General features: G+C 44.4%; 3 protein-coding genes and 1 pseudogene across 4 annotated transcripts in view; all 4 read left to right on the forward strand.

Annotated features, from left to right (window-relative positions):
* LOC311031249 (tripartite motif-containing protein 16-like) overlaps positions 1-1,149 on the forward strand; it is a 2,127-nt pseudogene extending 978 nt beyond the window's left edge. Inside the window, exon 1 of the transcript in view lies at positions 1-1,149. This exon is cut by the window's left edge and continues 978 nt beyond it. The product of the transcript in view is annotated as a tripartite motif-containing protein 16-like (transcript).
* A 12,387-nt stretch (positions 1,150-13,536) lies between these two features.
* Positions 13,537-15,733, forward strand: LOC311031233 (tripartite motif-containing protein 16-like). The gene has a single exon (XM_084037413.1). The coding sequence runs from the start codon at positions 13,555-13,557 to the stop codon at positions 15,214-15,216; it is 1,662 nt and encodes a 553-aa protein (XP_083893539.1). The 5' UTR covers positions 13,537-13,554; the 3' UTR covers positions 15,217-15,733.
* A 1,081-nt stretch (positions 15,734-16,814) lies between these two features.
* Positions 16,815-45,796, forward strand: LOC311027345 (dynein axonemal heavy chain 1-like; the record flags this gene model as incomplete). The annotated part of the gene is made up of 76 exons (XM_084031334.1): positions 16,815-16,925; positions 17,284-17,384; positions 17,701-17,851; positions 17,962-18,094; positions 18,178-18,202; positions 18,823-18,980; positions 19,569-19,675; positions 20,011-20,309; positions 20,402-20,552; positions 20,704-20,897; positions 21,003-21,228; positions 21,442-21,561; positions 21,668-21,750; positions 21,893-22,034; positions 22,215-22,370; positions 22,539-22,737; positions 22,846-23,099; positions 23,243-23,455; positions 23,547-23,711; positions 24,170-24,291; positions 24,552-24,657; positions 24,740-24,919; positions 25,030-25,170; positions 25,311-25,474; positions 25,579-25,692; positions 25,776-25,964; positions 26,045-26,150; positions 26,793-26,906; positions 26,986-27,135; positions 27,565-27,651; positions 27,759-27,945; positions 28,040-28,131; positions 28,212-28,366; positions 28,439-28,616; positions 28,695-28,889; positions 29,001-29,120; positions 29,550-29,708; positions 29,833-29,931; positions 30,011-30,151; positions 30,354-30,514; positions 30,610-30,767; positions 30,952-31,125; positions 31,209-31,238; positions 31,479-31,657; positions 31,905-32,129; positions 32,280-32,476; positions 32,886-33,021; positions 33,188-33,396; positions 33,521-33,692; positions 34,103-34,294; positions 34,379-34,489; positions 34,622-34,807; positions 34,900-35,091; positions 35,213-35,380; positions 35,492-35,683; positions 35,865-35,996; positions 37,314-37,439; positions 37,577-37,696; positions 37,925-38,074; positions 38,210-38,370; positions 38,742-38,967; positions 39,145-39,340; positions 39,488-39,639; positions 39,749-39,945; positions 40,042-40,186; positions 40,424-40,582; positions 41,152-41,283; positions 41,396-41,566; positions 41,681-41,860; positions 42,092-42,268; positions 42,623-42,793; positions 43,045-43,175; positions 44,020-44,164; positions 44,510-44,716; positions 45,200-45,431; positions 45,726-45,796. The coding sequence occupies 76 exons, from the start codon at positions 16,815-16,817 to the stop codon at positions 45,794-45,796; spliced, it is 11,850 nt and encodes a 3,949-aa protein (XP_083887460.1).
* A 12,450-nt stretch (positions 45,797-58,246) lies between these two features.
* LOC311031218 (tripartite motif-containing protein 16-like) lies at positions 58,247-60,064 on the forward strand. Its single transcript, XM_084037389.1, has one exon. It carries the CDS (start codon positions 58,265-58,267, stop codon positions 59,927-59,929), a length of 1,665 nt encoding a protein of 554 aa, XP_083893515.1. The 5' UTR covers positions 58,247-58,264; the 3' UTR covers positions 59,930-60,064.
* The last annotated feature ends 884 nt before the right edge of the window (positions 60,065-60,948 follow it).

Consider the following 60,948-nt stretch of genomic DNA (forward strand, 5'->3'; position numbering starts at 1 on the left):
CCTCCTCGCCGCTACTTTGAGGACGTGACGGCGGCGCTGTCAGAAGTCAGAGATGGACTACAGGAAGTTCTGACACACAGATGGACAAACGTCTCACTGGCGGGGACTGAAGTGGATGTTTCACTGCCACAACCAGAACCCAAGACCAGAGCTGGATTCTTGAAATATTCACGTGAAATCACACTGGATCCAAACACAGCAAACACATATCTGTTATTATCTGAGGGGAACAGAAAAGCAACAAGGAGTCAAAACCAGTCTTATTCTAGTCACCCAGACAGATTCACTGATTATGATCAGGTCCTGAGTAGAGAAAGTCTGACTGGCCGTTGTTAATGGGAGGTGGAGTGGAGAGGAGGTGTAGTTGGTGTAGCAGTCGCATACAAGAGTATCAGTAGAACAGGAGACTGGTATCAATGTATGTTTGGAGACAATGACAAATCCTGGTCGTTAGATTGTAACAATAAAAGATATGCGTTCTCCTATAACTCAGTTCAAACTCCCGTCTCAGGTCCTCGGTCCTCCAGAGTAGGAGTGTTCCTGGATCACAGAGCAGGTATTCTGTCCTTCTACAGCGTCTCTGAGACCATGACTCTCCTCCACAGAGTCCAGACCACGTTCACTGAGCCCCTCTATGCTGGACTTTATGTTTATAGTGGAGGCAATGGTGAGTTCTGTCAACTCAACTAGACAGAAGGCATTTAAGAGTTGAATGATTTCACCTCCTTCTTCTTCTCCCTCCTCCTCCTCCTCTTGTCCTTCTCCTCTCCGCCTCCTTCTCTCCTCTATTTGAATCCCATTAAAAATAAAATAACTGTTTTGCTGATGTTTTCTTTTGAGAATGGAACACAGCTTGAAAATGTTACATTTGACAAGTCCCTCCTTATTGTGGGTCTTGAAAGAGTAACACCAGTAACACCAGTAACACCAGTACTTTTTTCATTCTGTTGATATTTTTGCTAACTGAGCAGCAGATCTTGTACTTGATGGTGTGAGCGGGAGGTGGACAAAATAACAGGAACAGCTGACGATCTAATGCGACCCAGAACAACAACAACACGCCTCAAATCTCATCATCAGCTTCACAGGAAGCGATCGCTCCGGGTTTAGTTACACTGCCAGGTGTGTTTGTTTTCTCCACCTCCTGTAAGACTCTTTCTTTGTTTTTGGGACGTCGATCACAGATGCTGAAAAGTTTTGTTTTAAAGAGGTTTTTTTTATATGAATTATTGATGCTTATGTGATTATGATATTGAATATAAATGATTTCCCCCGAGCTTCGTCGTGTGTCTTTAACTCTCAGATTGGCGGTGCAGATGTTTCCTGGTTGTGGGTTTCATCACACGGGGTTTCCTTTCATCGGGTCCAGGTTTCATCACCTCCTGTGTCGTTAACCGAAGAGCTGATTTCTTATTTTTGCAAGGATTTTGTTATTCTGAGGTTGATTGACTTTCCATGCATCACACACACTAACTGTCGGGCTCTTTATGTCCTTTTTGTAAATGTGAAAGGGTTTGTTTTTGCACACATGTAGCCTTGTTTCCTTTTTAATGGGGGACAGAATAAAACACTGGCTCTGCATTCAGTTTAACGTGTGGTATAAGTTAACACTTTATAGATGTTATATTTGCTTTCCCACGTGCAATGTAGAGAATTTGTCCACAAACGTTCTTGGTTCTCCAGCGTCGGTGTGTTTCAGTAACACGTAGCCAAATAAAGAACTTCTTTTGCACTTCTCTCAGAAGCATCGGAGCTCTAGTTGGACGTTTGTGACACCGAGAATCCCAAACCGTCCTCCTGAAAGTGGAGCAGGTTTTTTTATTATTTGTTTTCCTGGTCAGTGGCGCCGCCAGCCGGAATCCTGTACGCACTGCGCGTACTTTTTTTGAAGGTGAAAAAAAAATCAGCGGGTAGATATTTAAATTTCAGCGGGTGACACCAAACAACGTCTGCCCAAGCAAGTCAGAGCTTTTCTTTCTCTCACACAGTGACCTGGAGAGACGCAGCCGCATTTGAGAGGACGATCGCGCGTGTGTGCGCAATTACGCATAGCGTGTGTTGGCCCCTCTCCACTACACAATACAGCTCGGCTCTAGTCTCGTCACCTCTCTGCTGCTGAGCACTGCGGGCCGAGCCGATGCATGTCTCTCTCCCCGGGCCGGCAGAGTTATCATACCGTACTGTGCGTGTGTGTCCAAGCGTGTGTGTGTGTGTGTGCGTGCGTGGAGTGCTCACAAGCGTGCGCTTGTGTTTAGGGCGAGGATGGAGGGCACAAAAAAACTATTTGCACCGGGGCCTATCACCATGATATACACTACTGATTTCACTGATACTGAAAACATTAGATTCTGTCTTAAAAAGGTATTTTTCCATTTGTTGTTGTATTTGCCGTTTCTGTGCGTACATTGAAATTGAATCCTGGCGGCGCCGCTGGGTGAAACGGTGGGAAGTGTAGTGGTGGGAGAAAAGGAGGAAAAAACGAGTGAAAATGCAGGTGTGGAACAGGGTGAGATCAGTGGAAAGGGACAGGCAGGGGAAACAGGTGAAGGGCAGGCAGATGAGGTTAATGAAGGAAAAATAAATGAAGAGATTGGGCAAGGTAATACAAGATGGAGTGATCTGGGAGAGGAGGATGAGATGGAGGAAGAGGAGGCTGCAGCAGAGGTTGTTAGAGAAAAACCTACTATAAAACGTAGAAGAATGTTAAAATGTAAGCCTATTTTTATGTTCTCAGGTTACATGACTGTAAATATTGTTTACTCTTAGAGACACAAGAGGGCGCAAGAGCACACACAATAATTAATGTAATGAATGTTCATGTATTGTATTGTGACCTAATGGACTTCCCGTACATGGACATTTTTATGTTGGACGTTTTTCATATTCCAGTCAGTCCGCGCTCAACCCAACCGGCAGATGGCCACATTTCATTGTTCTGAAATAAATGTTCTATAATGAGAGAAGTCGTCAGCCTCCTTCCTACGCATCGTCAGCAGCACCACTCTGCTGATAAAACTCAACAGGTTATGGGCCCAGGAGACGTTTGGAGGAGAAGATAGTCGACGAAAGCCAAGAAAGTTGCAACGGATCGCGTGCTGAGGAAGGCTGCTAACCTGAGGAGAGGGGCAAGCTAGCATGGCAGAGCAACGAAGGGCAAGTAGCAGCAGGCTACATCGACTGGTATTCGACGGCGACGAGGCAAAATATGAAGTTTGGGAAACTAAATTGTTGGGACACTTTCGTTTATTAGGGCTGAAAAACACTGTGTTGAATGAGCCAGTAGAAGAAGCTGAAATAGCAGCAGATCCTGAGAAAAACGCGGACGCGTATGCAGAGTTGATCCTACTGCTAGATGACAAAAGTCTGTCTCTGGTAATGAGAGATGCGCAAGATGATGGCAGAAAAGCATGAAATATTCTGAGAGACTATTATGCAGGGAAGGGAAAGCCTCGTATAATTAGTTTGTACATCACGCTGACCTCACTTCAAAAGTCCATCGGCGAAAGTGTAATAGACTATATCATTAGAGCAGAGACCGCCATAACTGCCCTGAGAAGCGCGGGAGAAACGCTGGGGGACAGTTTGCTGGTGGCTATGGCGCTGAAGGGATTGCCAGAGAGCTTCAAGCCATTCGCAATTCATGTGGCGCACACCTACGATAACATCACGTTTGCTGACTTCAAGACCAAATTGCGGAGTTTCGAGGAAACCGAGAACATCAGAGCAACCGGGTCGAACGATGACAGCGTGATGAAGACCCAGGGGAGAACCGGACGGCGACCTCCCAGTAAGCAGCGCACATGGACCGGGCAAAGACGACAGCGAGATGGTGTGCTTCAAGTGCGGGACCAAGGGGCACCGAGCGAGAGCGTGTCGACAGAAGACGTGGTGTAGTGTTTGCAAAAGTGACACACACAGGGACGCGACATGCAGACGAAAAGACAAAGACAGAGACCGAAGGGACGGCGTGAGCCAAGTGTCGGAGAATGCTGAGGTAAAGGAGGACTTTGCGTTCAAGATGGCGGACGGACGGGCCAGTGACCAGCAGCAGCCGGCGCGCACCATCCAGGAGAGGGGCCTGATGGTGGACACCGGGGCCACATCCCACGTCATCAACGACATCGCCTTGTTCACAAGTTTCGACAGCACCTTCAGGCCGGAGACTCACAGCGTCGAGTTGGCTGATGGGACCAGATGCAGCGGCGTCGCTCAGCGGAGAGGCACGGCAGTGGTTACCCTCATCGACAGCAGTGGACGGCGGTGCAATGCGAAACTGTTGGACGCTCTGTATGTGCCGTCGTACCCGCAGAACATTTTCTCGGTGAAGGCAGCAACCACGAATGGGTCCACAGTCGTCTTCAAAGAAGATAATGATGTCTTGATAACCACCCAGCAAACATTTTGACGTCTATTTGACGTCTAATCGACGTCGGTCAGGCAGGTCGATTCGACGTCTACCAGAGGTGCTGAAATGAAAGTTTTTCTGACGTCGGATTTCGACGGCTTTTAGACGGCATCAATTCACGTCGTTTCAACGTCGTTTCGACGACATATCAACGGCTCACAGAGCAGGCTACTATGTCATTATTACGTCGTATAGACGACTTTTCCACGTCTCTGCGTGACGTCTATTTGACGTCTAATTAACGTCGGTCTCATGACGGAAGTCATTTCGACGGCTCTTAGACGGCATCAATTCACGTCATTTCAACGTTGTTTCAACGGCATATCAACCTTTGTCAAAATACACATGTAATGTATTGCATTTAAAAATATGTTAAATCTAGTTTCAACTAGTGCCTACATAACTGGCATTACCACATCCATACATTCTATGACAAGCACAGCTCTTGTGCTGTATACATGTGCAATTCTTAATGCTCTAATCTACAACTATTTAAATTAACTTATACATTTCAGCAAAAAAAATCCTTAAAATGCAAAGAGGTCAAAAAGTCCAATAGACAACACCAGCAAATTTCACATTTGCCAACTTAAAATATCACAGGAATGGTGAACCTGGTGGAAACTTTCATAGTAAATAAACTCACCTGTGATAAAGTTAAAAATACTTGAGTAATGTTCACCCATACTGTAAAATACAAGTAGTACATGGACTAATCTCAGGTAAAAAAAAAAAAAAATTCAGCATTCAGGACCAGATATATGTAGTTATCTATATATTGAATAATTGAATAAAAAACGAACATGTATATTGGAACAAATGTTTTATTGACTTCCTTTTTATTGCAGTCTGCCCCTTGACCCCGCTCCTTGCTGGGGCATGTTTAAGGTGGTTCTGAATCACACTCTCCATTTCTGCATCTGTGGCCTTTGGACTCCATCTCTTCACAGCAGCTGGAGGGAGGGCATAAGAAATGTGTTAAATGCACTTTATAGATGGCAAGAACAAATTATAGAGCGAAAACCTTCTGCGCATGCTCCGTCTCTCCGTCTCCTTTTTGGTGTATGTCAAGCGACACCTATAGGCCTGGCATATGAACTACAGCGTTTTCGGTGGATCCGTCTAGATGCAAATATTCTTGAAACAATGCCGAGGAAGAGAGAGAAAAAATAACGTTTTCACCCCCGTCTGGACGGCGCCTTAAAGTGTTATGGTTCTGTAACGATGCTAAACCGAGAGTTGCACAAATGTTCGGCTCGGTTTAGCATCGCACCTCACTAGCCTGTGAGCTAACTCAGGGCTAGTTTCACACGGCAGCTAACTCGGCTGCTAGCCGCCGCTCGGTTACGGATAAAAGCAACAAAAAAACAGCTATCTGTAACAATACACGATGCAGCAAGAAAATCAAAACTCTAACATGCAACTGATAAACGTATAATGTCTTACCAAACACGGTTTCATTTTAAACTACAGTACTTTTAGTAACTCACCTTTCACAGGTGTCTGTGTCTCCTCCTCGTCAACTGACGCTGCAAAGTTCTTCTTGCGCATGCGTAGGAAACCGCTAGGTGCGCTAACTACGCGAGGAAAAATAGTTCCTAGATGGACGCTAGAATCACAAACATTTTAGCCCACATTGCCAATATGATACTACATTATTTTCTTAAATTCACGAACATATTTCCATTATTTTGAATAGTTTTTAACATTCGTGCGTTGATATGTCGTTGAAAAAAAGTCTAAATGACGTTGGTCATTTCAGCCCCTCAGGTAGACGTCAGATCAACCTGCCTGACCGACGTTGATTAGACGTCAAATAGACGTCAAAATGTTTGCTGGGTATTTTATGATGTCGAAAAACAGTCGAATTAAAGTCACGTCGTGACGCGACGTCGATTGGACGTCTTCATCTGGACGCAGGTCGAGCAAACGTTTTCTGGCCGTGTTTATTCAGTTAAACCTCTCTAAAATGCATATTTAATAAGGTCGTATTTGCCATGATATTATTTTATGATGTCGAAAAAAAGTCGAATTAAAGTCACGTCGTGACGCGACGTCGATTGGACGTCTTCATCTAGACGATGGTCGAGAAAATGTTTACTGGGCAGGTATGGTACCAGGTTTGACATTCATGTGTTTGGCAGATTGTACTACCTGCACACTGAGATTGAGTCAACTGATGATAAGTGTAATGCAACCCACGACATCCAAGCATGGCATGAGATACTAGGCCACTGTAATTATGATGATGTGCTTAGGTTACATGATGTTGTTGATGGTATGCAGATCAAGGGAAAAATGAGTAAGCCTGAGCAAGAGTGTGAGGTGTGTATTCAAGGGAAGTTTACACAAACTAGAAATAGGAACCCCGATGCCAGAGCAAAGGCTCCTTTAGAAATGATACACACAGACCTTGCAGGTCCAATAGCCACTGAGTCATTAGATGGGTACAAATATGCACAGTCTTTTACCGATGATTACTCAAATGCAGTATTTGTTTACTTTCTAAAGAAAAAGAGTGACGCAGTGCAGGCAACTGAAAAATTCCTTGCAGATGTATCCCCTTATGGGAAGGTGAAGTGTATGCGATCTGATAATGGAACTGAGTTCACAGGTGGTGATTTCCAGGCGCTGCTGAGGAAAAGCAAAATTAGGCATGAGACGACAGCTCCGTACTCACCGCACCAAAATGGAACAGCAGAACGTGGGTGGCGTACTCTTTTCGAGATGGGCAGGTGCATGCTAATTGAAAGTGAGTTACCAAAACACCTTTGGCACTACGCAGTACAAACAGCAGCAACGGTACGCAACAGATGCTTGAACAAGCGCACAGGGCTGACTCCTTACGAGATGTTGACAAACAAAAAGCCCAATGTGTCCAGAATGCAACGATTCGGGTCTGTTTGCTACAATTATGAGCAGGAAAAGGGAAAGCTTGACTCCAGGTGTGATCAGGGGCGTTTTGTGGGGTACGATAAAAATAGCCCAGCGTATTTGGTGTATCACCCAAATACAAACAAAGTGCAAAAACACAGGCTGGTGAAATTTGTGAGCAAAACAGCTGCAGAAAAACAAACACAGACAGATGAGCCAGATCTAAATGATGACGGTGTGGGGCACAGAGTCAGGACTAGGGGGACGCAGGGGGTCAACAGGAGTGCAGAAAAGGCTCTAGAGCAAAATGAACCCGGTAAAAGTCCACATTGCGATAGTCCAAGGGCAGCAAATGAGTCTACTGAGCATAATGAAACTGGAAGTGTTACAAGCATCGATCCTGAGAGTAGGCGGTATCCAACAAGAGAAAGGAGGGCACCAAATTACCTAGGCGACTTCGTGAGAGAAGACAGTGATAGTGACGGGATGCATGTCACAGTAGACTACTGCTGCAGAGCAGTTTGTGGCATTCCGCAAACTTATGGTGAAGCAATGCAGTCAGACAATTCAAAAGAATGGAGAAAAGCAATGAATGAGGAAATCCAGTCTCTAAATGAGAATAAAACCTTTACCCCGACAACACTACCCGTGGGCAAGAAACCAGTGGGGGGTAGGTGGGTTTACGCAATCAAGTCTGGTGTAGATGGGAATGACCAGTACAAGGCTCGATTTGTCGCCAAGGGCTACAGCCAGAAAATGGGGGTAGACTATGGGGAAACGTTTTCACCTACAGCAGACCTAACCAGTGTTAGAATTGTGCTACAGAAGGCAGTGCAGGAAAATTTACTGGTCCACCAAATGGACGTGAAAACCGCGTTCTTACACGCCCCCATCGACCACGAAATCTACATCAATCCACCAGAGGGCTATGAAGAAAAAGAGGGTGTAGTGTATAGGCTAGAGAAATCGCTTTATGGTCTCAAACAGTCTGGAAGAAACTGGAACAGGGTTTTACATGATTGCTTAACTGAAAATGGTTTCACACAAAACCAAGCTGACAACTGTGTTTATTCCCAAGAGTCTAAAGAAGGGAAAGTGATCATAATTGTGTGGGTCGATGACTTGATCATCGCTGCAAGCGATGAAGGAAAACTGAAAAAGGTGAAAGGGATGCTTGCAGAGCAATTCAAGATGAAAGATTTGGGGCAACTCAAACATTTTCTTGGTATTGATTTTGATTTTTCTGATGAATGCATTAAGATGTCACAAGAGAAGTACATTAACAAAATTCTACAGCGTTTCAACATGTCAGAATGCAGGGTGAGAGATACCCCTTGTGAGCAAAAGCTCGAATACAGTAATGATGCAGTTAAAATGACAGATATCAGGATGTACAGAGAGGCCGTGGGCAGTCTGATATACCTGACGACCTGCACTAGGCCTGATCTGAGTTTTGTGGTGAGCGGGCTGTCACAGTACCTAGCTGAGCCTACAGAGGAGCAATGGGTTACTGTGAAGCATGTCCTGCGATACCTTAAAGGTACACAAAGGTTTAACCTTTAGGAGAAGCACTGAGAATCTTGGTATAAAAGCCTACAGTGATGCAGACTGGGCGGCTGATACCAGTGATCGCCGCAGTACCACAGGATACTGTGTTAGTCTTAGTGAAAACAGTGCACTTGTTTCATGGAAGGCAAAGAAGCAACCTACTGTTGCACTTTCCACATGCGAAGCAGAGTATATGGCACTTGCTTCTACTGTTCAGGAATGCCTTTACCTAGAACAATTACTGGAGAATATGGATGGTTACCAATACACACAAACGGTAATACAGGAAGACAATCAGGGGACGATTGCTCTTGCCAGAAATCCTGTGAATAGAAAGCGTTGTAAACACATAGACATTAGGTATCACTTTATTAGGTCTACTGTGAATGAGGGTAAGGTGAATTTAATGTATTGTGCTACTGATGAAATGGTCGCTGATGTGATGACGAAGCCTGTCAGCAAGTTCAAACTGGGAAAGTTTGCAGGTCTTCTTTTTGGTGACTAATATGTGTAAGCCAAAGGTACACATTTGTTTAATCTTGTTTTGGTGTTTTTGTGTTACCAACCTGAGTACAAGTGGGGGTGTTAAAATGTAAGCCTATTTTTATGTTCTCAGGTTACATGACTGTAAATATTGTTTACTCTTAGAGACACAAGAGGGCGCAAGAGCACACACAATAATTAATGTAATGAATGTTCATGTATTGTATTGTGACCTAATGGACTTCCCGTACATGGACATTTTTATGCGGAACGTTTTTCATATTCCAGTCAGTCCGCGCTCAACCCAACCGGCAGATGGCCACATTTCATTGTTCTGAAATAAATGTTCTATAATGAGAGAAGTCGTCAGCCTCCTTCCTACGCATCGTCAGCAGCACCACTCTGCTGATAAAACTCAACAAAGAAAAACAAAAAACACAACAAGTGATGCTAAAACGAGTAAAGCCAGTGAAGAAGACGGGCAGACGGATAGGAGGGCCAGCACAGACGAGAGCAGTGACGAATATGTGTCCGACGGCAGTGAAGCTCCTAGCCTCAGCAACAGCCAAAGAAAATCACAATACACTCCAGAAAAAATCAGGAATTTTTTAAGAAGAACAAAAAACCAACATGGGGTAAAAATAGAGGATTTCTTCCCGGATCTAACTTTGTTTTGCTCCTCGGCCCGGCTCCATATTAGCCAGCAAGAGTTGTCCGGTTTCACCAACCAAGAAGTCTATAGAAATTTGTAGTCAAGGTAAAAAAACAAATGGACAGTGATGGAAAATGCTCTAATGTGTGTTTTAATTAATTTATTGTTTTGAAGCCTCGTTTTTAACCTCTCACTCAACATGGATTGTTTTAGAGTGGGAAGTGTTCATGTGAACGGAGCCAGAGAGGACAAAAAAAGTATTTATGAAACAGCAAAAATGAAATGAATATATATTTTATTTTTTTACAAGAAACACACAGTGACAAAGGCAATGAGGCAGACTGGAGGAGAGAGTGGGAAGGGGAAGCCATTTTGAGTCATGGCACTTCTCTGAGTGGAGGAGTAGGCTTCCTCTTCTCCAAGGCTTTTACTCCAGTCTCACTGGAGGTTGAGCATTTTATCGAGGGGAGGCTACTATTAGTCAAAGCTCCATTTGACAATTTTACAGGTGTTTTTATTAATATGTATGCTCCAACAATCGGTGCAGAGAGGAAGGTTTTTTTAGAAAAAGTAAGTGATGTTTTAAACGGCTGTGCCACGGAGGATTTTTTATTCTTGGGTGGGGATTTTAATTGTACTGAAAATGAGGGTTTAGACCGAAACCATGCAGAGCCACATCCAGCATCCCAGCATGCTCTGAGGCGGCTGGTCTCTGCTCATGGCCTGGTGGATGTGTGGAGGAGGATGCTCGCAGACTGCCGACAGTACACATGGTCCCACCTTAGAGAGAGCAGGATCTCCTCAGCCAGACTAGATCGTTTTTATTGTTTTAAGCATCACTTTAATATTTATAAATCATGCACAATTACCCCAGCTATTTTTACTGATCATTCTCGGGTCTTGGGACATCACTAGATCTATGAAGGACCTGGAGATAGATATAGTGGAACTTGAGAATTGAAGTGAATCCACAGGAGATCGAGAACATATTGAACCTCAAAGTCAAAAAGCTAGCTTTAGCTGACCTGCTGGAAAGTAGAGCACAGGGCGCACTGGTCAGGTCCCGGTTTCAAGCCATCGAAGAGATGGATGTCCCCTCTAGTTATTTCTTCAGCCTGGAGAGAAAGAATGGGCAGGGGCGAGTAATCCACACACTGCTTTCAGACACAGGGCAGGAGATTGTGGAGCCAAGCCAGATCCGAAGGCGTGCGGTGGAGTTTTATACCTCCCTCTACACAAGCGAATATGAGGAGCAGGACGCTCTACTGGAGGGGTTCACTGGTGGACTGCCTCAGGTCTCTCAGGAGACCAACACCTGTCTCGAGGGGCCGCTGCAGATGCAGGAGCTACACGCTGCCCTGCAGGGCATGCAAGGGCGGCGGGCTCCCGGCATCGACGGCCTCACAGTCGAGTTTTATAAAGCCTTCTGGGACATCTTTGCAAATGATCTTTTAGATGTTTTTAATGAAAGTCTGGCCTCTGGCTCCATGCCCACTTCCTGCCGCAGAGCAGTTATCACTCTCCTACCAAAAAAAGGTAACCTGCAAGAAATCAAAAACTAGCGCCCTGTGTCTTTGTTGTGTGTGGATTACAAACTTCTGTCCAAACTCTTTGCCTCCAGGCTGGGGAAAGCTATGGAGCAGGTCATCCATCGGGACCAGACCTACTGTGTGCCCGGCGGGTCCATGGTGGACAATGTCCACCTCATTCGGGATGTTTTGGACGTCTCCAGCTCATTGGGCAGTAACACTGGTCTGATTTGTCTAGACCAGGAAAAGGCTTTTGACCGCGTTGAACACAATTTCCTCTGGAAAGTTATGGAGAAGTTTGGGTTCAGCGCTGGTTTCATAGCTAAGATCAAGGTGTTGTACAGTGGGGTTGAGAGTGTGCTGAAGATAAACGGTAGTCTGTGTGCTCCTTTTAGAGCATGTAGAGGCGTTCGGCAGGGCTGTGCTCTGTCTGGCATGCTCTACACGCTCTCCCTGGAACCCCTCCTCAACAAAATACGTTTTAATATTGAAGGTCTCATTTTACCTGCTTTTAATGGAAGCATTGTTTTATCAGCCTACGCTGATGACCTCATTGTTTTTATTAAAAATCAGGGTGAGATGGACATTTTAGAAAACATTGTAAACAATTTTACTATTTTATCAGCAGCGAGGGTGAACTGGAGAAAGAGCGAAGCCCTCGCTGTTGGTGAATGGGCTGACGGTCTCCCGGTTCTCCCCCAGAGCCTTGCCTGGAAAAAAGACGGGCTGAAATATCTTGGGGTGTTTCTCGGGAATGAGGCTGTGGTGCTGAGAAACTGGGAGACCGTCCTAGAAAGAGTAGAGAGTAAAATAAAAAAATGGAAATGGCTGCTCCCTCAAATGTCATACAGAGGTAGAGTTTTAATCTGAAATAATCTTGTTGCATCCCTCCTGTGGCATCGTCTGTCGTGTATAGACCCCCCCTCTGGCCTGAGCCCAGAGTTTGGAGAAGAGACTGGACCCCTGTTAACTGTCACTAGCCCGGGCAAGCTCAGCCTGCACAGAGCCGACAAGGCAACGCTGTATACCAACATTGTCAAATCAGTCAACAGGAAAGGACTGGAAAGTAGGCCCCCCACAGCTTGGAGCAACAGAGCGGGGTGGGACGGGGCCTGCCCGCAGTGGAGGGTTTTATACAAGCCTCCCCTTAAAAAACGGACAGCTGACCTCCAGTGGAGGGTACTTCATGGTGCCATCGCCTCAAATGCCTTTGTCTCAGTTTTAAATCCTGCCGTTTCAAACCAATGTCCTTTCTGTGGCCTAAGAGGGACAGTTTTCCATGTTTTTACTGAATGCCTGAGACTCACAAGCTTTTTTTCTTTTTTAACGTTGGTTTTTAGCTCTTTTAATGTGTTTTTTTCAGAGAGAGTTTTTATTTTTGGTGCAGGATAGAAAAAGACAGATTGTGTCAAATGGCAGCTGATAAACTTCCTATTAGGAGAAGCAAAAATGGCAGTCTACATCAGTCGGAGAAACAAGGTAAAAGAAAGAGGGGGCATGAGGCCCTTCCTGTGTTTCTCTGTAACATTAAGTCAAGAATATGTCTAGAGTTTAAGTTTTATAAGACCATTGGGGACGTGGAACATTTTAAACGGCGGTGGTGCTTCGGTGATTTTATCTGCTCTGTCAAAAATGATGATTTAGTATTTGCACAGTTTTTTATCAGATAAACTCCTCTTTTTATTAACCTTATGCACAAATAGCACTTTATTGATGCATTGCATTTTCTCTGTTGAGATATTGATGAATATTGTATGTATATGTATATATGAATATTGTAAATAAAGTGTTTTTTGTAAAAATAAAACAAATCTCTCTCTCTCTCTCTCTCTCTCACTCACTCTCTCTCTCTCTCTCTCTCTCTCTCACACACACACACACTTCCTTGTTCCCTCCCCTTCAGATCTACTGCGTGTGGACGGGTGTAACCAACATGGCGGTGAAGTGCAGCAGCTGACAGGCCACCTTCACTGCACACACACAGTGTTGTTGAGATCAGACCTCAGACCAGTTTCACTTCTCACTAAGTGAAACTCAGACAGTCGTCGTCGCTGAGAGGTGAAATGGCGCAGAAAGGAGTTCAGCTGGACCGGGAAACCATCTCTTGTTCCATCTGTCTGGATCTACTGAAGGATCCGGTGGCTCTTCACTGTGGACACAACTACTGCATGAAGTGTATTGGAAGCTTCTGGGATGAGAAGGAGATCTACAGCTGCCCTCAGTGTAGGCAGACCTTCATACCGAGGCCTGTCCTGCTGAAAAACACCATGTTGGCAGATCTGGTGGAGGAGCTGAAGAAGACTGGACTCCAAGCTGCTCCTGCTGGTCTCTGCTATGCTGGACCTGAAGATGTGGCCTGTGATTCCTGCACTGGGAGGAAACTGAAAGCCCTCAAGTCCTGTCTGGTGTGTCTGGCCTCTTACCGTGAGAAACACCTCCAGCCTCATCATGAATCAGCAGCATTTAAGAAACACCGGCTTGTGGAGCCCTCCAACAAGCTCCAGGAGAACGTGTGCTCTCGTCACGATGAGGTGATGAAGATGTTCTGCCGTACTGATCAGCAGTCTATCTGTTATCTCTGCTCTGTGGAGGAACATAAAGGCCACGACACAGTCTCAGCTGCAGCAGAAAGGACCGAGAGGCAGAGAGAGCTGGAGGGGAGTCGACTAAACATCCAGCAGAGAATCCAGGACAGAGACAAAGATGTGAAGCTGCTCCACCAGGAGGTGGAGGCCATCAACCACTCTGCTGATAAAGCAGTGGAGGACAGTGAGGAGATGTTCACGGAGCTGATCCGTCTCATGGAGAGAAGACGCTCTGACGTGAAGCAGCAGGTCAGATCCCAGCAGGAAAGGGAAGTGAGTCGAGTCGGAGAGCTTCAGGAGAAGCTGCAGCAGGAGATCAGTGAGCTGAAGAGGAGAGACGCTGAGCTGGAGAAGCTCTCACACACAGAGGATCACAACCAGTTTCTACACGACTACCCGTCACTGTCACCACTCAGTGAGTCCACACACTCATCCAGCATCAACGCCCGTCCTCCTCGCCGCTACTTTGAGGACGTGACGGCGGCGCTGTCAGAAGTCAGAGATGGACTACAGGAAGTTCTGACACACAGATGGACAAACGTCTCACTGGCAGGGACTGAAGTGGATGTTTCACTGCCACAACCAGAACCCAAGACCAGAGCTGGATTCTTGAAATATTCACGTGAAATCACACTGGATCCAAACACAGCATACACATGTCTGTTATTATCTGAGGGGAACAGAAAAGCAACAGGGAGTCAAAACCAGCCTTATTCTAGTCACCCAGACAGATTCACTGGAAGTCATCAGGTCCTGAGTAGAGAAAGTCTGACTGGCCGTTGTTACTGGGAGGTGGAGTGGAGAGGATATGGAGTTGGTGTAGCAGTCGCATACAAGAGTATCAGTAGAACAGGAGGCGGGAATCAATGTATGTTTGGATACAATGACAAATCCTGGTCGTTATATTTTTTCAACAACAGATATACGTTCTCCTACAACTTAGTTAAAACTCCCGTCTCAGGTCCTCCGTCCTCCAGAGTAGGAGTGTTCCTGGATCACAGAGCAGGTATTCTGTCCTTCTACAGCGTCTCTGAGACCATGACTCTCCTCCACAGAGTCCAGACCACGTTCACTGAGCCCCTCTATGCTGGACTTCGTGTTTATTTTGAAGGCAGTGGTGAGTTCTGTCAACTCAACTAGACAAAAGGCATTTAAGAGTTGAATGATTTCACCTCCTTCTTCTTCTCCCTCCTCCTCCTCCTCTTGTCCTCCTCCTCTCCGCCTCCTTCTCTCCTCTATTTGAATCCCATTAAAAATAAAATAACTGTTTTGCTGATGTTTTCTTTTGAGAATGGAACACAGCTTGAAAATGTTACATTTTACAAGTCCCTCCTTATTGTGGGTCTTGAAAGAGTAACACCAGTAACACCAGTAACACCAGTACTTTTTTTATTCTGTTGATATTTTTGCTAACTGAGCAGCAGATCTTGTACTTGATGGTGTGAGCGGGAGGTGGACAAAATAACAGGAACAGCTGACGATCTAATGCGACCCAGAACAACAACAACACGCCTCAAATCTCATCATCAGCTTCACAGGAAGCGATCGCTCCGGGTTTAGTTACACTGCCAGGTGTGTTTGTTTTCTCCACCTCCTGTAAGACTCTTTGTTTGTTTTTGGGACGTCGATCACAGATGCTGAAAAGTTTTGTTTTAAAGAGGTTTTTTTATGTGAATTATTGATGCTTATGTGATTATGATATTGAATATAAATGATTTCCCCCGAGCTTCGTCGTGTGTCTTTAACTCTCAGATTGGCGGTGCAGATGTTTCCTGGTTGTGGGTTTCATCACATGGGGTTTCCTTTCATCGGGTCCAGCTATACTGATATATTATATATATATATATATAAAAATATAAATATAAATATATATATATACACACACACTATCACTAATCACTATACTCACACTCATGTGGCTCACCAGTGGTAATTGCCGCATTCAGATGTTTTATTTGTGCAAAAGTATCCATAACCCTCAGTTAAAATATTTAGATATGCAAGTATTCATCAATAGTATTACATATTACATCTACAGATTACATATTACGATAACCAATAAAGTAAAAGTGAATAAAAAGTGTACTTTTGGTTTGAGTTCAGTATGTGCTGCTCTGCTCTGGCTCGCTCTCTTCACTTCTGGTGGAGGGTCTCCGTCTCTATGACAACGGTTGCTATGGCCGACATTAACTTCACACCGGCAGTTAGCTAGCGTCCACTCGGTAACTGAGATTTCAGAAGTTGGCCTCGCCAATGTTTCAGCTGCGCAGAGGATAAAAAAAAGGAGCGTTAGAACTTCCGGTTGGATTTAAGGTAACGTTGTGTCAAAATCACTGTTTAGAAGATTACATTAGCAAACGTTACGCTATGTCACTTGTTCACCCTTCAGATGTAAACGTTGCGTTACGTTGCTAGCGTTAGCAGCTAACACTAAACAGTTTACGGTTTTAATTAACAGTTTTTTAATGCTTGTTGTCCTGGTTCAGTATAGTTATTTGGAAACAGCAACATAGTTACACACATGTCCTGTTATTACACAGCTGGTTGTTCATTTTCCAAATATAACGTTAGCTTATGTCAACGTTTATTAATGTTAATTAGTGTTCCTGGGGGTTTTCATCCACATCATGCCTGTAAAATAAAGCATACTCAGCTAATGGGCTGTACATATTATTTTCTCTTAACAGGATTACATCCAGGCTTAATTGTTAAAAATGAATAATGTTATTCTGCAGAAGATGGAAAGGAACTATTTGCCAGGTTTTGAGGTACACAGCAAACCTCCAGAGGCCAGGCCCAATGAACAGAGGGGCATCTACTCAGAGGACATCACCACATTCAACTTCCAGGTAAAATACATAATATGCATTTGCCTTTTCAAATTCTGACAGATATTATATCATGTTGTGCTCATTATCATGCTGCTGTGCTCTGGCCAAAACCAAAGGCTATAACTGTTAATTCATTAGTCTAGTACAGCTGGACCTGAGATCCACCGGAGGTCACGGGGTCGATCCATCGTTGGGTTCAGTGATCTCAACACAACAAAAGGTGCGAAACTACTGTATAACATGACATTTTTTAGAAATGTAGGCATTTATTTCTGTAGCCAAATATGTATTTATAAGAGGAACATATGCTTCTCTAAAGTACAACTTTTTAGATGCTGTGTCTGAAATCTTTGTTCTTCTCCACTGTTTTCCTCAGTTACAACCTTCGAGGCTCCATGCAATCCTGTTGAAAACCATGGACCTGTCCCACAGCAAGCACAAAGTTGTTTCTTCTTTTGGGGTGGAGGTTCACCCAAGGTCCAGATACCCTACCAAACCGCCCCGGGCCAGATTCCCCGCAAGTTAGCGATAGAGAGGTGTGCAGTGTTTGTGTGCAAGACAGAAAGGACACTTAGTCTCTAGTCCATTCATGACATTTCCTGTAGTGAACGTATTATACATATTCTAATGTCAGATTCACTGCTGAGTGATTCAGACACTGAGCTTCTATCATACGGCACATATGTATTAATTTATTTTATATCGCACATTAGCTGATTGAGTGGCATCCATGCATTGGTTTATTTTCTCTGCCTGTTGTTAAGACTTACTGTTTTCTGTTGTTCTCTCACAGATGTCGAAGGGAATATTTGAAACTAGACTTTGAACAGCTCTTGGCAGAAAAGGGTATATGTTCCAACCTCCTAATGCCAAGACACAAGAGCAGTCGTGATGAGCATATCACTACAACGGACGATCCTGTATCCCCTTACCTTCCCCTGGAGGTGAGTCTGTTACTGCTGCAATATTTTCTGTGGCATTTGGGTAGCCACTACATCTGATATTTAAGGTCAAAGTCCACTCCACACTCATGTTTCATATCTCTCTCCTTTAGATATTTGACAATGAGGAGTATGACTGCCGGACTCCAGAAGACTGGCTTGCCCTGGGCAATGATCAAGGATCACCTGGTGGAAAACCTATTGCTGCAAAAGCCCTGCTGCCTACAGATGACAAGAGTCCCTGTGGTACATTTTCCTCAGCAACACAGTACAATAGATGTGTAAAAACAGAGATGGTCACTATTTTCTTTCTTCTCTCCTTTTTAAAGACGACCCAAAAAGTGCCCCCGTGCAGTACAGCTGGCATGTCGTTGGGGTTCTTGACTATAGTAAGGAGACATGCCAGTACTTGGTACAGAAAGTTCACCAATGCAGAAAACTGACAGATGACGAAGGAAATCCTACTCTCAATGAACAATACCAAAAGAGCAAATCTCCTGGTTGGTTTTCCATGTTCTTTGAGTCTCATAACTTCATCTTGTCTCTGTCTTGTTCACCATGTATGTATGCCCTCCACCCCCCTCTTATTCATAGGAGTAAACTCCATGCTAGCAGGGTCTAAGCTCTGGGTACCCAGGATCAGATTGTTATTCAGTGCTGAGGATCCACGTGTCTTTGTTGAACGGATCCAGTCTGCCCTCAGTTTGAGGGAGGACACAGAAGCTGTGATTCTCTACCACCTGTCTGTGGACTGCATGCCCATCAGTAGGGGAACACCATCTCTTGATACCCACAGCCTCCAGCGTATCAAAAGACGTGCCCTTTCAACCCCTGGGCTCAATCTGAAAATGTGAGTAATGTCATCACGTTGCTGTAATGTCTCTTTGTTCAGTGTTATCTGTTTTATAACACATGCCTCTGAGTTGAAATGTTAACTAAGGTAAAGGTGAATAACTGGAATATTATGTGTGCAGGTTGGAGAAGTGTATAGAGTATCTGGAGAAAGAAATCAAACTGGAATATCAGCGGACAATGAACCGCATGATCTTTGACAAGGTAGTGTTGAGACATCCAAAGGAGTTTTCACACATCGTCCTCCCGAAGAAGGATCCTGAATATGAACAGCAAAAAGGTATGACAGTTGTCCTTGTATACATTTGATTGAGGTAAGATTAAAGAAATGTATTACTCCCCTATATTAAACTTGGAGTCATGTATATATTCTACCAGACAGGCAACAAAAGGCCAGTTTTCACTCCCCAGGCAAACACTAATTTCCTAAAAGGCTCAGTAACAAATAGAGTGATGAAAATATGGGATTCTTTCCCACTGTTATTGACTATATAACACAAAAATCTATGTTTAATAAACAAATAAGGAAATACCTGGGCACATCATATTTGTAGGACGTTATGTATATTTATTTGTGTATATTGCTGGGAACTGTTGAAAGAGAACATTTTTATTCATACATTTTAATGCCATTCTCTAATATGTTGACTGTAATGTTTAATGTATGTTTTAGGGCACAGCTGATGGGGATCCTATAATAAACTAAACTAAACCTAGCATTAGAATCAGCATCTAAACACTGGTTTGTTTTATCTATGCACAGGGCACGCTCCAGGTCCTGGCTTTGACTTTAAGAAACAGCAAGCTGCTTTTGTCCACCGTTCCCTGCTAACGAAGCCAGAGGTGATCTGTGTATTATCTGAAATAGAGTCAGAGTGCAACACCGTAGCAACCATGACGCTGTTCAGTGTCACCTCAGTCAAACCGCTGCGACTGGACAAGTTTGGAGACGCCCAGTCTCAAATACACACTCAGGTATTGTAGCATTGGGGTAGCTTTTCTTCTGTTCGACGATGACTTCAAAGTCATTTCTTTTAAATAAGAATTTCAATGTACCGTGTGATCAGTGCAGATATAGCACCCACGTTTAACCACTACAAAGCTAAAAGAATCATCCATCAGGGCAACGCCTCTTCTTTTATTTTATTTTATTATGGCACTGGTAACAACAAGGCCTGCACAAATCCCATTCAATCAAATGTAACAATAGATTTTGTTTTTGATGTGGATAACCAGAAAGAGATACCTTGAATAACACACCTGGATTTCACATGAATATAGAAGCTTCACATGTTTCCCTCCTCCTGCAGATCAGCTTGTTTCTGAGGCAGGAATGGATAGAAACGCTCAGCAAGAAAATCCGTCACAACCTGGTTCACAGCGGCAAGGGTGCATACAATGTGAACGAGTCCTGCTGGGAGATGTACCAGTATTCCAAGCTGTGTAGGCTGATGGCTGTGGTGCGTTTAAAACTGCAAGACTCCCTGCACTTCCTGGTGCAGAAGTCGCTGGTCAGCCTGACTCAGCTGATGTTAAACGCCTGCCACAGTGTGCTAACATGTCCTGAGGACCTGGTCTGGGGGAACAACCTCATCACAAGCCCTTACAAGTAGGATAGCATGCATGGGCTCACATGTTTGAGTGTGACACAACCTATAACTCTGCTAAATATTGTAATATTACTACGTTCTCTATAACTAGGCCAAACATGAACCCACTGTTCCTGGTGGACTTGGTTCTGGATCAGACTGGGGTTCATTACAGCACTGCTCTGGAGAACTTTGAGACATCTATCGTCAACCTGTTTGATCGAGCTATTCTGGCCACCAACAACATACCGCAGCCTGATCAGGTAAAATAAAATCGTTGATCACCTGAATCACAGAGCATGAAATTAAGCATCAAAATGTGATGTAATACTTGTTCATGAGACCTCTGTCCATGGGTGACGATAATGACTCCAGGGGAGGATAATTGAATGGTTCCTCTCTTGTCCATGCCAGTTTGTGATGCAGCAGCTGTACTTTGGTGGGGATCCAGTGCTGGAGTTAGGGGCATCTTGGGAACCAGAAGTAATGGAGCTGAGAGCGAAGGTCCGCAATGCTCTGGTGCAAGCAGCCATACCTCTCAGGGCTTATGCTGCTGAATATGAGAAACACTTAGACTTACACAACTTGGACATCGAAACGCTTCTCAAGTAAGCCTCACGTTGTGTATGCAGGTTCTCCAAGTGTCAGATTCACGGCCCATTCAGGAGGCTTTCCTCGTTGAATCATGGAGTCATTTAACTCTTTTCTGACAGATCTCATACGCATGCAGAACAGACGGCCCAAGAAGTAAAGAAAGGTGTGGAACAAATTCTCAAAGACAAGGAAAGGCTCGAGCGCTCTCTGCCATCCTCCATTGTCATTGGTCCATTTATTGTCCGTGTGGAGGCGGTACGTCAGGCTCTCTCTAACAAAAGAAGGGCTTTAGCCAATGCACTGCTGGACCAACTTGTCCTGAAACTACGCAAGCAGATTAATGATGTAAGTCATTTATTGATACTGTATGTGTGTGTGTGAGACAATGAGGAGTATGTAGTGTACATGTAGTGTATGTATGCAGTACTGCATTAGTGTTATGTACTGAAATGTTTTAATAATTACATTCTTTTTTAACCATTACTCCTAAATGTACTTCAGTTTGCAAGTGACCTTGTTTTGACTTTGGTTGTAAGTTCTTGTCTCATATGTGCGTAGGCGGATGAAGTGTGCAACACATTGAGTACCAAGCTACATGAGAGGCCAAACAGCGTTGAGGAACTGACTGAAAAGAGAGAGTGGATAAAGCAAATCCCAGAACAGCTCAAGAGCTACAAGGTCCACATGCACATGCATGGACTGGCTATTTCTGTTAACCGTCATATGGAGGGTTCTTTGTTCGTAGACCTGATTTTTTATTTTATTTTCAATCTTTCCAAAGCAGAAAACCCTTGGCACAACCCTGTCAGAATATGAGCTAATAGAATCACTTTTCTACTGTCTCTCAGATGAGGATGCTCATAAAAAGTAAGTGTAAAATCATCCACATGCTCATGTTCTAATCTTTGAATTTGCATGCTCTGATATGAAATGAAACGTGAGTTGATGGGTTCTTAGTGGTTAGAGTGAATAGAGGAAACTGTCGACTGATTGCTTCACATGTCTGCAGGTTGACAGCTATTGTGTGGCCTCAAAGGATAATCAGCCAGATGGAAGCTGTCGCCGTCCAGCATGCGGAGGATGAGAAGCGCTTCCATGATATCCAGCTGGTCGACCAGAGCAACTATCAGAAGGACCTTGACTCCCTACAGGTCAGCTGAGCAAGACTCCGGAGAGTAGCTTCGTTTGGACGGATCCCTTTATTATATGTATTTTTTTGCTTGTGAGCTCTCATTTCTAAAGTCATCCACTCTAGAGCGTAATTTATTATTAGTTAATGTTAGAAATGTAAGGTTCAGTAGAAGTAAGTGTGTGTGTAACTGTTTTTATAGATGCTGGTTACTGGGTTTAGCGGTCATGCTGACGCTGACCAGGCCCATGTGATGGCCAACAAGGTGAGGCATATAAGCAAGAAGCTTGAGGAGTGTCAGACAATGGCTCAGACCTACAACACCAGAGAACGTCTGTTTGGCATTCCTGTCACCAATGTAAGTGAAAGAGAATCCATCAAATGATGTCTAGATACATTTTGTCAATCAAGAGAATATATCCCCTTGTTTTGAACTGCTAAACAAACAGGGAAATAATATACTATATATATACTATAATATTGGTCATGCTTTTTCTGACAAGGAAATTGTAAATATGTATTCCAGAATGATCAGCTGCAGAAGCTGCTTCAGGACTTCCAGCCCTTTAAAGACCTATGGATCACCACCTCTAAATGGCTATGTTGGCATGCGAGCTGGTTAAATGACCCCCTGTCTTCCATAGACCCTGAGCAGCTTGAGCGCAACGTTACAGATGCCCACAAGACCATGCAGAAATGCATTAAACAGTTCAAGGACATTCCTGGTCGGTGACACCTCTATCTGCATTCAAACGTGACAAAGTGTGATTGTTAATATGCCTGATGTATTTTATTTCTTGGCCCATATTCACTTTTGTCTGACACGTCCCCAGACTGCCTGATGGTAGCATCTGCAATCCACAGCAAGATAGAGGACTTCTATGCTCACGTTCCTCTGATCCGGAGCCTGAGGAACCCAGTGATGAGGAGCCGCCACTGGGAGAAGCTTTCAGAACTCATTCAAATGAAAGTTATGCCCAAAGCCAAACTGAACTTCACTCACTACCTAGAGCTGGGCCTCCACAACCACGTGGATGACATCGCTCGGGTGGCTGAGGTGGCTGGGAAAGAGTATACCATTGAACAGGTACGTTTGAACAGAATTTCAGCAGTAACATTTTGATTTATTTAAACATTTTTTTTACAGAATGATGGTGTAGCAGAAGCGTAGTGATTTGTGTTGTTTAGAAGCTCTACTCACTGTTTTTTTCCCCACACTTTCTGTCTCAGGCCCTGGAAAAGATGGAACAAGAGTGGTCATCAGTAGACTTTGATGTGTTGCCCTACAAGGAGACGGGCACCTACATCTTGAAGAGCCCAGATGAAGTGTCACAATTGCTGGATGACCACATCGTCATGACACAGAGCATGTCCTTCTCTCCTTTCAAAAAAATATTCGAGAGCCGTATCAACACCTGGGAGAGCAAGCTCAGACTGACTCAAGTACGCACACTCACTTGTGGTCGCTTAGGGTCTTCTATCACTGCCGTGTAGTGTCTTGTGTTGTGCTAGTGACCTCTTGTGGTGGTTGCAGGATGTGCTGGAGGAGTGGCTGACGTGCCAGAATTCCTGGCTCTACTTGGAACCCATCTTCGGCTCTGATGATATCATCCAGCAGCTGCCTGTGGAGGGGAAAAGATACCAGCAAATGGATCAGATATGGAGGGCCGTCATGAAACGGGCCTTCAAGAATCAAAAGGTCAGAGCTTCCATAGTACTTCGTATTGATAATGCATGTGGCAGATATTTTGGCAACACATTTTCAGGAATTCAGACTTATTTTCTGTAATAAGTCTATAATAAACTAAATGCAGCCTCAAATCAGTCCCCATTGTTTGATCCCACTTCCATTATAGCATTAAATCATACATATTATTATACCAGGCTCTCAGTTTCGAGTCCTGGCTTCACAATTGTAGTTTTTACTGGTATTTATAATCACAACTGATATTGTTTAGAATAATAAATCAGTGAAAGTGTAAAATAATATTCATATATAACATATATAATGTTATGGCAGTTCTTTGACGCAGACATTTTTGTCCTCTGAGGACATCAGACTTTTGTAAAGTTTGGCATGAGACAGTGCGATGGGTGATAAAAATGCTTGCTTGATTGTTGTTAACTGTTAATGTGTGTTTCTGCATTTCTCTTTAGGTGATTGAGCTTTGTCCAGATTCTCATCTACTAGCCAAATTGAAAAAGTGCAACGCACTATTGGAACAGGTACAGAAGGGTCTCAGTGAATACTTGGAGAAAAAACGAGGCTCCTTCCCAAGGTGAGCCTCACTGAAAGTGTCCTGAAGTTCCCCTGGCTTTCTGGTGGTGATAATAATAATAATAATACTAGAGTTAGGGTGCGTTGATCTTTTTTCATATGATGTGAACAAACTTGCCAGAGAGCAGCCAAAGAAACTTTGGGGGTGGCTGTGAAAAGAAAAACTAGCAATACCTTGTATCAAATACGAAATAACGCTACTTGATTAACAATATGAAGTATATGGGGACTGATTTGCTAAACTTTGACACACTTTTTTAGGTTTTACTTCCTGTCGGATGATGAGCTCCTGGAGATACTCTCCCAGACCAAAGATCCTACTGCTGTACAACCGCATTTGCGCAAATGCTTTGAGAACATTTCATTGGTTTGTTGTTTCTTTGATTTCATATATAACTAAAAATATAACATGCTTACTACATGAGACTGAAGCTCTTGTTGGTTCTCAGCTTAAATTCCAGCCAGATCTTCAGATCACACATATGTACTCTGGAGACGGGGAGGAGGTGAAGCTGTCTCTGCCGGTGTGGCCGACTGGAAACGTGGAGGACTGGCTAAGGGATGTGGAGAAATCTATGAAGACCACATTGAGGGATAACATTGACCGCTCGCTCAAAGTCTACGCAGAGGTCTGTGACACTCACTCTCACTTTGATGTGGTTTCTACTCTTGTATCACTTGTTTGTACAATTTCAAGGCAGATTTAAGTTTTTGTATAATCTTTTTGTGCATCCCTCAGCAACCTCGTGAGAAGTGGGTGTTATCCTGGCCTGGTCAAGTGGTGATAGCTGGCTGTCAGGTTTTCTGGACTGCTGAGGTGTCGGAGGCCCTGGAGAAGGAGGACTTGGCCAACCGCCTTTATCCCCAACTACAAACACAGGTGTGGAATATGGGACCCCTATTCAAACTAAATAACACTTTAAATATCCATAACTGGTGAAAAATATACACGTTTACAAGTAACATTGTGCATACTGCAGTATGCTGACCTTCTTAAGACGTTCCCTTTTGTTTCTGAAGCTGGAAGACTTGGTGCAGCTGGTGAGAGGAGGTCTGTCTAAGATGCAACGAGCTGTGCTGTCGGCCCTCATCGTCATAGACGTCCATGCTAAGGATGTTGCAGCCAACCTGGTCCAGCAGAAAGTCTCCAGCATCAATGACTTTGAGTGGATCAGCCAGCTCAGGTTATCTGTTTGTCTGTCACTCCTGATTTTAGACTCCACTGCATTCTATTATTCTACAGTATGGATGCAGAATGAGATTGATACTGATCTCATACTGTTTGTAGATATTACTGGGCAAAAGATGACTTGTACATCCGTGCAGTGAACGCAGAGTTTCTGTATGGATACGAGTACCTTGGTAATTCTGGACGTCTGGTCATCACCCCGCTCACTGACAGGTAGTTAAGTCTAATGTCATCTACTCTGTTGTTTTCTGACTGTCATATGCTCTTTTGAATACACCACCTCCTCCCTCTGTCAGATGCTACCTGACCCTAACAGGAGCTCTACACCTACAGTTTGGAGGAGCTCCCGCAGGTCCAGCAGGGACAGGAAAGACTGAAACCACCAAAGATCTGGGAAAGGCACTGGCTATCCAGACGGTTGTTTTCAACTGCTCTGATCAGCTTGACTTCATGGCTATGGGCAAGTTTCTCAAAGGGCTGGCCAGGTGAGAGGCAGGTGCTAAAGTGTGATAGCATGCTGTTAAATATCAAACATCGTCCATCAATCCTGGCTTCCTGTTTACAGCTCCGGGGCTTGGGCATGCTTTGATGAGTTCAATCGTATTGACGTGGAAGTGTTGTCGGTGGTGGCACAACAGATGACCACTATACAAAAGGCCCAACAGCAAAGGGTGAGAAGAAGCTGGTTCACTTAGAGATTCATGTGCTGGTTGATACTTAACCCCAGATTACCTCTTTGTACAAGTACTGTGCATAAATACAGTGAGTATATCCATTTTGTGTATATATGTTGTACTTTTTTCAAATGTATTTGTTTTTCTTTACTAAATTGTATATTTTCTCATATATTTGAGTTGAATAAACTAAACCTCCTGGAGCAACTGCAGATACAAGTATTACTATAGATAGTATTGTTGTTTAAAATCCAACATAGGTTCTGATACATTACTTAGTTACACATATCTGAATCAAGAATCAAAAATGATCGTATTGACAAATGTTGCTTATATGTGTCAGTGACGATGACAGAGAAGTTAGAAAACGGTTCAATATTATACATCGCTAGTCTTTGCAATGGTTTGACTACAGAATAATGTTTTTTATACCAGATTATCTCTTAAAATATGCAGGTTTTTTTGCACAGATTAGTCACCAATATAGAATGTTGGTCAGTCAGCTTCAGCACGGTACTGTACCGTTTTAAAGAATTAAAGTAAAGACTTAGGAAGTAAGAAAAATATATACATTTTTACCACCACTGCATTCCACCCATACGTACCTGTAAGGTAATTGTGTGTGTGTTGTGTTTTTAGGCAGAGTGGTTTGTGTTTGAGGGGACGGAGATCCCTCTTGTCCCTTCTTGCGCTGTGTTCATCACCATGAATCCTGGTTACGCCGGACGCACCGAACTGCCCGACAATCTCAAGGTTTGAACTTCGATTCATCAGTTAAATACCTGAATGATATTGAGGTTAAGCTCAACAAAGGAGACGATGTCTTCTCCAGGCGCTGTTTCGTCCTGTGGCCATGATGGTTCCTGACTATACTATGATAGCTGAGATCTCCCTGTACTCATTTGGATTCAGCGATGCCAAAGTCCTCTCCAAGAAGATCACCACCACGTTCAAGCTCTCGTCTGAGCAGCTTAGCTCTCAGGTGATGTATGAATGGATCAGTTAAATCTTCAAATACATTTCTATCTACCAAGAAAATACACTATTTGTCCAGGGAAGTGGCTGTAGTTTAGATTATTACATCTATTCACAGCAGGGACCATAAACATGTAAAAACATGCATTCATCTCAAGAAAGAAAATGCTTTGTCCTAGATTTATACAATAGTTAATTTTCCATCTGGACAGGTGAAACGAAACGATACAATAAAGTGGAGGTGTATGTGATACTGAAAAAGCAATTTAAACAGAAGTTACATTACTTTTTAAAAACTTACATTTTACAGCATTAAACAATAAAATATTGGTATACAGCATGTACGTATATAGTTAACACATTCCTAACAGGGTGGAGAGATGTGTGTTTCTATAAGAAAACAAAGATGTGCTGACTTGCTCTTATTTATATGAAGGATCATTATGACTTTGGTATGAGAGCTGTGAAGACTGTGATCTCAGCTGCTGGAAACTTGAAGAGAGAAAATCCCGACATGAATGAGGTAAGACATGTTTTTTTCTTTGTTCATGAAGGCAATGAAGTATGAGAAAATATGGAGTTTGAAAAACGACCTGTCAAATTAATATAATTCTTCTTGCCGTCTCCCAGGAGTTGATCTGTCTGCGAGCCATTCAAGATGTCAATGTGCCAAAGTTCTTACAGGACGACCTGAAGCTCTTCCGTGGTATCGTGTCTGATCTCTTTCCGGAGACAAAACAGGAGCCAATCAACTATGGCACACTGGAAGAGTCCATGCGTAACGTCTGCATCAAGAAGAACCTGAAAGATGTGGACGGTGAGTGTTTCTGGAAGTTTAGAGAATATGTTTTCAGACGTGCAGGTACCTGTATTTTCAGGATGAGTAGCTGACAATGTTGTGGTGATCACAGGGTATATAAGCAAGTGTATTCAGCTCTATGAGACCACTGTGGTGAGACACGGCCTGATGTTGGTGGGACCTGCTGGATCAGGTAAAACCAAGGTGAGTCTTTTATGGGTCAAAATATCGATTACAGTTTTATTCCCAGTTCTCCAAAGTTGACATTATTGTGTGTGTGTTAGTGTTATGAGATACTAGGTGAGGCTATAACCGCTCTGAAGGGCCAGCTCTCAGTGAGTGGTGGTGTCTATGAGGCGGTTCAGATGTATGTCCTCAATCCCAAGTCCATCACCATGGGACAGCTCTACGGGGAGTACGACTTGCTCACACACGAGTGGTAAGGGAGGCTTTGTGCTACGCAAACAAGCAAAAAAGTCTCCTACGATACAAGCAGTTTTTTCTCTTACAGGACAGACGGTATCCTCTCATCCGTCATCCGTGGAGGTGCAGTATCCATGGACAACGGGAAAAAGTGGTACATGTTTGATGGGCCAGTGGATGCTGTGTGGATCGAGAACATGAACACTGTGCTGGATGACAACAAAAAGCTGTGCCTTAGCTCTGGGGAAATCATCAAGCTCACCGATGTAAGGTTAACTCTCAGTTGTTGTCCCCGTGTTGTGTCCCATGTACATTCAGACATCTTAAAGTTTTCCCCCTTGCAGGTGATGACCATGATGTTCGAGGTGCAGGACTTGGCGGTGGCATCTCCGGCCACAGTGTCTCGCTGTGGTATGGTCTACCTTGAGCCCAGTATCCTGGGCCTTAAGCCTTTTACAGAGTGTTGGCTGAAGCGTGTCCCTGAAGCCCTGAAACCGTTCACAAAGCAACTGGATTCCCTGTTTGCCAGGTTCCTGCAGGTGAGACAAGAGACACAACTGAGAGACGCAAGCAGGGAATCATTATAGTAGATTATGAAAGTATAAACAATGTGCTGCCTTTTGTTTTTATTTTTCCAAACTTTTTCCCAGGACTCTCTCACTTTTGTCCGCACGTCAGTAAAGGAGGTCATCACATCTCTGGACAGCAACCTTACCTGCAGTCTCCTTAAACTTATGAACTGCTTCTTCAAGCCCTTTGAAATTAGAGAGGTGTGTGCTGCTTTTCCTGTTAGACATGACATGACATGTATTTCTGTGTAGCAGATATGCTGTTGAGGCAACTAGAACACTTGTAGGAGTTTTGGCTTTGTATGGTAAATATGGAGTGCTTTAGGGACGCTTTTAAACATTATTTGAATGAATGCATTATTTTCATATCCATCTGTTTGGTACGGAACCCCTGAGAGGCATTAAAAAAATCCAGTGATGTGTTTTCTTTGTATGATCTCAATTGTTTTCTCTCTTAAAAAAGGTGAAAAAATATTTTGGCAGGTCATTTTTCTCTCTTTGTCAGGATAAATGTTCTCATTTCAGCCATTTAGAACATGAAATGCATATAACAACAAACACAACATCACCCTGTCAAAAACAAAGAGCTTTACCTGTGAACTTTGTTGATTGATCTTTATCGTCTCGTAGGATGAGATGCCACCTCCCCATAAGAACTTGGACCGTGTGAAGGAGCTGATTGAGCCCTGGTTCTTTTTCTCGCTGGTGTGGAGCGTCGGATCCACGGGAGACGCAGACAGCTGTAAGCGCTTCAGTGCCTGGCTCAAGAACAAGATGGCAGAGGAAAAGGTCAGATCAGCATCTCCAGTTTAGCGTCCCGGCACCAAAATAGTTCTAATGTAATTTGTTTTGCCAGCTGGATTATTTCCTGATGGATGTTTTCTTGATTAACATATATCTATGTATCCTTCAGATCGAGTTATGCTTCCCTGAGGAGGGCCTGGTGTATGACTACAGGCTGGACGATGCAGGGATTAGTAACTTTGAAGACGATGAGGAAGATGAAATCAAAGTAAACCTATTGTTCTTCCACCCAAACAATCAGATGCATTTCTGCTTTTCAGTCATTCATCTTTTTGCCTGTGCTCCAGGTGCAGTGGGTCAGCTGGATGAAATACTCAAAGAGCGTTGAAGTCACCCCCGAGACAAATTACGCTGACATCATCGTTCCCACAGCCGACACAGTGAGAATGTCTTTCCTCATGGATATGCTTTTGACCAATAAGAAACCTGTGAGTACTTTGATTGATCTTCATACAAATAATGTAAATGTTTTATGAACATTTTATTCTGAACCACTTATTCAGAATCCAGAAATACATTTTTAATATTTAAATATGTTAATTGCCTTGAAAAAGCACCAAATAGACTAGATTTGTGTGTGTGTGTGTGTGTGTGTGTGTGTGTGTGTGTGTGTGTGTGTGTGTGATCCAGGTGCTCTGCATCGGGCCAGCTGGCACAGGAAAGACCCTGACCATGTCAGACAAACTGCTGAAGAACATGTCTGCCGACTACATCACACACTTCCTCATGTTCTCTGCCCGCACCTCGGCCAACCACACTCAAGATTATATCGACAGTAAGCTGGATAAAAGGTATGCCTGTTGCCAGTTTAACTACACATCATTTAAGTTACACCAGTATATTTGTGGTCGGCTGTTTCAGTGACGTGTGTGTGACTGTGTGTCAGGCGCAAAGGTGTGTTTGGACCTCCAATAGGGAAGCACTTCATCTTGTTCATTGATGACCTAAACATGCCCATGCTGGAGACCTACGGTGCTCAGCCTCCTATTGAGCTGCTGAGGCAGTGGATGGACCACGGAGGCTGGTATGACAGGAAACACATAGGTGAGAATGCTGGAGGCCTTATTCAATGTTAACTCTTTATTTTCTAGATTAACTAAAAATACATTGTTTGAATGTCTCTAACATGTTCATTTTTACTGTTTTAATACACAGATTAAGGTTATTTTTACTTCTCATGAATGCAGTCTAATTGGATTGAGCCTCTCTTTGTTTGCTTTCTCCTCAGGGACATTCAAGCACATCGTGGACATCAATTTTGCCTGTGCCATGGGACCCCCGGGTGGAGGCCGGAACCCCGTCACTCAGCGCTTCACACGCCACTTCAACATACTGTCCTTCACTGAAATGGAAGATGCCAGCAAGAAAACCATTTTCTCCACCATTCTGGGCAGTTGGATGGGTGAGTTGTGTAGATAATACCTCTAAAAAAAAGTGTGGAAAAAGCTAGCAACAGTTTCTAACAGAATCTTTGTTGTCTTTCAGATGGAAATATGAGTAAAAAGGAACCAGGCAGTAAGTCAGGGCCAGAGAGATAGGAAGTAGACAAAGTGTGCAAAGTGTGTCATTTAATACTCAGCATTAGTTAGTGAAGCTATGATATAGATACAAAACACAAGTTAACACATGTTGACCCAAACTTGTGGAAGTGTACTCTGTAAAAGTATTTTCTCTCAATCCTACATATAGATTTCCTCATGAATTAAACGTCTTCATGTTTTCACTTCCCTCTTCTGTCCTGCTATTTTTAAACAGGGCCTGTGCCAGCGATCCAGCCGCTGAATGAGCCTCTTGTAGACGCTACTATCAAAGTCTACTCCACCATTACCTCCCAGCTCCTCCCGACTCCAGCCAAGTCCCATTACACCTTCAACCTCAGAGACCTGTCCAAAGTCTTCCAGGGAATCCTCATGGCCGAGGCTGGAATGATAGAGGTAGTCAGGGCCAACAGAAGCACATTCATTTGACATAATCACGTTACTATTATGAAATATAGTCAAATCACATTTCTTTTGAAGCAACTAGTATCAGCAGTGTGATGTGTGACTTATGCCTCCCCAGCAATAGATACAATACTGCCCTAGAATAATCATATATGAATATGTTTGAACTATGGAGAAATGTCTGAAGGATTCAGTCTCAAAACGCCCGGTATAAAACTAGTGCGACTGGTCATTTTAGGACAAATTGCAGCTGCTGCAGCTCTGGTACCATGAAAGCTGTCGGGTTTTCCAAGATCGCTTGGTGTGTGCTGAGGACAGGGACTGGTTTGACAGGCTCCTCAAGGACTGCATCCAGGAGTTTGACTGCACGTTTGAAGAGGCTGTGCCCTGCCAACCTGTCTTCTACGGAGATTTCATGGTTCCTGACCGCAAAGTCTATACACTGATAGCAGACAAAGAAGAGGTGAGAGGTTTTTAACAGCTGACCAGTTTGCGTATGGGTAATTGCATTTTACTTGTGATTGATTTCATTGTGCCCCTCATTCATCTGCTATTTGACTGTATACTTTACCAACATGCTTGGTTTGTTTCACCCCTATGTTATATCATTCAGTTGGCAAAAGTGATGGAGGAATACATGGAAGACTACAACCAGACCAGTACCACCAAGATGAAGCTGGTGCTTTTCATGGATGCCATCGAGCACGTGTGCCGTATCGGCCGCATCCTGCGACAGCCTCTGGGCAATGCCCTGCTGCTTGGAGTGGGTGGGAGTGGGCGTCAGTCACTCACTAAGCTGGCCTCATACATGTGAGATTCCCACACTGTCCAAATTCCCATATCAGCAGGCTAACTTTTATGAAACACAAGGTGTTGCATGTTTACTGTTGCTTAACTGCTGAACTTTTTCCAAAGCATACAGACATTTTTGGATTGATGTCCTGCTTTATGAACAACTGTTTCCATTGATTTGAGCACACTATCCAAATTTGAATGAGGATGCAGTCATGTAATAGCATCATATGCTATTACATGACTGCATCAGTCTGTTGCAGCAGTCTGTTGCCTTTGGTTAGCTCAGGTACATGCAGATGCTGTTTTATACATCAAATAGGGAAATTCTTTTAATGTTGAATAATACACAATGTACTGTTAATCTACTAAAACATGCAGGAACCTCTTATGGCCCAGTCCTCACAGTGCGTTTGTCCATGTTCAGGTCAGCATACGAGTGTTTCCAGATTGAGCTGTCTAAGAACTACGGTCAAACAGAGTGGAGGGAAGATATTAAAAGCATCATGCTGAAGGCCGGCCTTGAAAACCAGCAGATCACCTTCCTCTTTGTAGACACACAGGTACTATATATATCATGATACTATCGTATCACCTGCGATGGTATCACCTCCTTGGAACTCTGTGGTTGGAATGCTGTTGTACTACTTGCAGTAGTGATGTGTTTCTCTTATCTCCAGAAGACGATGCAGCCTTTTACTCATCACTGCCTTTGTGTTGATCTCCCAGATTAAGAGTGAGTCATTCCTAGAGGATGTCAACAACATTTTGAACTCTGGGGATGTTCCCAACCTGTATGCAACAGACGAGCAGGAGAAAATCCTGAGCGCCATGAAGCCAGTGGTGCAAGAGCTGGGCCAACAACCAACTAAAGCCAACTTTATGGCAGCCTACATCCGAAGGGTCCGCAGCAACATCCACACTGTACTCTGCATGAGGTCGTACAAAGTTTAGATCACTGAGCCAAAAGCAAATGAAAATCACTTTTAATCTTCTTCTTATAACCGTCCTTGTTCTCTTCCTTACCGCTACTCACACTTCTCCCTTTTCCTTCCTGTGCAGTCCTATTGGGGAGGTTTTTCGTGCACGGCTGAGGCAGTTTCCGTCACTGGTGACATGTTGCACCATAGACTGGTTCAGTGCTTGGCCAGAGGAAGCTCTACAGGCTGTCGCCACGTCATTTCTTAATGAGCTGCCGGAGCTAGAAGCCAGCCCCACAGCCATGAGGGGACTGGTAAGGGAGGGAGGGGTGTGTGTGTGTGTGTGTGTGTGTGTGTGTGTGTGTGTGTGTGTGTGTGTGTGTGTGTGTGTGTTTCAGTGGGATTTATAGATTTTACATATACTAATTAAGAAATCATTCAGTTATTTGAGATAATGTAGCCAGTTGAAAAATCACAGTGCACTGACTTCAACAATATGATGACAAGGAGAATATGAGATGTATATATACATGGATTTATGAATTAAGAGTGTTCATGAGAAAACAAACATAGGTTAAATAATTTGGGAGTAACCAAAGAGAAAATGTATTTTTATATCTTGGTAAAATAAGACTAAATGAATAGGAAAAATGTGGAAAAACTACAAAAATCTAAGATACTAAAATATTTTTTCAATCTTTCCCCAAATGATTTCCTCCTCTAGACATTGATGTGTGTGAAGATCCACCGGACGGTGAAGAGGAAGTGTGATCAGTACCTGACTGAGCTTTCTCGACACAACTATGTCACGCCCAAAAGCTACCTGGAATTGCTAAAGATCTTCTTGGATCTCATTGGACGCAAGAAGCAAGAACTGTGCACGGCCCGCCAGCGCATGAAGACTGGCCTGGACAAGGTCAGCCACTCAATTTGAAAAATCACATAAATTAAATTTAAGTACATGTGCTGCTTAATAAGCACTTTTTCTGTAATCCTGTAGCTTCTTTGCACAGCGGAGGATGTGAGTAAGATGCAGGAGGAGCTGGAGGAGATGAGACCTCTTTTGGAGGAGGCTGCTAAGGACACTGAAGTCACTATGGAGACCATCAAAGTAAGGAAAAACAATACAGAAAATCAGAAATAGTGGAACATAAAGTGGGGCCAATGTGTCCCATGTATGTCTGTATGACTACCAATATATAACCTAAGGACCATGAGTGTGATTTATACTGTCTGTTGCCAGAAAGACACAGTGGTTGCAGAGGAGACCCGGAATTCAGTGCAAGCAGAGGAAGCCAAGGCTTCAAAGAAAGCCCATTTTGCAGGAGCCATTGCAGCAGACGCCCAAAGAGATTTAGATGAGGCTCTGCCAGCGCTGGATGCTGCCCTCGCCAGCCTCAAGTCTCTCAACAAGAATGATGTCACTGAGGTCAAGGATGTTGATGATGAATGGTGATATTGTTCAAACAGTAATAGTCTGCTTATATATAGAATATAACCTGAATGTTTTTTTTCCCATAGGTGCGAGCTATGCAGCGACCTCCCCATGGGGTGAAGCTGGTTATTGAGGCGGTGTGTATTATGAAGGGCATCAAGCCCAAAAGGGTACCTGGCGAGAAGCCTGGCTCCAGGATTGATGACTACTGGGAGCCTGGGAAGGGAATGTTACAAGACCCTGGCAGGTTTCTGGAGAGCCTCTTCAAGTTTGATAAGGTAGAGCCCATATCTAATGGATTCATTGTATGTGAAGGATGTTCAATCTGATGCTGAATTGCTAATTTCCTGCTTGGAGATTTGTTAATACCAGCTTTTCTGCTGTCGATCATTTCTGCAGGAAAACATCCCAGATAGCGTGATCAATTTAGTCCAGCCCTACATAGATAATGAGGAATTTCAGCCCGACTCCATTGCCAAGGTTTCCAAAGCCTGTACCTCCATTTGCCAGTGGGTTCGAGCCATGCATATATATCACTTTGTGGCCAAGGGTGTAGAACCTAAAAGGGTAAGAACTGAAATTCACATTTGAGCCATTGGTTATAAATGTAACACATCACAGTCCTTACATGTTTGTCAAATGTCATCCTAACATAAAAACACTTAAATATTTACACAGAAAGCTCTCCAGGAGGCCCAGGAAGACTTAGCAGCGACCCAGTGCATCCTGGATGATGCCAAGGGAAAGCTGGCAGCCGTGGAGGGTGGCATTGCAACTTTGCAGGCCAAGTATCAGGACTGTCTTGCGAAGAAAGATCAACTGGACAACAAGTTTAAGCTATGCCAGGCCCAACTCATCCGAGCAGACAAGGTCAGGAGGAGGGATAAGATGATACACTTCACTGATCCCCAGGGAGGGAAGGATGTACTGTAACAGGCATTATGTTTTCTCAAATCGCAAGGCAAATCAAAATGCAGTGTCTGATGAGAACACTCAACATATTTAACTTTGTAAATATCGATCGTCGTATAATGACATTGATTTTCCTCAGCTTATAGGCGGACTGGCAGATGAGAAGGTGCGATGGAAGGAAACAGTGCAACATCTGGATTACATGGTCAATAATGTGACAGGCGACGTGCTTCTGACTGCAGGATACGTAGCGTACCTGGGAGCCTTCACTGTAAGTGGGATGTAAGACAGTTAGTATGTGAGTGTTCATACATCATTACATTTAGGTCATTTAGCAGACGCTTTTGTCCAAAGCGACTTACAATAAGTACATTTGTCAAAAGAAGGAAACAAAGAAACCACGACGTATCATTGCTGATGCAGTAAGAGCTAAAAATAGTGTAAAAGTGTTAGGTCCTCATCTGAGTAAAGTATTACTTCAAGAGCAACAGTGCTACGATCTGAGTGCGATCTGAGTGCGGTAAGGTTTTTTTTTTTTTTTTGCGGGGGGGGGGGGGGGGGGTGTCGAGGGAGGGTGTTAGTGGGTCATGCTATGTAGAGTCGAGGTGAAGTCTGAACAGGTGAGTCTTGAGCCTTTTTCGGAAGATGGCAAATGACTCAGCTGTCCTGACATTAGTCGGGAGTTCGTTCCACCACTGAGGACCAGAACAGAGAAGAGTCTGGACTTTGCTGAGCGACATTTGTTTGATTTCAGCGATGTTGGTACCAGCCGGCCAGCTGAAGTAGAGGAGCGAAGTGCTCGCTTCGGGGCATGAGGTTTGACCAGTGTTTGAAGGTAGGCAGGTGCCGTTCCATTGATGGCCCTGAAGGCCAGTGTCATCGTCTTAAATTGGATGCGTGCTGCAACAGGGAGCCAGTGGAGGTCACGGAGGAGGGGGGTCACGTGGGAGAATTTGGGTAGATTGAAGATAAGACGTGCTGCAGCGTTCTGGATACGCTGCAATGGTTTAATCGCAGAGGCCGGGAGTCCGGCCAGGAGAGAGTTGCAGTAGTCAAGGCGGGAGATGACCAGTGCTTGGACCAAGAGCTGCGTTGCATCCTTTGTGAGGAAGGTCCGAATCCTGCGGATATTGTAGAGGGCAAATCTGCAGGATCGGGCCACAGCAGTGATGTTGGGGGTGCAGGATAGTTGGTCATCGAGGATTACACCCAGGTTCCTCGCAGTTGAGGAACGAAATACTGAAATACCATCATATCATGTGTATAGATACCAAGCGGCAACCTCTGGTTATGAAAAGTGAAGCCAAGGTGGAAGTGCCTTAAACTTGCATTCTCTCAATTATGGAAGCTAACTTTGTTAGCAGCTTCTTCTTTTTTATTATCTCTATGTAGTTGTTTTGATTATTGCGGTCTGTTTGAGTGACATTTTTTAGGTGAAGGCCTAACACTTCGGGCCCCTGGCCATAGTATCATGATGGTCATTTTTAGTAGGTTACCATAGTTACCATGATTTGCTGTCTATTCATATTCCTAATTAGTGTTACACTGTCGGATATTTTGCATGATGAGACATTGTTTTTGTCTTTAGGGCGAGTACAGGGCAGCCATGGCAGAGGAGTGGCTGCATTGTTTCAAAGAGCTAAGTGTTCCACATACTGACGAACCCAACCTGATCAACACCCTCGGAGATCCAGTCAAGATCCGCTACTGGCAGGTCAGTACCAACCTGTACTCAGCTGACCTCCTCTTAAGATTTTAACTGTTAATAGACCAACTTTATGTGTGCTTTAAGACTTTTTCTATCATTTACCTTTATTGTCATCATCATACATGTCATTTCTACATGCATAGATATCAGGTTTGCCCAGGGACAACCTATCAGTGGAGAACGGTGTGATCACCCAGTACTCTCTGCGCTGGCCTCTATTCATTGATCCCCAGGGACAAGCAAACAAGTGGATCAAAAAGATGGTGAGGACTCTTGTCGCTGTGCTGATCCAACCATAGCTGCAGAGGGTGCAAGTGAGACAAAAATACAGAGCAAATAGCCCTATCAAGATTGAGAATATTCCATCATGTGTAATTAAACTGCATGAACCACAGCGGGGTATCCAGTGCAGATGTTTAAAATGCTGGAAAGCTTCTGAGTGTCTCAGGTAATCCACTGCTCACTCTTACCTGCTTCCTGTTCTCACCCAGGACCAGGACAATGGATTGGAGATTATGAAGCTAAGTGACCGGGACTTCCTCCGCAGTCTTGAGAATGCCATTCGTTTTGGTAAACCCTGCCTCTTGGAGAACGTCGGAGAGGAGTTAGATCCTGCTCTAGAACCTGTCTTGTTGCAACAGGTGAATACATACACACACACACACACTCACACTCACACACACACACACACACACACACACGTATCCATATATATCCAGTGTTATATGCAAATATCTACCATCCTGGTCTGCTTAACTCTTATTTTTGGTTCTTAGACATATAAGCACCAAGGCAGTATTCTGTTGAAGCTTGGGGATTCAGTCATTCCTTACCAAGAAGGCTTCAGGATGTACATCACCACCAAGTTGCCTAACCCACACTACTCTCCAGAGATCGCCACCAAAGTCACCCTCATTAACTTCACCCTGTCACCCAGGTAACACACATTTTAAACAGATATAAGCTAAATACGAATGTTTAAAACGTTTGTAGATTTCACTGAGTTTCTTCAATACACACTGACACAAAAGTCTTGCTTACCTACATCCGAAATACACAAATGGTATAATTATTGGAATATTATACAAGCATCGCTTGCAATAGTAAGTAAGTGTGTGTATTTGTGTTAATTATTGGTACATATTGGTCCAAAATATTCTGCTTTAAACAACTCAAAATCAAATTTTGAGGTAAGGATTTTGAAGGATAGATTAAAAAACTGTTTGTGACAAACAATACATTCAGAAATTAATTTAATTCTAACAATGATGTCTTGGTCTTTTGGTTTGTGTGAATGTGCATTCCCAGTGGTCTCGAGGACCAGCTGCTGGGCCAAGTGGTTGCTGAGGAACGTCCAGACCTGGAGGAGGCAAAGAACCAGCTGATCATCAGCAATGCAAAGATGAAACAAGAGCTGAAAGAAATTGAAGACGAGATCCTGTTTCGACTCAGCTCCACGGAGGGGAACCCTGTGGACAATGAGGAGCTCATCCAAGTGTTGGCGGCTTCCAAGATCAAAGCTGGAGAGATCAAGGTAACAACGTGGGAGAACTATTTACTCTAATATATTATGTGGCTTAAATAACTAGCTTGGAAAGGGTGTAGGGCTTCCTAAACTTCATAAATGATACGGTTGATGTTTGATGTGCAATCAAACTCATGAGCTACTATTGTTGGATTGTCTTCTAATGCGAGCTGGTTTTACCTGCAGGCCAAAGTGAAGGTGGCGGAGCAGACAGAGCAGGACATTGACGCCACCCGTCAGGAATATGTGCCGGTGGCCGTCCACACTCAGATCCTCTTCTTCTGCGTGTCGGACCTGTCCAGTGTTGACCCGATGTACCAGTACTCACTGGAGTGGTTCCTTGGCATTTTCATGGCTGGCATCGCCAACTCTGAGAGAGCAGGTAGAAAGAAATCCCACAGTCATGCTCTCTGATTGCAAGATTATGCACAGAGTTAGAGTCAGTGCAGATGGAAAAATCACGAGAATGTTTATCACATTGAAACCAGATGTGAAAATATTTTTTCTTTTCTTGGTGTTTTTCTCACAGACACAGTGGAGAAGAGAATTTCCAACATCAATGACTTCTTTACCTTCAGCCTATACAGCAACGTGTGCCGCAGCTTGTTTGAGAAGCACAAACTCATGTTCGCCTTTCTGCTGTGCGCTCGCATCATGATGAATGAGAACAAAATTGATATGGTGAGGAGTTTTGCACCTCCCTCCCTCCCTCTATTTAATTTCCTGTAGGCACTCCTACACACACAGAAATTGAGTTAATCCAAGTACATTTGATGAATCTGTGTTGCAGGCTGAGTGGCGCTACCTGTTATCTGGAGGGGTGACCACTCGAGAGTTGACCAACCCAGCGGTGGGTTGGCTGTCAGAACGCGCCTGGCAGGACATCCTGGGCCTCAGTGCTCTGGACAACTTCAGCAACCTGGCGGACAGCTTCATCGTACATCTGCAGGCTTTCAAGAGAATTTTTGACAGCGACCAGCCTCACAGGCATGCATAGATAACCGCCGTGTTAACAAATGCACACTCGTTTCCTTAATTTGTACCGTGAAGAAGCTGTCAGTGCATGTGTATGTTTGCCTATAGGGAGCCTCTCCCAGGAGAGTTGGACACACAGATGGACTCATTCCAGAAGCTGTTGGTCCTGCGCTGTCTGAGGGCTGACTGTCTTGTTCAAGGCCTGCAGGACTTTGTCTCGGCTCAGCTGGGACAACGCTTCATTGAGCCTCAGGTAGAGCCACGCTCTTGCCTTAATGATGATGTTAAAACCAATATGTATTCAGTGAAACAAAGTCAGTCGTACCTCTGTGACAGTTGCATAGAAGTGATAATATTAAAATGGCAATAATGGTTCAATTTGTTTTGGCTTGGGTGTGCAGCAGTGCAAACATGGGTTATGTCTGTCCTCTACACGATGTAACAGCATCATGAATGGCCCGTTACTACTTCTGTCTCCATCTTTCCACAGACATCAGACCTGTCCGTGGTCTTCACAGAGTCATCCCCCTCCACCCCCCTCATCTTCGTCCTGTCCCCTGGCACTGACCCTGCTGCTGACCTCTACAAGTTTGCTGACATCATGCAGTTCTCCAAGAAAATGAGTGCCATCTCTCTGGGCCAGGGCCAGGTCAGGGCCAGGGGGGTGCTTGGGAATTCTCTCTCTCTCTCTCTCTCTCACACCCACACTCACTCAAACTTGCATACACTCTCTCTGACCCTGGGGAAATGCACTGTAAGACACTTTCTCACAGAACCAGGCCGTTCTCATTTGTCTCCAGAATGGCCACCGCTGTGCTAATTGTTTTCTCTATTTATGGCCATAGGCAAGGACAATGTACGCTACAACTTTGACAGATGCTAGATTCCAGGACACCATAAATGAGCTCTAAGAATAACCATAAAAACACCATGTGTAGGGTTTAGGATAACTCCTGAGACAAATGTCTCCCATCAACACTCTCCCCATGTGGCTGTTTAATAGGTGTTACTGTGTATTTATCACATTATTTGCAATTATGTGAGTTAGACTCCGGGCTGTTCCTTCACCTGTCCTCAGTTTCTGTCTACATTGAACCAAGGGCTCTGAAGCCTTTCTGAAAGACTCCTCTTCTAGGAAACTGTTACCTATTGTCACGGTAAACTGACATGGTTATCTTCACACCTGCCTCTTTATTCTGCTGCTGCTGTCTGATTCAGGGCCCCTGTGCTGAGATCTTGATGCACGCTGCTATGGAAAGAGGTCACTGGGTCTTCTTTCAAAACTGTCACCTGGCACCCAGCTGGATGCCTGCCCTGGAGAGACTCATTGAAAACATCAACCCAGTAAAGGTCAGCACGTATGCACACATGCCGTACTGTACTACTATTGTAGTATTGCATGTTAGACAAGCCTTGCTGGTGTTAATTAATGCCGTTACTGCCTCACAACCCCCCCAAACAGGTGCACAAGGAGTTCCGTCTGTGGCTCACAAGTCTCCCCAGCAACCAGTTCCCAGTGTCCATTCTCCAAAATGGGTCAAAGATGACCATCGAGCCTCCAAAGGGAATCAAGGCTAATCTACAGAAAAGTTACCTGAGGCTCACCAGTGATTTTATCTCCTCATCCACCAAGGTCTGCCTAGAGTTCAGTCACCGTCAGTCTGTTCCTGCTCATCACATGTACCACCTTTTGGATCCCTTTTAAAGCATCTAGTATCTGTGACTTATCCTCTCCTCTCCTCTCCAGACAACACACCTCAAGTCTCTGCTCCTGTCTCTGTGTCTCTTCCACGGAATCGCTCTGGAGCGAAGGAAGTTCGGCCCCCTGGGCTTTAACATCCCCTACGACTTCACCGACGGCGACCTGAACATCTGCATCAGCCAACTCAAAATGTTCCTGGATGAGTACCAGGACATCCCATACAAGGTGGGGGGGGGGGGGAGAAGGCTTCTGTCAATATTTAACAACCTGTTAAAACAACAATAGCTCAATCACACTGATCCTTTCTCCTCCTAACTCATCATGCGTCACACACAGCTGTATTACTCACTGTTAATTGCTGTTGTGACATGCTTTATTTAATCTGCTGAGAGTTTAGGTATAAGCTGAGACAGAGAATATTTGTGTGTTTGAGTTTATTTTCCCCCATCTGTCCAGGTGCTAAAATACACTGCGGGGGAGATTAATTATGGCGGCCGTGTGACAGATGATTGGGACAGACGATGTCTGCTCAGTGTGCTGGAGGACTTCTACTGTCCCGCTGTGCTCAATGAAGACCACGTCTACTCTTCATCTGGAGTCTACCGGCAGATAGACACAAGTCTGGATATCAAGGTTAGATCAACGCAGGACTTAGACCTGACCTTTGTCACCATGACTTGGTATAGTCCAAAACTGTATTTTCAAAGGTTCAGGAATCACAGTGTCAGTCTATAAAACATGACGATATCTTTGTGATTTAATGACATATCATTAAAAAGACCAATTTATTTTAAAGCAGAAAAAACTCAAACTTTTATGAAAATAATCATTACATTTAAGTCTATTCACTATACTTGGTAAATTGTGTATAAGATTAGTTTTAAAAACCGACACGACTGAAAATGATATATTCTATAAATCAAAGAACATCATCTTATGAAGTGCTGACTATCAAACTAATTGATGACCCGGCAATTCTGACTCTAGGGTTACTTGGCGTACGTTCGTGGTTTGCCCATCAATGATAGACCCGAGGTCTTCGGTCTCCATGACAACGCCAACATCAGCTTTGCCCAGAATGAGACTTTCACACTGCTGGGAGCCGTGGTTCGTCTCCAGCCTCGAGCCGCATCTGCTGGGGGCAAAACCCTGGAGGAGGTACAGAAATCGAATGATTTGATTCCTTTTAGTACGACTTGCATCGTATTTGAGTTTGTACATGAGCTCAGTGCAGATTCAGAGGTGCGGGACGACAGAAAACGTCATCATTTCCTCCTTCAACGAGGTTTTAGCTGAACATACTTCATTGAGCAGTGCTTAGCATCCTGTCAGGTATTTACTGTAATGTGTGTGTTTCTAAATGTTGCAGCCTGTTTCTCACCAGTGGTGTGTCTCTTCCTCTACTGCAGATAGTGGAGGAGATAGTGGCAGGCATCGTTGAAAAGATTCCTCAGCCTTTCAGCGTTCAGGAGGTGATGGAAAAGTACCCGGTCCTCTATGAAGAGTCCATGAACACAGTGCTCATCCAGGAGGTCATCAGGTAACATCGGGCTGTGGTAAAAGATAACAAACCACACTGCAGGTTTCCATGAGGTCATACTAGTGATACAGTTTGGTCATTCTTTGAGATTCGAGAAAGAAACGGCCGTCAACAATAATTAGCAGTTTGCAGTTTGGTCAAGTGGTAAGTTAAAAAATAGTCATTCAATCTGTAACCAACGGTGATGTAATATCACTATTGGAATCCAGTAGCTGAAATTGTACCCTTCAAAAGTCCCAGCCAGTCACCGTGATGACATGGCTTTGTAATCATACTGTATTAATAACAGCTTTTTCATTTTGGATACGTGTAAACTGCTATAACTGGTGATGTCAGCAACAGGCCAAAGGAGGTTTGCTAAATTATCAGTCAATGGTCCCATTAGCCCATTAATATATTATGTTCCTTTTTATACTGTGGGGCGGTCAAATCTTTTCAAATGTTTGGGTTTAAGTGTTGTTGTCCAGATCTTATAAATATAATATAATATATATAATATTTTTCCTGTCTGTTTGTGCAATTTTTTGTCCTTGGATTTTACTTTTATGAACTTTGGCTGGGAAGTTTTGACCATAGTTACTTAATAGTAATTAACATATTACTTATTGAGATTTGAATCTACATCTAATCAATATAAGACATCAAACTTATATCAGCTTTGAGAACAGATTTGGAAATAAGTGAATGTTTATTTTATATTTTCCTGCCCTTTGTGACTTTTCATTGCTATGTGTTTGTCTTTTTGCAACTTGATGACTGAGTTGTACTGGATCAGGTATTGCCAGTTTAAGTCATTAGTACTAGTACTACTAGTAATTGGTCCTTGTCTCTTTTGGTCTTTCAGGTACAACAAGCTGCTGGCGGTCATCTCTCAGAGTCTCAGTGATATTGTGAAGGCTCTGAAGGGTTTAGTGGTGATGTCATCAGAACTGGAGCTTATGGCCAACAGCTTATTCAACAACGTGGTGCCTGATATGTGGAAAACCAAGGTAGGACACACCCACAACAGTTATTCTCCTTCTGGTTCACCTGTGGGTGACAGTGGCGTTGCTCAAAGGTTGTAACCACTGTAAATTCAAAATTTCAAAATCCTACTGAGAAATTGTATTTTTAAACAATGACCTTGTTGATGTGAATACATTTGAAAATGCTGTAAGCAGGTGTGTTTTATTGGATGCAGTTAGGGGTGAGACTTGGACATTTCTGAGTGTTTTCAGTGGACAGGATATCAGATCAACTTTTGGTTTATCGTTTATGCTGCTCTAATAATTCCAAGCCCTGCTTTTGAAGATTACATGGCTCTTTGATGGCCACGTGTCTCTCTCTCCCTCCAGGCATACCCGTCTCTGAAGCCCCTGGCCTCCTGGGTGTCGGACCTGCTTCAGAGGATCAATTTCCTGCAGGGATGGATCGATAATGGCATTCCACCTGTTTTCTGGATTAGCGGCTTCTTTTTCCCCCAGGCTTTTCTCACCGGAACCCTCCAGAATCACGCCCGCCGCTTTAGGACCTCCATCGACACAATTGGATTTGACTTTGAGGTCAGACAGTAAGCTGGTGTATGTCTGCAAGTCTGTGCCATTGCCATTGTTTCTGCCCCACTAGCTAAAAACACAAGATTTTCAGATCCATCCATCCATCCATTATCAATCACCACGATCCCATTCGGGGTCACAAGGTGGCTGGAGCCGATCCTAGCTTACATTGGTCGAGGACATGGTCCACCCTGGACAGGTCGCAAGTCTTACACAGGGCTGAAACTTAGAGACAAATAAGCATTCACACTCACACCTTCAGGCAATTTAGAGTTATCCATTAACCTGTCTTTGGACTGTGGGAGGAAGTCAGAGTAGGAGAACATGCAAACTCCACACAGAAGGAACCCAGAGTCCCTGATTCCAGATATAGCACTACATATTTATCAATTTAACTCAACTGTGTATGAATATTTGAAGATTTACTTGGTTTACACCGAGTCTCACCCATTCTCTTTCTAAGTTCTTTTGTAATCCTTTCTCTCTCAGGTGGTGAAGTCAACGTCCGAGATAACAGAGAGACCGAGCACAGGCTGCTACATCCAAGGTCTATTCCTGGAGGGGGCTCGCTGGGATAACGAAGCAGGTCAACTCACCGAGTCCAGGCCCAAAGAGCTCTACACAGAGATGGCCGCCATCTGGCTGATCCCCAAACCCAACCGCCAACCTCCAACCTCTGGGTTCTACGTCTGCCCCATCTACAAGACCCTCACACGGGCGGGTAAGTTTTTATTGTGCCATTTTTTTTTCAAGTGTAATAACCCTGGTTTTCAGTGGGACTAGGTGTCGGGCTGCTTGCTCTAGTGTTTGTGTGTATCTCCTTTTGGTGGTTTTATTACTCACCCAAAATAGCCTCCAGTTAGTGTCTCGTTTCACGAAGCGTCTTAAAGTGCAGCTCTGTATTTTCCATCCACAGCAGCACAGTAGCCAACACCTTGTGTGGCTCAGAAACACTTGACGTGATGGAAAAAATGCAAATGTCTTGGTGACGCCGAACCGCTTTGTGTGCTTCTAGGGACTTTGTCTACGACCGGTCATTCCACCAACTACGTTGTGCTGATAGTAAGGTGTCATTGCTATGTGTAACCAGTAGAGGGGGGCCGAGGGACTGCCCCACGTTGGGCACTGGGGATGAGGGGCACGGAAGAACAATAAAGTGACGAGCGGGTTAGCTCGTGAAAGACAAAACGTCTGGTTCATTTTAAAAGATAATGAACAAAACATGGTACCAGGAGTGAAAGGCAGCTAATGAAGGTCGACTCGAGATGGAGACGCTGAGGCCACCGGAGGGACTGAAACTAGTGGGGAATGTCGACAGCAATTGGCGAAGCTTCAAGCAGCAATTCGAGCTGTACGTGGCGGCAATTGGACTCGACTCGAAGCCCGACGCCAGGAAGATTGCGTTGCTGCTCACGGTAGCGGGTCCCCAAGCCATCGAAGTCTTCAACACCTTCGAGTTCGACGAGCGTGACGACAGCGGTAAATACGACAAAGTTGTTGAAAAGTTCGAGGCACATTGCTCGCCGAGAAAAAACACGGTATATGAGAGGTACGTGTTCCGTTCCCGGATGCAGCAGCCGGAAGAGACTTTTGATTGCTTTGTGACGGATTTAAAACTGAAGGCGCAGTCGTGTGATTTCGGGCAGCTGAAAGATTCCATGATCCGTGATCAAATTGTGTATGGGATCCATGATAAACGGACGAGGGAACGGCTGCTGCGGGATCCTCAGCTGACACTAGAGGTGGCAGAGAGACAGTGCCATGCAAGTGAGTTAGCATTACAGCATGCAAAGACATTCAGTGAAACAGGTACCACTGCTGGAAATGACAATGCAAACGTGGCTGTGGTTAAACACAAAATGAAAAGAGGCTCGCCACAAAAGAATTGCAAAGACGACGCAAGCTACTCCTGCAAACGCTGTGGTGGACGGCACGAACCCCGGCAGTGTCCTGCATATGGCAAGAAGTGTGCAAAATGCAATGGAAAAAATCATTTTGCAAAACAGTGTCTTTCCAAAGGTAAACCAAAATCAGTGAGAATAGTGGAAGAAACTGACTTGAATGAGACTTTCTTTGTCGGGATGGTGTCATGTGATGGTGCACCAAAGCAACAGGAGGACACTGAGAAAAATGAAAAGTGCTCAGATAAAGGAGACACTTGGTTGGTGTCACTCCAAGTAAACGGAGCAGTAGTACCACTAAGAATTGATACAGGTGCACAGGCAAATCTAATCAGCTTGACAGAAATCAGAGCTATGGAAGAAAAGCCCAAAATAATGAAGAGGAAAGTGACGCTAAAGGACTACAATGGGAAAGACATTGAAAGCATGGGACAGTGCAGACTCAAAGTAAAAGTGAAAAATAAAACATACAATGTACTGTTTTCAGTTGTACCTGAGGGCCGTGAGTCACTGCTGGGCGGGACTGCATCAAAGACATTGAACCTGGTGAGGAGAGTCTATAACATTAATTGCTCAGAAGCAATAAGTGCATGCTCAGGCACAGTGGACTCTCTAGTTCACCATTTTGATGATGTCTTCAAAGGAATGGGATGTCTGCCATACACATATAGAATTCAACTAAAAGAAGGTGCAAACCCAGTGATTCACGCACCACGAAGAGTTCCAGCTCCACTTCGAGAGCGGCTCAAAAAGGAACTGGACAGGATGTCCCAGCTGCACGTCATCACTAAAGTGGAGGAACCTACAGAGTGGGTAAACTCGATGGTGTGCGTGGATAAAAAGAACAAAAACAAAGAGCTGAGGATATGCATGGATCCTGGAGATTTGAACAAGAACATAAAACGTGAGCACTACCAGATACCAAAGCGTGAGGAGATTGCAAGTGAAATGGCAGGAGCCAAATACTTCTCAAAACTTGATGCAGCGCAGGGATTCTGGCAGATCAAGTTGGATGAAGAAAGCTCAAGATACTGCACGTTTAACACACCTTATGGACGGTACAGGTTTCTCAGAATGCCATTTGGCATAATCTCAGCATCTGAGATTTTTCACCGTGCCATGGACACCATGTTGGAGGGCCTAAAAGGGGTTCGTTGTTATGTCGATGATGTGGTCGTCTGGGGTCCACCCTTCAAGAACATAATGAGAGACTGATCAAAGTGCTCCAGAGAGTCCGTGAGAATGGGCTGAAGCTAAACCGTGCCAAGTGCCAGTTTGGTGTGCAGGAAATCACATTTTTGGGCGACAAACTATCTGCACAGGGCATTGAGCCTGATGAAAAGAAGATAAAAGCCATTCTAGACATGCCACGACCAACTGACAAGAAAGGTGTGCTTAGGGTCATGGGCATGATAAACTTCATTGGAAAGTTTATTCCAAACTTGTCGGTCAGAACATCAGCGTTGAGACAGCTCCTTCGTGATTCAACAGAGTTTGAGTGGACAGAGAGAAATGAGAGAGAGTGGAAGGCTTTAAAGACCACACTGACAACTGTTCCTGTCCTCGCTTATTATGACTCAACCAAGAAACTGAACATTTCCACGGATGCTTCAAAAGATGGGCTTGGTGCTGTTTTGCTGCAAGCAGAAGGAGAAAGCTGGAAGCCAGTAGCATATGCCTCCAGATCCATGACAAAGACGGAAAGCAAATATGCACAAATTGAAAAAGAGTGTCTTGGACTGACTTATGGACTCTAAATCTTTCATTGTTATGTTTATGGACTTCCCATCTTCACAGTTGAAACGGATCATCGTCCTCTTGTGTCAATCATCAAGAAAAGCCTGAATGAGATGTCGCCGAGGATTCAGCGCCTCATCATGAAGATGCAAAGGTATGATTTCGAGTTGATATACACACCTGGCAAGCATCTCGTGTTAGCCGATGCACTATCACGTGCTCCAGTGTTGAGTCCTGTGAGCTCCACTGAGAAAGAAGTAGAGAACCATGTGAACATGGTAGTTGAGTCTCTGCCAGTGTCAGATGCCAAGATAAAGCAAATAAGTGAGCAGATTGCTACAGACAAGGAGCTACAGACTGTGATAGAACACCTCCAAACCGGCTGGCCCAGAGGTTCATGTCCAAAATATTATCACATCAGATCTGAGCTAAGTGTGGCGAATGGACTGTTATTGAGAGACAAACGGATTGTCATTCCACACAGCCTGAGAATGGAAATACTAGAGAAACTGCATGAGGGACACTTGGGCATTGAAAAATGCAAAAGGAGATCCAGAGACTCTGTATACTGGCCTGGAATAAATAAAGACATTGAAAATATGATTGGAAAATGTGAGACATGCAAAAGGCACCAGAGTAAACAGGCCAAGGAACCCATGTTGATTCCTGATCTTCCCACTGAACCCTGGAAGAAAGTAGGAACAGATTTGTTTCATTGCAATGGAAGAGATTATGTGTTGGTAATTGATTATTATTCCAACTTTCCAGAAATTGCTCTGCTCGCAAATGCAACTGCTAACAGTGTTATTACACATGTCAAGTCCATGTTTGCCAGGCATGGAATACCAGAGACTGTAGTCAGTGACAATGGTCCGTGTTATAACTGCAATGAGTGGCGGCAGTTTGCAAGACAATATGGTTTCCATCATGTCACTTCCAGTCCCCAGCATGCGCAGGCAAATGGCAAAGCGGAGAAGGGAGTGCATATCATTAAGCAGCTTCTGAAAAAGGCCACAGACAGCAAGTCGGATCCATACTTGGCTCTACTGAGCTACAGGTCTTCTCCCCTTGACTGTGGTCTCTCCCCAGCGGAACTTTTGATGAATCGCAAGCTGCGCACTACTCTGCCCCGCTACACGGAGAACCAACAGAAAACAGAGATCCAGTTGAAAATGGAGAACTTAAAATGGAAACAAAAACAGCGTTTTGACAAGTCAACAAGATCTCTGAGACCACTTGCACAGGATGATGTGGTGAGGATCCAAGACCAGGATGCATGGAACAAGAAAGCGACGGTTCTTCAAGAAATAGGGCCTCGGTCCTATGCAGTGAGAACTGAGGATGGACATGTGTTCAGAAGGAACCGGCGTCACCTTCTAAAAACCAAAGAGACTGTTCAAAAGACGCTAACTGATGATGCAGATGGAGAAGATGCTGTGTCACAGGCTGACACAGTGCCTGAGCTGACATCAGATGGACACGTACAGGTGGACACAAGCAATGTTGCCACAGAGTTACCTGTACTGAGGCGATCTGACCGTCAGATCAAAAGACCGGTTAGACTTGACCTATAAATCAGTATGATAGATGCTGAAGTTCTACTGTTAAAAAAAAAAAGAAAAGTTAGCAAGAAGTTAATGCAGAGCTGAATATGTTGTAATTGTGATTTTCAATAATTGTGATTTATCGTCTTGGCATCATATGAATGTGTTCATGCATATGTTTCTTATGCTCACAGTTCATTACTTCAAAGAAGGGAGGATGTGCTGATAGTAAGGTGTCATTGCTATCTGTAACCAGTAGAGGGGGGCCTCGGTCCTGCCCCACGTTGGGCACTCGGGATGAGGGGCACAGAAGAATAATAAAGGGACGAGCGGGTTAGCTCGTGAAAGACAAAACGTCTGGTTCATTAAAGAATGATGAACAAAACATGGTACCAGGAGTGAAAGGCAGCTAATGAAGGTCGACTCGAGATGGAGACGCTGATGCCACCGGAGGGACTGAAACTAGTGGGGAATGTCGACAGCAATTGGCGAAGCTTCAAGCAGCAATTCGAGCTGTACGTGGCGGCAATTGGACTCGACTCGAAGCCCGACGCCAGGAAGATTGCGTTGCTGCTCACGGTAGCGGGTCCCCAAGCCATCGAAGTCTTCAACACCTTCGAGTTCGACGAGCGTGACGACAGCGGTAAATACGACAAAGTTCTTGAAAAGTTCGAGGCACATTGCTCGCCGAGAAAAAACACAGTATATGAGAGGTACGTGTTCCGTTCCCGGATGCAGCAGCCGGAAGAGACTTTTGATTGCTTTGTGACAGATTTAAAACTGAAGGCGCAGTCGTGTGATTTCGGGCAGCTGAAAGATTCCATGATCCGTGATCAAATTGTGTATGGGATCCATGATAAACGGACGAGGGAACGGCTGCTGCGGGATCCTCAGCTGACACTAGAGGTGGCAGAGAGACAGTGCCATGCAAGTGAGTTAGCATTACAGCATGCAAAGACATTCAGTGAAACAGGTATCACTGCTGGAAATGACAATGCAAACGTGGCTGTGGTTAAACACAAAATGAAAAGAGGCTCGCCACAAAAGAATTGCAAAGACGACGCAAGCTACTCCTGCAAACGCTGTGGTGGACGGCACGAACCCCGGCAGTGTCCTGCATACGGCAAGAAGTGTGCAAAATGCAATGGAAAAAATCATTTTGCAAAACAGTGTCTTTCCAAAGGTAAACCAAAATCAGTGAGAATAGTGGAAGAAACTGACTTGAATGAGACTTTCTTTGTCGGGATGGTGTCATGTGATGGTGCACCAAAGCAACAGGAGGACACTGAGAAAAATGAAAAGTGCTCAGATAAAGGAGACACTTGGTTGGTGTCACTCCAAGTAAACGGAGCAGTAGTACCACTAAGAATTGATACAGGTGCACAGGCAAATCTAATCAGCTTGACAGAAATCAGAGCTATGGAAGAAAAGCCCAAAATAATGAAGAGGAAAGTGACGCTAAAGGACTACAATGGGAAAGACATTGAAAGCATGGGACAGTGCAGACTCAAAGTAAAAGTGAAAAATAAAACATACAATGTACTGTTTTCAGTTGTACCTGAGGGCCGTGAGTCACTGCTGGGCGGGACTGCATCAAAGACATTGAACCTGGTGAGGAGAGTCTATAACATTAATTGCTCAGAAGCAATAAGTGCATGCTCAGGCACAGTGGACTCTCTATTTCACCATTTTGATGATGTCTTCAAAGGAATGGGATGTCTGCCATACACATATAGAATTCAACTAAAAGAAGGTGCAAACCCAGTGATCCACGCACCACGAAGAGTTCCAGCTCCACTTCGAGAGCGGCTCAAAAAGGAACTGGACAGGATGTCCCAGCTGCACGTCATCACTAAAGTGGAGGAACCTACAGAGTGGGTAAACTCGATGGTGTGCGTGGATAAAAAGAACAAAAACAAAGAGCTGAGGATATGCATGGATCCTGGAGATTTGAACAAGAACATAAAACGTGAGCACTACCAGATACCAAAGCGTGAGGAGATTGCAAGTGAAATGGCAGGAGCCAAATACTTCTCAAAACTTGATGCAGCGCAGGGATTCTGGCAGATCAAGTTGGATGAAGAAAGCTCAAGATACTGCACGTTTAACACACCTTATGGACGGTACAGGTTTCTCAGAAAGCCATTTGGCATAATCTCAGCATCTGAGATTTTTCACCGTGCCATGGACACCATGTTGGAGGGCCTAAAAGGGGTTCGTTGTTATGTCGATGATGTGGTCGTCATGGGGTCCACCCTTCAAGAACATAATGAGAGACTGATCAAAGTGCTCCAGAGAGTCCGTGAGAATGGGCTGAAGCTAAACCGTGCCAAGTGCCAGTTTGGTGTGCAGGAAATCACATTTTTGGGCGACAAACTATCTGCACAGGGCATTGAGCCTGATGAAAAGAAGATAAAAGCCATTCTAGACATGCCACGACCAACTGACAAGAAAGGTGTGCTTAGGGTCATGAGCATGATAAACTTCATTGGAAAGTTTATTCCAAACTTGTTGGTCAGAACATCAGCGTTGAGACAGCTCCTTCGTGATTCAACAGAGTTTGAGTGGACAGAGAGAAATGAGAGAGAGTGGAAGGCTTTAAAGACCACACTGACAACTGTTCCTGTCCTCGCTTATTATGACTCAACCAAGAAACTGAAAATTTCCACGGATGCTTCAAAAGATGGGCTTGGTGCTGTTTTGCTGCAAGCAGAAGGAGAAAGCTGGAAGCCAGTAGCATATGCCTCCAGATCCATGACAAAGACGGAAAGCAAATAAGCACAAATTGAAAAAGAGTGTCTTGGACTGACTTATGGACTCGAAATCTTTCATTGTTATGTTTATGGACTTCCCATCTTCACAGTTGAAACGGATCATCGTCCTCTTGTGTCAATCATCAAGAAAAGCCTGAATGAGATGTCGCCGAGGATTCAGCGCCTCATCATGAAGATGCAAAGGTATGATTTCGAGTTGATATACACACCTGGCAAGCATCTGGTGTTAGCCGATGCACTATCACGTGCTCCAGTGTTGAGTCCTGTGAGCTCCACTGAGAAAGAAGAAGTAGAGAACCATGTGAACATGGTAGTTGAGTCTCTGCCAGTGTCAGATGCCAAGATAAAGCAAATAAGTGAGCAGATTGCTACAGACAAGGAGCTACAGACTGTGATAGAACACCTCCAAACCGGCTGGCCCAGAGGTTCATGTCCAAAATATTATCACATCAGATCTGAGCTAAGTGTGGCGAATGGACTGTTATTGAGAGACAAACGGATTGTCATTCCACACAGCCTGAGAATGGAAATACTAGAGAAACTGCATGAGGGACACTTGGGCATTGAAAAATGCAAAAGGAGATCCAGAGACTCTGTATACTGGCCTGGAATAAATAAAGACATTGAAAATATGATTGGAAAATGTGAGACATGCAAAAGGCACCAGAGTAAACAGGCCAAGGAACCCATGTTGATTCCTGATCTTCCCACTGAACCCTGGAAGAAAGTAGGAACAGATTTGTTTCATTGCAATGGAAGAGATTATGTGTTGGTAATTGATTATTATTCCAACTTTCCAGAAATTGCTCTGCTCGCAAATGCAACTGCTAACAGTGTTATTACACATGTCAAGTCCATGTTTGCCAGGCATGGAATACCAGAGACTGTAGTCAGTGACAATGGTCCGTGTTATAACTGCAATGAGTGGCGGCAGTTTGCAAGACAATATGGTTTCCATCATGTCACTTCCAGTCCCCAGCATGCGCAGGCAAATGGCAAAGCGGAGAAGGGAGTGCATATCATTAAGCAGCTTCTGAAAAAGGCCACAGACAGCAAGTCGGATCCATACTTGGCTCTACTGAGCTACAGGTCTTCTCCCCTTGACTGTGGTCTCTCCCCAGCGGAACTTTTGATGAATCGCAAGCTGCGCACTACTCTGCCCCGCTACACGGAGAACCAACAGAAAACAGAGATCCAGTTGAAAATGGAGAACTTAAAATGGAAACAAAAACAGCGTTTTGACAAGTCAACAAGATCTCTGAGACCACTTGCACAGGATGATGTGGTGAGGATCCAAGACCAGGATGCATGGAACAAGAAAGCGACGGTTCTTCAAGAAATAGGGCCTCGGTCCTATGCAGTGAGAACTGAGGATGGACATGTGTTCAGAAGGAACCGGCGTCACCTTCTAAAAACCAAAGAGACTGTTCAAAAGACGCTAACTGATGATGCAGATGGAGAAGATGCTGTGTCACAGGCTGACACAGTGCCTGAGCTGACATCAGATGGACACGTACAGGTGGACACAAGCAATGTTGCCACAGAGTTACCTGTACTGAGGCGATCTGACCGTCAGATCAAAAGACCGGTTAGACTTGACCTATAAATCAGTATGATAGATGCTGAAGTTCTACTGTTAAAAAAAAAAAGAAAAGTTAGCAAGAAGTTAATGCAGAGCTGAATATGTTGTAATTGTGATTTTCAATAATTGTGATTTATCGTCTTGGCATCATATGAATGTGTTCATGCATATGTTTCTTACGCTCACAGTTCATTACTTCAAAGAAGGGAGGATGTGCTGATAGTAAGGTGTCATTGCTATCTGTAACCAGTAGAGGGGGGCCTCGGTCCTGCCCCACGTTGGGCACTCGGGATGAGGGGCACAGAAGAATAATAAAGGGACGAGCGGGTTAGCTCGTGAAATACAAAACGTCTGGTTCATTAAAGAATGATGAACAAAACAGAGAGCAGTGACGAATATGTGTCCGACGGCAGTGAAGCTCCTAGCCTCAGCAACAGCCAAAAAAAATCACAATACACTCCAGAAAAAATCAGGAATTTTTTAAGAAGAACAAAAAACCAACATGGGGTAAAAATAGAGGATTTCTTCCCGGATCTAACTTTGTTTTGCTCCTCGGCCCGGCTCCATATTAGCCAGCAAGAGTTGTCCGGTTTTACCAACCAAGAAGTCTATAGAAATTTGTAGTCAAGGTAAAAAAACAAATGGACAGTGATGGAAAATGCTCTAATGTGTGTTTTAATTAATTTATTGTTTTTAAGCCTCGTTTTTAACCTCTCACTCAACATGGATTGTTTTAGAGTGGGAAGTGTTCATGTGAACGGAGCCAGAGAGGACAAAAAAAGAGCAAGTATTTATGAAACAGCAAAAATGAAATGAATAGATATTTTATTTTTACAAGAAACACACAGAGACAAAGGCAATGAGGCAGACTGGAGGAGAGAGTGGGAAGGGGAAGCCATTTTGAGTCATGGCACTTCTCTGAGTGGAGGAGTAGGCTTCCTCTTCTCCAAGGCTTTTACTCCAGTCTCACTGGAGGTTGAGCATTTTATCGAGGGGAGGCTACTATTAGGCAAAGCTCCATTTGACAATTTTACAGGTGTTTTTATTAATGTGTATGCTCCAACAATCGGTGCAGAGAGGAAGGTTTTTTTAGAAAAAGTAAGTGATGTTTTAAACGGCTGTGCCACGGAGGATTTTTTATTCTTGGGTGGGGATTTTAATTGTACTGAAAATGAGGGTTTAGACCGAAACCATGCAGAGCCACATCCAGCATCCCAGCATGCTCTGAGGCGGCTGGTCTCTGCTCATGGCCTGGTGGATGTGTGGAGGAGGATGCACGCAGACTGCCGACAGTACACATGGTCCCACCTTAGAGAGAGCAGGATCTCCTCAGCCAGACTAGATCGTTTTTATTGTTTTAAGCATCACTTTAATATTTATAAATCATGCACAATTACCCCAGCTATTTTTACTGATCATTCTTGGGACATCACTAGATCTATGAAGGACCTGGAGATAGATATAGTGGAACTTGAGAATTGAAGTGAATCCACAGGAGATCGAGAACATATTGAAGTCCTCAAAGTCAAAAAGCTAGCTTTAGCTGACCTGCTGGAAAGTAGAGCACAGGGCGCACTGGTCAGGTCCCGGTTTCAAGCCATCGAAGAGATGGATGTCCCCTCTAGTTATTTCTTCGGCCTGGAGAGAAAGAATGGGCAGGGGCGAGTAATCCACACACTGCTTTCAGACACAGGGCAGGAGATTGTGGAGCCAAGCCAGATCCGAAGGCGTGCGGTGGAGTTTTATACCTCCCTCTACACAAGCGAATATGAGGAGCAGGACGCTCTACTGGAGGGGTTCACTGGTGGACTGCCTCAGGTCTCTGAGGAGACCAACACCTGTCTCGAGGGGCCGCTGCAGATGCAGGAGCTACACGCTGCCCTGCAGGGCATGCAAGGGCGGCGGGCTCCCGGCATCGACGGCCTCACAGTCGAGTTTTATAAAGCCTTCTGGGACATCTTTGCAAATTATCTTTTAGATGTTTTTAATGAAAGTCTGGCCTCTGGCTCCATGCCCACTTCCTGGCGCAGAGCAGTTATCACTCTCCTACCAAAAAAAGGTAACCTGCAAGAAATCAAAAACTAGCGCCCTGTGTCTTTGTTGTGTGTGGATTACAAACTTCTGTCCAAACTCTTTGCCCTCCAGGCTGGGGAAAGCTATGGAGCAGGTCATCCATCGGGACCAGACCTACTGTGTGCCCGGCAGGTCCATGGTGGACAATGTCCACCTCATTCGGGATGTTTTGGACGTCTCCAGCTCATTGGGCAGTAACACTGGTCTGATTTGTCTAGACCAGGAAAAGGCTTTTGACCGCGTTGAACACAATTTCCTCTGGAAAGTTATGGAGAAGTTTGGGTTCAGCGCTGGTTTCATAGCTAAGATCAAGGTGTTGTACAGTGGGGTTGAGAGTGTGCTGAAGATAAACGGTAGTCTGTGTGCTCCTTTTAGAGCATGTAGAGGCGTTCGGCAGGGCTGTGCTCTGTCTGGCATGCTCTACACGCTCTCCCTGGAACCCCTCCTCAACAAAATACGTTTTAATATTGAAGGTCTCATTTTACCTGGTTTTAATGGAAGCATTGTTTTATCAGCCTACGCTGATGACCTCATTGTTTTTATTAAAAATCAGGGTGAGATGGACATTTTAGAAAATATTGTAAACCATTTTACTATTTTATCAGCAGCGAGGGTGAACTGGAAAAAGAGCGAAGCCCTCGCTGTTGGTGAATGGGCTGACGGTCTCCCGGTTCTCCCCCAGAGCCTTGCCTGGAAAAAAGACGGGCAGAAATATCTTGGGGTGTTTCTCGGGAATGAGGCTGTGGTGCTGAGAAACTGGGAGACCGTCCTAGAAAGAGTAGAGAGTAAAATAAAAAAATGGAAATGGCTGCTCCCTCAAATGTCATACAGAGGTAGAGTTTTAATCTGAAATAATCTTGTTGCATCCCTCCTGTGGCATCGTCTGTCGTGTATAGACCCCCCCTCTGGCCTGAGCCCAGAGTTTGGAGAAGAGACTGGACCCCTGTTAACTGTCACTAGCCCGGGCAAGCTCAGCCTGCACAGAGCCGACAAGGCAACGCTGTATACCAACATTGTCAAATCAGTCAACAGGAAAGGACTGAAAAGTAGGCCCCCCACAGCTTGGAGCAACAGAGCGGGGTGGGACGGGGCCTGCCCGCAGTGGAGGGTTTTATACAAGCCTCCCCTTAAAAAACGGACAGCTGACCTCCAGTGGAGGGTACTTCATGGTGCCATCGCCTCAAATGCCTTTGTCTCAGTTTTAAATCCTGCCGTTTCAAACCAATGTCCTTTCTGTGGCCTAAGAGAGACAGTTTTCCATGTTTTTACTGAATGCCTGAGACTCACAAGCTTTTTTTCTTTTTTTAACGTTGTTTTTTTAGCTCTTTTAATGTGTTTTTTTCAGAGAGAGTTTTTATTTTTGGTGCAGGATAGAAAAAGACAGATTGTGTCAAATGGCAGCTGATAAACTTCCTATTAGGAGAAGCAAAAATGGCAGTCTACATCAGTCGGAGAAACAAGGTAAAAGAAAGAGGGGGCATGAGGCCCTTCCTGTGTTTCTCTGTAACATTAAGTCAAGAATATGTCTAGAGTTTAAGTTTTATAAGACCATTGGGGACGTGGAAAATTTTAAACGGCGTTGGTGCTTCGGTGATTTTATCTGCTCTGTCAAAAATGATGATTTAGTATTTGCACAGTTTTTTATCAGATAAAAAAGTGTTTTTTGTAAAAATAAAAAAAATCTCTCTCTCTCTCTCTCTCTCTCTCTCACTCACTCACACACACACACACACACACACACACACACACACACACACACACTTCCTTGTTCCCTCCCCTTCAGATCTACTGCGTGTGGACGGGTGTAACCAACATGGCGGTGAAGTGCAGCAGCTGACAGGCCACCTTCACTGCACACACACAGTGTTGTTGAGATCAGACCTCAGACCAGTTTCACTTCTCACTAAGTGAAACTCAGACAGTCGTCGTCGCTGAGAGGTGAAATGGCGCAGAAAGGAGTTCAGCTGGACCGGGAAACCTTCTCTTGTTCCATCTGTCTGGATCTACTGAAGGATCCGGTGACTACTTCCTGTGGACACAACTACTGCATGAAGTGTATTGAAAGCTTCTGGGATGAGAAGGAGATCTACAGCTGCCCTCAGTGTAGGCAGACCTTCATACCGAGGCCTGTCCTGCTGAAAAACACCATGTTGGCAGATCTGGTGGAGGAGCTGAAAAGGACTGGACTCCTAGCTGCTCCTGCTGGTCTCTGCTATGCTGGACCTGAAGATGTGGCCTGTGATTCCTGCACTGGGAGGAAACGGAAAGCCCTCAACTCCTGTCTGGTGTGTCTGGCCTCTTTCTGTGAGAAACACCTCCAGCCTCATCATGAATCAGCAGCATTTAAGAAACACCGGCTGGTGGAGCCCTCCAACAAGCTCCAGGAGAACGTGTGCTCTCGTCACGATGAGGTGATGAAGATGTTCTGCCGTACTGATCAGCAGTCTATCTGTTATCTCTGCTCTGTGGAGGAACATAAAGGCCACGACACAGTCTCAGCTGCAGCAGAAAGGACCGAGAGGCAGAGAGAGCTGGAGGGGAGTCGACTAAACATCCAGCAGAGAATCCAGGACAGAGACAAAGATGTGAAGCTGCTCCACCAGGAGGTGGAGGCCATCAACCACTCTGCTGATAAAGCAGTGGAGGACAGTGAGGAGATGTTCACGGAGCTGATCCGTCTCATGGAGAGAAGACGCTCTGACGTGAAGCAGCAGGTCAGATCCCAGCAGGAAAGGGAAGTGAGTCGAGTCGGAGAGCTTCAGGAGAAGCTGCAGCAGGAGATCAGTGAGCTGAAGAGGAGAGACGCTGAGCTGGAGAAGCTCTCACACACAGAGGATCACAACCAGTTTCTACACGACTACCCGTCACTGTCACCACTCAGTGAGTCCACACACTCATCCAGCATCAACGCCCGTCCTCCTCGCCGCTACTTTGAGGACGTGACGGCGGCGCTGTCAGAAGTCAGAGATGGACTACAGGAAGTTCTGACACACAGATGGACAAACGTCTCACTGGCAGTGACTGAAGTGGATGTTTCACTGCCACAACCAGAACCCAAGACCAGAGCTGGATTCTTGAAATATTCACGTGAAATCACACTGGATCCAAACACAGCAAACACATATCTGTTATTATCTGAGGGGAACAGAAAAGCAACAGGGAGTCAAAACCAGTCTTATTCTAGTCACCCAGACAGATTCATTGGACGTCCTCAGGTCCTGAGTAGAGAAAGTCTGACTGGCCGTTGTTACTGGGAGGTGGAGAGGAGAGGAGGTGGTGGAGGTGGAGTAGCAGTCGCATACAAGAGTATCAGTAGAACAGGAGACGGGCGTCAATGTATGTTTGGATACAATGACAAATCCTGGTTGTTATATTTTTTCAACAACAGATGTAGGTTCTCCTACAACTCAGTTGAAACTCGCGTCTCAGGTCCTCGGTCCTCCAGAGTAGGAGTGTTCCTGGATCACAGAGCAGGTATTCTGTCCTTCTACAGCGTCTCTAAGACCATGACTCTCCTCCACAGAGTCCAGACCACGTTCACTGAGCCCCTCTATGCTGGACTTTATGTTAATCTTGGATGCAGTGGTGAGTTCTGTCAACTGAACTAGACAGAAGGCATTTAAGAGTTGAATGATTTCACCTCCTTTTTCTTCTCCCTCCTCCTCCTCCTCCTCCTCTTGTCCTCCTCCTCTCCGCCTCCTTCTCTCCTCTATTTGAATCCCATTAAAAATAAAATAACTGTTTTGCTGATGTTTTCTTTTGAGAATGGAACACAGCTTGAAAATGTTACATTTGACAAGTCCCTCCTTATTGTGGGTCTTGAAAGAGTAACACCAGTAACACCAGTAACACCAGTACATGTAGCACACGGCCCTCGTCAGACGTGGAGCTCGAGGTCGCTTCAGACGGATCGACGAGGATTTCTTTGATTCAAGATTTTTGAATGTACGCTTGAGAGGTGTGTGTGTGTGTGTGCAAGGGCGTAACTTTGAGTTGAACATTGGGGGGGTTGAGATTTCCGCCTGTGATATACTGTGACAGGTTGGGTTTACCAGCCCAAATATATAGTTTGTGCCTAAAATAAAGATGACCGACTTAGAAAATGCTTAAGAATGGTTCTTGAACAGAATACAAATGAAAGCGTGTGCAAGTGTTTTTTTTAGGACTCATGGTCCTTAATTACCTGTAACTTTAAGTATTTTGTCCCGATTATGGGTTTGTATTTCCCACAGGATCTTTGGAGACTATGGTGGGGGGGCTTGCGATCTTCTAGGGGGGTCCGGGGGCATGCCCCCCCGGGAGAAAATTTTGAATAATTTCATTTTAATGCATGAATTTGGTGAATTCTGAGAAACAAAATATGACATATCAATTACTGACCAATTTCTTACAAACTGCTGGTACTGATACAAATAAATGTATCAAACTACTAAATGGGATTGAGGAGTTTAAGCATTCAAGAAAAGATGAGAACACAAATGACTAAAACAATAATAATAAACTAATTGTATTTTAAATAATAATAATAATAATAATAATATAAGTGGGTGACTATTCCTCAGCCTTCCTTGGTGTTTTGGTTTTGACTGAAGCCTCGTTCACATACGTCGCCACTCGCCCATCTCTG

Source organism: Eutrigla gurnardus (genome assembly GCF_963514095.1).
Source record: "Eutrigla gurnardus genome assembly, chromosome: 2".
NCBI classification, from domain to species: Eukaryota; Metazoa; Chordata; class Actinopteri; order Perciformes; family Triglidae; genus Eutrigla; species Eutrigla gurnardus.

Coding starts and splice junctions, on each gene's coding strand:
- LOC311031218 (XM_084037389.1), top strand. CDS start 58,265: ATGGCGCAGAAAGGAGTTCAGCTGGACCGGGAAACCTTCTCTTGTTCC.
- LOC311031233 (XM_084037413.1), top strand. CDS start 13,555: ATGGCGCAGAAAGGAGTTCAGCTGGACCGGGAAACCATCTCTTGTTCC.